General features: G+C 37.4%; 1 protein-coding gene and 2 long non-coding RNA genes across 6 annotated transcripts; 2 read left to right on the top strand and 1 right to left on the bottom strand.

Moving 5' to 3' along the window:
* Positions 1-20,811: 20,811 nt before the first annotated feature.
* Positions 20,812-23,964, top strand: LOC127970171 (uncharacterized). Of its 2 annotated transcripts, none has more exons than XR_008156543.1 (3): positions 20,812-20,893; positions 23,069-23,178; positions 23,830-23,964. It is a non-coding gene; the product is annotated as an uncharacterized LOC127970171 (long non-coding RNA). The 2 variants fall into 2 exon arrangements; XR_008156545.1 differs by lacking the exon at positions 23,830-23,964 and adding an exon at positions 23,254-23,328.
* Positions 23,965-26,488: 2,524 nt separating this feature from the next.
* On the top strand, positions 26,489-50,768 carry LOC127969261 (tripartite motif-containing protein 16-like). Its single transcript, XM_052571112.1, has 6 exons — positions 26,489-27,076; positions 29,757-29,843; positions 29,946-30,179; positions 49,728-49,878; positions 50,004-50,051; positions 50,138-50,768. Exons 1-6 carry the CDS (start codon positions 26,489-26,491, stop codon positions 50,665-50,667), a joined length of 1,638 nt encoding a protein of 545 aa, XP_052427072.1. The 3' UTR covers positions 50,668-50,768.
* Positions 50,769-57,982: 7,214 nt separating this feature from the next.
* Positions 57,983-66,569, bottom strand: LOC127969991 (uncharacterized). 3 transcript variants are annotated; one of them, XR_008156465.1, is made up of 7 exons: positions 66,438-66,568; positions 66,287-66,337; positions 65,949-66,033; positions 64,368-64,489; positions 62,803-63,003; positions 59,361-59,441; positions 57,983-58,113 (listed from the first exon to the last, which is right to left on the bottom strand). It is a non-coding gene; the product is annotated as an uncharacterized LOC127969991 (long non-coding RNA). The 3 variants fall into 3 exon arrangements; XR_008156464.1 differs by lacking the exon at positions 66,287-66,337 and having other exon boundaries at positions 66,438-66,569; XR_008156462.1 differs by lacking the exon at positions 66,287-66,337 and having other exon boundaries at positions 62,792-63,003; positions 66,438-66,569.
* Positions 66,570-72,089: the final 5,520 nt, after the last annotated feature.

Genomic DNA, 72,089 nt, shown 5'->3' on the forward strand with positions numbered 1-72,089 from the left:
ACATCATACAAGTGATTTATTTGAGCACTAGAAAAATACAATAAGAATAATTTGAGTAAGCAAAATAAAAAAAAATAAAAAAAATAAAAAAATATTTAACTTTGTATGCCAATTACAGAAAATCATGAGATTGCTAGAAATGCAGCATTTACAATGAATTATGATGCAAATAAGTTCTGATGTGCTAATGGCCACCTTTAACCTTTTGTCTTCATGCACTTCCTGACTAAAGGGAAAAGTCCCAAGATAAAGGTGCCTGCTAAACTTTGTTTCTATAATGTGAAGGTTTGGGTGATACTATCAGGCACCTCTGTAATTAAATGAAACTGTTATGCTGATAAGATCAAGGCTGGGAAAATGCCAGTGTCTGGCACTTTCCTGATTGCATTTGCATGCTTTGTTTAGGTTGTGTGCACCTCTGTATATCCCGCCCACTTGAAATGTATATAAACTACAATGTATTAATGACTAGTAAGACTTTTGATGAGTACAGCACCAAGCAGAGCATTCTCAATAAAGAATTCTGCTGAAGATTACCCAAGAGTCTCCTGGTCTTCTCTTCTGAGTTTCCAACAGTTTTAAAATGATGAGTCCAATCTAAACCTGCTAAGCAAGTTTAATGATATAAAATAATATTTTAGTTCAAAACTTTAAATTTCATTAAAAAAAAAAAAAAATAAAAAAAAAAAGTTTAATAGACCCTTAGTTGTAATGCTTTAAAATCTCATGCCATTTGTAATTTTACAGTATTTTCACTTCCAAAACACTAACCGTTAAAGTCACAATTCTAAAATGGTCAGATTTACTCAGGCCGATGGCATTTTTTAATGAAATTTTTTGTTTGTTAGTTTTTTTAGAATAATTATAGCCTACAGAAATAGGTGTAGCAAAAAAAATATTTGGATTGTCCCTTATTTTTTAAAGAATAAACATTTATTTTGTACAAGAATAAACATGATAACATATTATTAATTCATAGAAATAATTTAAGGAATTAAAAACTTGAATTTCAATACTATTAAACTGACTTTAAAATCTCAAGGAGTTTATAAGTTAAAAAGGTAATTATTATTTTCTTTTTTTAAATGAACAACTCCTGTATAAAATGGGGCAGCAACCTTTATATGAAACATTTTTAAATTGTCCACAGCTGAGCAACGCGAGAGGTGGATCTGGACCAGAGCACGCGAATGAATGTGCTGCACAAAGTCATTTTCAGATGCCATGAAAAAAATAAAAATAAAATGGATAGCCTAGATTAGGCCCAGACTATGTTCCTAAGTATATAATTATTATAATTTCTGTTAACCCACAGTAACATATTTTAATTTGCTGCATGTTTATCTATTTTTTTTTAAACACACTAAAAAATAAATTAAGTTTCTGAGAGGAAAAAAATATATAAGTCATGTATAAGTTGCATTTTATTACATTCAGAAATAATAAAGACTGGCCTAATAATGTTATAATGTACCAATAGGATATTTTTAGTTCCCTTCACTTTACAACAAATCCTTTAAATTTAACAAATTTATCAGAACAAAACAAGATTTAAAAATATATAATTCTAATGGATAAATATAATTCCAGTATATAATATTAAAGGCTTAGCTACATTAGGTAGACAGCCTAATTGGGCTTGTAATTCAGTTGCGTGTTAAAATCATTCGCGAAACTACCGCCAGGTGGCGCAAATGGACGGATTGTGAAATGAATGTAATTGTTAAATGAAATAAAAGATTACGATATAACATTGATACGTCTTTAACAAATATTCAAACATTTATAGTGAGTTAATTTTAAAACGTAAGATAGTCTTAGGCTACAGTCTACTCATCAAAAATTTAAAACAGTAAATAAATATATATATATATATATATATATATATATATATATATATATATATATATATATATATATATATATATATAGACGGATAAAAAGCTAAATGTTTTCTTTTCATTTTCACTTCGGTTCATTATTGGTTTAAAAAAAATCTTCAGGTTCCATATGCAGAGCGAAAATGGGAACGGTCCAGCATTTAGCAATAATTATTACTACTTATTATTAAAACTCTGTTTTTATTCTTGATTTTTTCAAATACTAAAACTTTGCATTTTTGAATTATGCCTTATGTGTGACCAAAAACTGAGTATTTTCTGTTTCTGCTCTTTGATCCGCTGGTGCCTCGTGCACATATTCACTGGAAACAGCAGTTGTTCACCAGACATTCAGCGTTAGCAGCGATCCACTTACTCCACATATTGTTAATTATGATTTTTTTTTCCATCGATACTGAAACATGCGTGAACGAAAAAGCCTATTTTACCTAATGAATAATACTTAAGCTTCAAATGGGCAACATCACGAATATTGAAACGGATTTCTCCCGAGTGAGAGAATGAGAAAGCCCAACCTTACCTTATGCTAAGCTTTAAATTATTATTATTATTTGATTTTTTATAGCTAAGCCTATATTATTATATATTGCAATTATGTTTATCCATTAGAATTCTATATTTTTAATTCTAGTTTTTTTCTGATATATTTGTTAAATTTAAAGGCTTTGTTATAAAGTGAAGGGAACTAATTATATCCTGTTTGTACATGATAACATTATTAGGCCAACCGTCATTATTTCTAAATGTAATAAAATGCAATTTATACATTAATTATATAAAAAATAAAAATAAATGCAGCAAACGAAAATAGGTGATTAATCAGTTAAAATTTGTTACTCTGGGTTAACAGTAATTATAAGTATTATATACTTCAGAGCAGAGCCTGCATTGGCCTAATTTAGGCTATTGTTTTGTTTTTTTTTTTTCATTGCATCTGAAAATGACTTCGTTCATCACATTCACTTCACGCGCTCTGGCGCAGATCCCCTTCTCGCGTTGCTAAGCTGTGGACGATTTAAAAATGTTTGATATAAATGTTGCTGTCCCATTTTATACAGGAGTTTTTCATGTAAAAAAATCTAATTATATTGTTAGTTCTAATTATATTATTAACACAAGTTCATTTAGGCTATTTAACATGCACTGTGACATTTTATCCTTTTTAATTTATAACGTCCTTGATATTTTAAAGTTAGTTTAATAGTATTTAAATTTAAGTTTAAAAATAGGTTTTAACTGCTTAATACCAACAACCACACTGCATGTAAATAAATAAAATGCATAACATTTCTGGTGTTTGGATTTGTACTTCAATATAATGAGCTCAAAGTTTAAGAATAGCCCTAGACTAGTTCTCTCTTTCTCTCTCTCTCTCTCTCTCTCTCTCTCTATGTAACAGCATTAGCTCAATAAAATACGTCTTCCTTCAGGTAGAATGAATGTTTTCCTGCTTGCTAAATGTTGGTCTCATGATCAATAAGTTGTATTCGCCTCAATCTGATTCAGTAAAGTCAAACCGCAGACAGTGAAGCCTCGGAGACCCGCGCGTTGTGAGGCGGGAACAGAGGACTCTTGGTCTTAAAGCCTTCCGCAAACACCCACGATCACAAATAACAATGATTTTCGTAAGATAATGATTCATTATTAATTGATGATTTGTTATTATCATTATGGTCTTGTGAAAATAATAATATGGGCTGCGAGAAAATTATGAAGTGTAGTGCAGGCATGTTTCAGCCCAGTAACACACCGTTCCTCAGAGCCAAAACACAGACCGAATTCTGTTCAGCTGGAGGGGGTTGGGTTTTGGATAGTTATTGATGGCTTGTGGGGGTCGAGATAAAGGTGTGAATTGCTCTTTCATATGGACAGTGTCTTATGAGGCTTTCACTTGCTGAACTGGTTTATATAGGACTGTTGTTTTGGTTATATTCACAGTGCTGACTCTCTCTGTCGAGAGAAATGCAACATTCACAGATTACATAATTCGTTTTAATAATTTTTGCACAAATACTTGAATATGAGTGTTGTGGTTTTCACGAGTACGGTTACCATGACTGCAAGAGTCGAGCGGGATCTAAAGAGTTTGTCTGTTTCTTTTACTGATTATTTTCGGGTTAAAGCATGATTTAAACAGATTCACACTCAATCGCTTTTGCAATAATGCGTTCAAACAAATGTAATCTTACAGTGCTACTACATTATCAGCATGCTATCTGATTTTGAATTCTTTTTTGAAAAATAACTGACAAAGATGTACTGTTATTTTCATCACAAACAAAATTTTCACAGCAGAAAGCAGCAATTAAAGATGTAATGCTTACAATTAGAGGTCTTCACGGGTCCAAAAATTCTTGCCCGGACCCGACAGAGACCCGTAATGTACTACACCGAACCGACCCGGACCCGTCTATTATTTCAAAAGCTGGACCCGAACCCGTGTAGATCCGAGAAATGCCTACCCGGACCCGACCCGGACCCGTATATTATTTGAAACCTGGACCCGAACCCGCCGGGAAGACACAGACCCGACTGGACCCGACGTTCACATATTCCACCTTAAATTGCTATTACAAGTCAATAAACCTGTTGCGAAGAATACAGCTTTTTGTCTTACCTAATTTAAAGAGCCGTAGTCTCTCTTCCTTGTACCCGACTGCCTGTGATGCTACAATCCTCCGACAAAAAGTTATTCATGTTATTCCTCTCGTTATTCCAAGTCCAAGCTGAATCCACTCATTATTTCAGCTTCAAAAGTCCACTTGATGTCACGGTGACGGATGACAAATGCTACTGTGCACATGTACATTCTGACTCGAGTTAATTCGCTTAATAACTTACACTGTTTGCCTTTTGAACTATAATAACGATCGCTCGTGCAATGCCATGGCCGCTGACATTATTTATTTACTATCATCTGATCTCTGTCTGTGCTCTCTGCTCTGCATCGAGTCTGAATCTGAACCACTAAAACTTTAAGATTAAATGGTTCATTTATAATATTATAAAAATGGGAGAAAATGTAAAACGCAGTTTGGCGGTCGAAGTGTCCCTCACTGCTTGCCATAGAAACATGACTGCACATGCGTGCTAGCTTTATCAACCTAAAATGCCTTAACGCAATTTGAGCGTAATAGAAAACATTCATGTGACAGTTCACCTCAGATTGTGTTGCAGATTTGAAATATATTAAACATGAGTGTGTCAAGTCTGCAAGCATTACCGTTTGTGCACTTGTATTAACTCTTGAGTCTGCGAGCGAGAGAGAGAGAGAGAGAGAGAGATCACTTTTTTTGGCTCACTCTTTTCTTTTCCTAATTTTACAAGTTGCAAGTTACAAAAAACACAAGCAGTCTTTGATCACGGCCGGATGTTCTCCGAGTCCGATGACTCCGATCGGCGATCGCACGGGTATTACACACAATGTTAAACAGACCCGGGACTCGAGGTAATAGATTCGGACCCGACCCGGACCCGGCTGATGATTTAAAATATAGACCCGAACCCGTACGGGTCCCGGGTCGGGTCCGGGGTCGACGGGTCTCGGGTGCACTGTGAAGACCTCTACCCTGCAGTGTACACTGTGATTGTTCAAACATTTACCAGAAACTGAAAGAACATTAACAATGGTCCACAGGATGTCTGCTTTTTCCTCCAAGATGTCGCTGAAGACCTCTTCATCAACCTCTGTTCCACTGTCGTCCAGCACATACATGTTTGTCTCAGGGGGTATGCTGAACTTCTCTTTAGCTTTGAATACAGAAAAAACATAAGTTGTTGTGTTAGGGTTAGAAAGTGGGAGAACAATAATGTTTTTAGCACTATTTTTATCTTAATGGGCAAAGCTACGGTGCTAAGAATAAAATTTCATATAAATGTACATCTAAACCAGTGGTTGCGTAAGACTTTCACATTGTCCTTTATTTTGATGGATATGGTCGTAAAAATTGCACCTTAATATATTACTCTATTTTAATTTTCATATTTTAATTATAAGACATTTAATAGCTTTCGTTTTAATTCACATTTTCATTTTTAATCATTCATGAACTTACAGGATATAGGAGCATATAGGCTAGATTGTGCATTTTTTTAATATATGAAGAGTCACTTTTCATAGTCAGCGTTTGTACAGATTTTGAAGAGTTTAATTTAAGCACTTTTCAAGCATTTTTAAGGTCCCTAAATCCATTTTTCAAGCAGCAACAAAATTAAAGAATATAAATTGTATAAACAGCACCCCTTTAGAAAACTACAAGCTAAAATATTAGAATCTTCAATATAAATACAACTTATATTAAATCACTCTTTGGATACTTTTTAAAAATGTGGTTATATTTTTGTATATTTGTTGTCAACTGTAAGTTAGGTTGAGTTTTTTGTAGATGGTTGGCATAATAATAATGATAATAATGAGTATATAATACATGAATATCTTCCTTAAATACCTTAAAATATTATTTTAATAAATAAACATTGTTTTAAAAATGATACGTGAAAAAGAGTGTTTAAGTGTTATTTAACTGAATCTAAACATATTCAGCCAACACTGATTTGTTTTATTTATTCTTGTCAGTGGCAGCTCTATTAGTCTGTATTTACACAGTAAGACATGATGCACAGATCTATATTGTCATATCAGATTTTTTTTGTCACGTCCGTTGCTATGGTTACTACTATCACGGAACGATTATTTACAGAACTCACTCTGGTAAAAGCGGTGGTCACTCCGAAAGTTTAGTCCTCTAAGCATCACGAAAAACTAAACTTTTGACTGGCTACAATGCATACAATGCTGCAGACGTTAAAATTTAAACTTTTGCTTTTGTAAATAGAAACCAGAGTGCTCAGACAAACGTGCACGACGGAAAGAACAACCCCCCCCCCCCCACATTACAATTATATATTGATTCGATATTAATTAATTTAATAATGTTTTTAAAGAATTCAGTCAAATTCATTTGTCTCCGATTACCTTTGGAATGGCTGGTGAAGGCTTATTCTCCCATAGCGCTCACATCAGTGTGTTTCTTACATAACAGGATGCCTTTCAGTCTGTTGATCGTCGACGCAATCAGTTTTTATTTATCTTCTAGCCAGTTATCGATAAAATTACAGCAAGCAAGCAACATTTCTTAATGCAGATGTTTGCGCGCCAGGTGAATACACGAGGCGCCAAATACATGGAATTACACGAGACGTGCTTCGTAACAGAGGTTGTCTCGCGACATTAAACAAAAAATAAAAAATAAAGATTGTCAGCCGTTTTTATTTATATTTTTAGTTAACGTTACATCTGATGTCCTGAAGAAATAAATTTAAATCAAGCATTTTCCAAACTTTCGAGACTTTGTAGGATTCGACCTTCAGATGTTTCCGTCACTGCTAAAAAAAAATCAGTCAATGACGGAAAATATTCGGTTAACACGACCTCTGATCTAAACTTCAATTATAAAAGAGAACGAAGAGAAGAATGCCATTAACATTAACTTACCCTCCCTGAGAAATGCTGGATATGATACTCCATTGAGTTTGATGTACTTCTTCTTTCCTTGGTACTGCACTTTGAAAAGCACTTTAGCTACCATTGGTATAGTAAGTTAGCTAGTTAAACTAAATTACAAAACATCACACCTCTTCTACTAATACATTAGCGTTTTTAGTGTTTTAGTTATGGGAATTAAGACAAGAAGACAAACAGGAATATTCGGGATGATTCACTTGGTGATTTCTTACCTATGGTCCCGCAGAATCAAAATGTCGACTACTTCAGATGTCAGTTGGAAACTGGTGTCCACGAGGCTGCATCATGATTCAACCAATGACAACACGTTGTCGATCTGATGACGTATCGAAACCTAAACTCATGTGCGGACGGGACAGCAACAGATTGACTCTCAAAGTGTTCATCATCCCACTATTTACACTACAACAGCTCCACATCAACACTGAACCAATACACTAACACTTGAGAGAGTTTCTGGTGAAACCTGACAAGTGTACTTTAAGCCCAGTTTACTCCAAAGTGTATAAATTATACTCTGGTCATCAAAACTCTGGGATTTTAACACTCTGACATTTGCTGTGTACATTTCAGCACTGTGGTGCATCTTAAATTTAAAATAAATAAAATGCAAAAGCAAAAAAAAAAAAAACATTTTCTTGTGTAACATTATTTGAAAAACATTTAGATAATTATATTACATTTTTAAAAAGGCTTAAATGTGATTGCATAATACATTTTCTTTTGTCAACAAAAGTTAACAGGCAATTGCCATTCAGAATGTTGGGACTACAATTACATAAAAACTTCATACTTATGCCATGTTTAAGCCATTAATAATCCAACAATAAAACCCTATACCAATAAATACAGATATACACTTATGAAAAATGATTTTATATTGAGTTAATAATTTGTATATTTTTAACATGCAAAATTGCTGCTGTGCAAACATATGGCAAAATATAATGATTATAATTTGATATATGCAAACTACAAATTCATAAATTTTAAATCCTATATGTATTTTGGTCATTAAATAATTAATTAATTATTCCAATTACTCTAAAAAATTCAAATATTTTTAATAAAATTACCACTTAAACATCACTGAAAGAAATTATACAAAATAAAAAAGATAAATGTTTGCAGAAACATCTTATTGTGAAACCCTTTAAATAAATTTAATATTGACCAAACATTCCCTTATATTATCCACTAATTCTTTCATGTTGCACAATTATTTAATATACAAATACTACCAAGCTTAACTTACACAAGGGTATTTGGAAAAAAACATGAAACATCAGAGAAAAGGTACAAACCTTTATTTTCAAAAACAACTATGATCAATTTTCGCAAGTTTAAAATAAATACAAAACAAACAAAAAAGTATACACATTTATATGTATATATTTAAATATCAAATCCAACTATTGACCATCCTTTATAAATGTACCAATCAAAAATAAACATCCATTTAAACATTAAAATGAAAAAATAACAAATACAACTTCACATTTAACTGCAATAAATTATAATCTACTACGATTAATTATTAAAACTTAAATTAAATTAACCTCACTTTATCATTTATATAAAACTTTCACAAATTCCTACATTTTAAACTTTTATACTAATTTTATCTCTAAACTACTATCTATCTTTTTTGTTATTGTGATTTTCACAATATTTCACTTCTTCTTCCACGTCTTCCCTGGATATTTCAAATGTCAGTCAAATTTGCCATGCTTTGGACATGCTGATACTTTCACCTCTTCTACGGTTCCTTCAACACACTCTTCTTTTCTCTTACAATCAGTTCCATCCACTTCAACCTTCTCAGTCTCCTTTTCAGTCACACTTTCCAACTCTTCACCAGTTTCACTCCTACAAAACTCCTCAGGCATGAGATCATCTGAATCTGTTGCCCGATCCATCTCGTTAGTAGACTGAGAACATGGAGGCAAAACTGGTGGTGCAGTAATGCGATTATCTCTGCCCGTTAACAGGATTCTGTCCTCCGCAAGCAGCTTGGATACCAGAAGATCCGTTTCAAAGAACCTTTCAGTGCCTAAATTTTGAAGTTGGCACAGCACGTAGTCATCAATGACAAATTCTGTCATTTTGTCAGTAAAATCTTCGATAGTCACTTTTGTACACTGCAACAACAGTAGCAGTTTTGCAGTATGCCCTACACTGTTGCCATCTTGTTATTACAGTATCAATACATCATAAGATCTTTTCTTCATCTTCTGATGGGATCTTGTGACACACACTTGGTCTTCAGTCAGTTGAAGAATCTTCACGAGACATTAACCTAAAAATCCAAAACAAACAACAAAGTACTTAATTCAATGTGACAACAACACACTTACACATCAATACAATTTTACTGCCAAGCAAAATACCATAACTTATTTTGTGACAAATGAGTTATTCATTTGTATAGGACATACATAACCTACTTATGATATATATTTATAATTATATTAACTTAATTACTGGCCGTTTGTAAACAATGTCGTTCTTTTTTTCGTTTTGTTTACATATCACAAATTATTAACGATCAGTAAGAGTAAGACACTATATATTTCTTAATACATAACAATTTTTTTTCTATAACAATTACCAGATTTAAACTACTACCTATTTTCATATTTTGGGGAAGAAAAATAGATGTATTATATTTTTTACTCAAAGTGTAACGACAGGTAAAAGAGGAGGAAGCAATTGCAGGCAATCAGATGATGTTTATTAGAAAGAGAGTCCAGAATGTTGGCAATGGCAAGGAAGGTCTACGGTGGCGTGAGAAGAGCTGGATGGTGAAGTCGATGGTGCAGGTGAAGGAGGTCAATGGGTGAAACCAGGAACAGACCGGAACACTGACACGAGGACGACAACACGAACCCAATCCAGCACACGAACACAGAAGACGGTAATCCAACTAGGACACGGAGACATGAGAGAGGATCTGACAACAGAGAGAGAGCGAGGTGAGTATAAGTAGCTGAGGTGTGATGAAGATCAGCTGGAGCGAGACAATCAACACCCAGGTGATGACAATCAACTAAACGAGCACATGGAGACAACGTAAGTACAAAAACAACCACAAAACATGACACGGAGGAAACACTGGATTTCCTACCGTGACAGTACCCTCTCCCCTAGGACGTCACCTGACGTTCCCAGCCTGCTTTACCTGTAGATTGTAATCATCTATAAGGTGGTGATCCAATATGTCCCGAGCAGGAACCCAGCTTCTCTCCTCCGGACCGTAACCCTCCCAATCCACCAAGTACTGAAAACCGCGTCCCCTCCGTCTAGAGTCCAGAATACGATTAACCGAATAGGTGGTTTCCCCATTAACGAGACGAGGCGGGGGGGGAACCGGGGCAGGCGGATTAAGACGGGAAGAAATCACCGATTTAATTTTGGACACATGGAACACGGGATGAATCCTCCTGTACGCCGGAGGAAGGCTAAGACGCACGGTTACCGGATTAATAATCTTGGTAATAGAAAACGGGCCAATAAATTTGGGAGCAAGTTTGTTAGAAACGGAACGCATAGGAATATTCTGGGTAGAAAGCCACACTCTTTGACCGACGACGTAACGGGGAGGCTTCGACCGGTGGCGATCGGCCTTAGCCTTGGTGCAGAACGTGCGGGGCTGCATGGCAAAGTGCAGAGAACAATGAGACAGGAATGATCGACAAAACTCTGGCTCACCCGCATATTTCTCAGGGATGAGTGGAAGACTGCCTTTAACACCCCTAGAGGCCATTTTGAGTACTGCGTGATGCCGTTCGGGCTAACCAACTCGCCGGCAGTCTTTCAAGCACTCGTTAATGACGTGTTGCGAGACATGGTCGATCTGTTCATATATGTTTACCTGGATGACATATTGATTTTTTCTTCGTCTCTCCAGGAACACGTGCAACACGTACGACGAGTGCTTCTGCGGTTGCTAGAGAATGGATTGTTTGTCAAGGCGGAGAAATGCGTTTTTCATGCACAGTCTGTTTCTTTTCTAGGACACATCATTTCGACTGAGGGTGTTCGCATGGATCCTGAAAAGGTTAAGGCTGTGGTAAATTGGCCATCCCCAGAGTCTCGCAAGGCCCTGCAGAGATTTCTGGGGTTCGCCAATTTTTACCGGCGTTTCATTCGCAATTTCAGCCAACTAGCCGCTCCTCTGACCGCCTTGACCTCCCCTAGTTTGACGTTCAGGTGGTCAAACGCAGCTGAGGCTGCGTTTGCCAAACTGAAAAGCTGCTTTGTTTCAGCTCCCATTCTCGTCACCCCTGATCGCTCACGTCAATTCATAGTGGAGGTCGACGCGTCAGAGGTGGGGGTAGGAGCAGTGTTATCCCAACGCGCATCCTCGGACGGAAAGGTGCATCCATGCGCGTATTATTCTCACCGTTTATCTCCTGCAGAAGTTAATTATGACATTGGCAATCGAGAGTTGTTGGCAGTCAAACTGGCACTGGAAGAATGGCGTCACTGGCTTGAAGGGTCGGGTGTACCTTTCATTGTATGGACGGACCATAAGAATCTCGAATACATTAGAACCGCCAAAAGACTTAACTCCAGGCAGGCTCGGTGGGCATTGTTTTTCGGTCGTTTCGATTTTACACTTTCTTACCGGCCGGGTTCCAAAAACATCAAACCCGATGCTTTATCCCGTCTTTTTGAGCGTTCCGATCGTACTGCTACTCCCGAGCCCATTTTACCGGGGACCATCATTATCTCCGCGCTCAGATGGGAGGTCGAATCGAAGGTGTTGACTGCCTTAGAAGGGGTAACGCCCCCGGCTCGTTGCCCACCGAACCGATTGTTTGTGCCGGAGGGGTTACGGTCAGATCCTACTGTAACGACAGGTAAAAGAGGAGGAAGCAATTGCAGGCAATCAGATGATGTTTATTAGAAAGAGAGTCCAGAATGTTGGCAATGGCAAGGAAGGTCTACGGTGGCGTGAGAAGAGCTGGATGGTGAAGTCGATGGTGCAGGTGAAGGAGGTCAATGGGTGAAACCAGGAACAGACCGGAACACTGACACGAGGACGACAACACGAACCCAATCCAGCACACGAACACAGAAGACGGTAATCCAACTAGGACACGGAGACATGAGAGAGGATCTGACAACAGAGAGAGAGCGAGGTGAGTATAAGTAGCTGAGGTGTGATGAAGATCAGCTGGAGCGAGACAATCAACACCCAGGTGATGACAATCAACTAAACGAGCACATGGAGACAACGTAAGTACAAAAACAACCACAAAACATGACACGGAGGAAACACTGGATTTCCTACCGTGACACAAAGTTTCAAACTGTTCCTACTTTAAATCTTTTGCTTCTATACAATAATATTTAAAAACCTTTACCAACTTGCAACCAATAAATTGTAATCTTTTATTTAGTTTTTCCACAAGAAAAACAAGAACAAAAAAAATACATTTACTATATGCATCTATTCAATATATACAGTCAACATTAAACAATTATTTTATTTTTTCAGGTTCCCTGAATAGGGAACGAGATGCTGCCATGATGTCACCATATGGGAACATCCCTCGGTGTGACGAATGTCTGAAGCCCTATACCATCCCGCCAATCCTATTGGCCAAAAAGCACTTGGCACCGCCCTACGCATACGTATGCATCGTATACCTGAGTGCCGTGCGCTATTTCGTTCAGATTTCATGAACTGAAGAAATGCTATCAAGGTACGGAACGGCCGGGACCGCAGCATCTCGTTCCCTATTCAGGGAACCGGGGTTACATACATAACCGAGATGTTCCCTTTCATAGGTCACTTCGATGCTGCGGTGACGTCACCATATGGGAACCCTATAACATCACGCCTGACGTACCTGATAGCTGGGATCCAAGGAAGCATTTGCTTAAGCGGAGAGAACCCGGGAGCCAGGAACCATTCTCACATCCAGACTGTAAAACTTGACAAAAGTGCTCGGTGAGGAACATCCTGCTGCAGCACAGACATCATATAGAAGAACCACTGAGAAAGCTTGTGATGAAGCCACTGCTTTTCTAACTCCTAAGGCATGGTTCACACCGGACGCCGAAGCGTCGCGGAACGGAAAATCACCCGTGGTCCGGCTTCTGCCTGTTCACACCAGACGCGTGTTCTTCGCGGTGGTCGACAAGCGCTTCTGCTCAGCTTCCATGTTTGTTTGTGTGTTTAGACACTCATCGCCCCCAAACCAATCCCACCCACCCTGTAGTCCGCCCACTCCCGTTGCTCTGTGTGTGCATGTGTGTTGTTTTTTTTTTCTTTCATTTTTCTAGTCTGTTTAGACACACTAATATGATCGCATTTGTCGCTCATGGTATTTTAATTTGAAAATTGTTTATATTTTGACAATTGACCGGACTGTCTCGTGTTTCTTGGTGTGACTTCCTTCCGGAATTGACGCGGATCGCTCGCGGTTCGCGCAAAAAATAGACCAGACGCCGAAACTGGCACTTCACGGCGCGGGCCGGTGTGAACGACACCATAGGTTAACATGGGCACCGAAAGGAAGGGGCCTCCGTTCCGCGCCGCTTCCGCGTCGCTTCGGCGTCTGGTGTGAACCAGGCCTAAGGGCGAAGCGAGTCTGTGCGCCTCATAGGCTAAAGATATAGTCTCCACCAGCCAATGGGACATGCGCTGCTTTGTGACAGCATGGCCTCTATTTTGTGTCCCAACAGACAAGCTGGACAGACACACGCCATGGAGCTGTTCGATCAACATAAGTCTTCAGCGCTCTAACAGGGCAAAATCTCAGATCTCCTGACCCCGCCTCTGCAGGGGGTAAAGCCTCAAAGATCACTTGTTGAAAGTGAAAAGGGTTCGAAGCGACCTAGGGACATAATTAGGCCTCGGTCGCAGCAATACTTTCACAGAGCCTGGTGCAAAATCCATGCACGAGGGCAAAGTGGAAAAAGCCTGTAAAGCCCCAACTCTCTTGAGGGAGTATAAAGCCACAAAAAGAACTGTCTTTAAGTCAGGATTTTATCCGGTATAGTTTCAAATGGCTCAAACGGATGCCCTGATAAACCTTGCAACAGAATGGATAAATCCCATGAAGGAACTAGCACAGGGCAGAAAGGCCTCAGCCGTCGCGCACCTTGAATAAAACGAGAGACCACTCTAAACTTTAGAGTGGCTGGCGTAACTCCATCAGAGAAACGGTCTTGAAGGAACTCCAGTACTCCAGTACTGAAGCCACTGGGCAGTAAACCGGATCCAAATTACGAATTCCACAGCAGGTCGTAAACAGTTTCCATTTGAAAGCATATAAGTGTCTCATAGAAGCTGCCCTAGAATTCATTATAGTCTCGGTGGCTTTAACAGAAAGACGGGGACATATTAACTCACTCCGTTAGAGGCCACGCCCACAGCTTCCATAGATCTGGCCTTGGTGCCAAATCATTCCCTGTGCTCGCGATAGTAAGTCCTGTCTGAGGGGAGTCTCCATGGAGAGCCCGCTAACAGACTGACCAGGCCCGCAAACCACGGCTGTGTGGGCCACCACGGAGCCACCAGCAGCAGCTGCTCCACTCTGTCCAGCCGTATCCTGGATAACACCGCCGGAATTAGACGAATCAGCCGATGGAGGGCATAGGGAGAACCACAGCGGGCAATGCGTAGTCATGCTCGACGCGAATAAGTCCATTCTTGCTTCTCCAAATATTTGCCATAAAAGGCTCACCATTTGGGGGTGCAACCTCCATTCCCCCTGCTCCAGAGTCTGTCTGGATAGCAAATCCACTCTGAAGTTCAAACGTCCGGGGACATGAACCGCTTGGATCGACAGAAATCTGTTCTGAGACCAAAGAAGAATATTTCTCACCAGCCTGCACAAGGGGCGAGAGCGTAATCCTCCCTGGTAATACAGATACGACACAACCGCTATGTTGTCTGACCTGAGTAGAACATGACGGCCCATCAGCAGATTCAAGAAATACTGGAGGGCTAGAAAAACCGCCAGTAATTCCAACCTGTTTATATGCCAACTGCGTTGTGTCGCCGTTCATACTCCATGAGCTGAGCGCCCTTGACAAACAGCTCCCCAACCGGTCAAAGACGCGTCCGTCGTGACAGTCTCTCGGGAAGAAACAAATCCCCAGCCGAACTCCAGCTAGAAGGAATTCGGTTGACATCCATTGTCTTATTGACATAACACACCTCTGTGTCACCGAAATCATCCGATGCGGAAGACAACGATGTGAAATGTTCTGGCTTGTTGTCCACAACTGAAAGGGGTGCATATGAAGTAAAGCCCAGACGGATTACAGGGGATGCCACTGCCATTAGACAGTCAATGTTAGAGCGTGGGGATTGAGGACGAGAGGCTTTCTCGTTAAGAACCTTAAAAAGTAAATTTGCCGAGATTAGACACAGCTCGACACACCTTCGACAAGACTTTAGGCGTTCAGAGTTTAGGAGTTCGGCGCGATCCGTTCGGCTAGAAAGTTAGTTCACCAGCGGCATTGCTGTATAATAGCAGTCCGCCATGTCAGCAATGGTGGCGAAACCCGCGCCGTTCATGATGTGCGCTGATTAAGGCTGCTTCCAGGACCTCAAAACCTCTTGGTGGAGGTCCGTGAAGAAGGGTAGCAGCTCAAGGGGGATAGTTTATCCACCATGCGGATAACCACATTCAATAGCTCACTGAGGAAGGGGATGCGCTTTCTCCTGTCCGCTCGGAGGGAGAGAACCGCATGTGCCGGCCAGAGCCTAATCTGAGTCCGAAGCCGTGGTGGACAAACATCGTTTGAAAAAGCAAATCTACTGATTAACACGCTCGAGTGGGGGAGAGCGAGCAAGTGGAAAAACTCCAGTGCATCACTGTATTCATAGTCAAAGCCGCACATATTGCCCCAAACCACCACCTCATGCGGGGCCTCAGCGACCGCGGAAGTGAAACGGTGAGGGTTAGACGCGAGGCGACCTATAGAAAATACACTCCAGAACGCGGATTATTTATTTATTTTTTATTGTCGCCGTAGGCTATCACGGAGAGAACATGTAGAGAGGCTGCTAACGAACCTCTCATGAGTGCCTCCTCATGATAAACCCATTATACGGCTCTTACCTTCGTTGACTCATCGCGTCCGCGAAGAGGAGTTGAACACTGCTCGAAGAAAAAAAATGCTGAGAACACGAGATGGTTTCCTAAGGGCACAGATGATTTGCTTTCCTGAAGGAATAAAATCTGAGTGAAATAGCGCACGGCACTAAAGTATACAATGCGTACGCATGCGTAGGGCGGTGCCAAGCGCTATTTAGCCAATAGGATTGGCGGGATGGTATAGGGCTTCAGACATTCGTCACACCGAGGAGTGTTCCCATACGGTGACGACACCGTAACATCGAAGTGACCTATGAAAGGGAACCTAGTTATTTTATTTTACAACGTTTTAAATAAGGACATTTTTAAAACTCATCACTTTCAATTTTTTATTAACACAGGGTTTCTGCAGGAATATTCAAATTACATTTAATGCCTTTTTAATGCAAATTTATTTTTCATGCCAAACATGACCCATGCCTAACCACAGATTTATATTTATATAATTTCACAGTTAATCTCTAAATAAAATGTAGACAGTATATTTCAAATACTTGTTTAATGGCATCTTTTTATGAATGAAGGTCAGTATCATTGATTCTGATAGCTATTGATGTCTCAATTTAAAAAAAAATAATAATTATAGCCATTCAACATTACAGCTTACGTAAAAGCTATATTTTTTTTAAACATTTATTAGGCATCCAAAAAATTGTACAACTTAAAATTTAAGTGAACTTCAAAAAATCATAACATAAACCCATAATAAATGTCATATTTACCTGTGCTCTTCCTGTCTAACATATACAGAACAATATAGAAAAATGTAATAAAGTTATCAAATATATATTATAAAATATATATAAACCAATCTTTATTAAAAGCTCCAAAAGTTTTTTAGTCAACAGCAACTAATGATTTTCTCTTTTCCCTTTGTTCTTTGATTAACATTAAAGGGTTAGTTCACCCAAAAATTAAAATTATGTCATTAATAACTCACCCTCATGTTGTTCCAAACCCGTAAGACCTCCGTTTATCTTTGGAACAAAGTTTAAGATATTTTAGATTTAGTCCAATAACTCTCAGTCCCTCCATTGAAACTGTGTGTACGATATATATAGTGTTCCTGTAGCTCAAGTTGTTGAGCATTGCCTTAGCAAGCGCAAGGTTGGGTGTTCGAATCCCAGGGAAAACATGTTAGGAAAAAATGTTAGCCTGAATGCAATGTAAGTCGCTTTGCATAAACATAAAATTCATAAATATAACTGAAGAAGAACGCCGAGCCAGAAAACGAACAACAGATTGACTCTTTCATGAGTAAACCGAAGGCTTGAATCAAGGGCAATCATCACCAATGACGCCATTACGTCGAGCGCAAAAGAACCGTTTTCTTCAACCGGTTTATTGAATCGAACTGTCAGAAAGAACTACTGGTGATCCGAAAACCGATGCAACCGGTTCATGACTCGTGAACGAGTCAATCTTTTGTTCGTTATCTGGCTCGGCTCTGTGTTCATCTTCAGTTCTCTCTTCACAGCAGTTCAGTCAATGTACTGTTTGAGTGCATGAATTATTTCCCGGGACATGGGTTTGTTGAACTTAGAGGGAGTGTCAGCCACATTAAAAAAGTTAACAGCTTAAGTCATTTGTGGATTAATGCGTATTGGATATGCGAACCGTTTAAAACGATTCAGTTCAATTTGGTGAACTGGTTCAAAAAGATCTGGTTACATCGAATGATTCATTCGCGAACCGGATATCACAAACTGCTTTGTTTTGAACTCTCTCACAACAGACACGGAAGAGAAGACAATGCTGAATAAAGTCGTAGTTTTTGGTCCAAAAATAGCAAAAACTACTACTTTATTCAGCATTGTCTTCTCTTCCGGGTCTGGACATGGACAGTGTACCATACACACAGTTTCAATGGAGGGACTGAGAGCTCTCAGACTAAATCTAAAATATCTTAAACTGTGTTCAGAAGATAAACGGAGGTCTCACGGATTTGGAACGACATGAGGGTAAGTTATTAATGACATAATTTTGATTATTGGGTGAACTAACCCTTTAAGAGGCTCGCTCCGGAATCAGCAAACTGTACAAACTGTAGACGGCAAAGTAAAGAAAAACAGAAGGTACAAGTGGCCCATTTATAACAGAGAAACTGAGGGAATACTTAGCTTAACTTCCCGCTGACCAGTCCATGCACTGTACAATGTCAAACCTACGCGTCAAGATATTAATAAATGTGTATATTGATAAGATATATATATATATATATATATATATATATATATATATATATATATATATATATATTATTGAATCAATTCAAAATATACTACTACACTTCTTTAATAAATCTGATTTCCAGAAAAAGTAGCTGGTAAAAAAAAATATATATATATATATATATATATATATATATATATTTATTAGGACTGAAAATATCTAACTGCAGCTATCTGCTGTTTACAATGATAACTTTTTATTAAATGTCTTATGTTTCCATTCATTTGAAACTTTTAGGATTAAAAAAGTAATATTCTCATGTGAAAATGTTTTGGTTATCACATTAAAATAACAAATATGATATAATTTTGAACTGTTAGAAAAAGTTGTGTGGTTACAATTAGTGTTACTGCATTAAATCCATTATCAATATTAGAGAAGTCTAGACTAAAATCTTTCTATAACTTGTTCATTCACAGCACCATGTTTCCACACAGTTCACTCTGATATCTATGGTTTATAACACAGCTCTGGGTCAAATATTTTTTAGGGGAAGTCGTGGCCTTATGGTTAGAGGATTGGACTCCCAATCAAATCGAAGGGTTGTGGGTTCTAGTCTCGGGCCGGACGGAATTGTGGGGGGGGCGAGTGCATGAACAGCTCTCTCTCCACCTTCAATACCACGACTTAGGTGCCCTTGAGCAAGGCATCGAACCCCCAACTGCTCCCTGGGCGCCACAGCATAAATGGCTGCCCACTGCTCCGGGTGTGTGTGTGTGTGTGTGTGTGTGTGTGTGTGTGTGTGTGTGTGTGTGTGTGTGCGTGCGTGCATGTGACATCACACAGCTTAACTGGAGTTCTGAAGAAAAACTGAGTTTACAAAACAATATTTTTACACTAAAAATGTAAACCTAACAAATGGTTCACCTACAAAATATTAACAAATTCCTACATTTCTACAACACATCTATACATTTGCTTGTATAAAATATTGTTTACACCAATAAAAATAGACATACAGTACTCAAATACAGGTCTATCACAAAAATGACTGTACATAAAAATAGACAAAATATAGAAAATACAAAATCACTTTTAGCATTGCTATAAAACAAACTTCACATGAAGACCTATGTGGTATATAGATTATACATGATTTGGAAAAAGTATTTTTTTAGTAAACTGTAAACTTATGTCCCAGTGCCCTTAAAGCTATTCCCCCATCCACATATTATGTAAGAGGCGAGGGAGGACTCAGCTCACACGACCAAGGTAGGTAATTGCAAAACTCTTTTGTACTCTTGTCTAATAAATCTAGTAGGCTAATTTTGTGTTTATCTTTCCTTTGCTAGCTTGTATCTTGCCAATGGTGACAGTGACTCAAAAAGTCCCTGTGAAGTCCCCAGCATTACAATCACCTGGAAAAGCATTCATTTTCATTTCCATCAATGATAATATTTCTAAACTCTGATCTTTTTTCAATATTCAGCTTTTAACCACCTTTTTTTTTTGGCTTTGCAATGAAAATAACGGAATTCAGAAATAACAGAATATATATTGTCATTATGATAAACCAACAAAAATATACTTATTTGAACTATGCTGGTGTGATTCTACTCAAGACGTAGCGCTAGTGTCTTAAAGTGTGCCAGCTGATTGTTTCTAAAAGCTCAGGTATCCATGGGTTTGTTTTCTTATAACCCAAGGGCGTTATGACATGCACCAGCCATTGGTTGCATGCTAAACATGCCAGCAGCTGTGAACTCCAGAGGTCATGAACCTCGTAAACTGTGGATACTGGCCAACTTCCACCTGCTCTTCTACCTTGTATTCCCTCAATCTTTTCAGCAGTATAAAAGAACTGAAAATAATCACACCTGCACTGTCCAGACAAGCCTTTGCAAAGCTTCTGGAGCTACTGGAGTACTGGTGGGCAGGTAAGTGTTCACCATATTATAGAATGGTTTACCATATGTAGACATCTCCAAAGTAACATTTAATATAATGCATCTTTCATAGTGTGGGGACACACTGCAGCGCAGCTTCCTGGAGTTTTTCTATTGTGCTTTTGAGGAAGGTAACTTGATAACCTTCCTGATCTCCAGGGGCTAACATCAATCAGGCCTTTCCTAAGTGTCATGCACGCTAAAGCACATTCCACTAAGTGTGAGGTATGTTCAGTGTTTACTATGTTTAACTGTATCATCGGAAAATAAGTCCCTGTGCTGCCCGTTAAGCCGCCTTTCCACTGTCTCCGACGAACGACAAGCGACAGACCGGAAGTCATTCATTTCCAATGGAAAGTAATGCGGGAGCTGCGTGGAGTTCCGATCACATGCGTATTCGGAAATTTCGGATCCGATTTGAGCCTCGGATACTTTCAAATATTTGAACTTCTGTGACTAGACCGTATGCGAACGCCCAACCGGATGTGATCTATTCTAATCAAAACTCAAAACCAAAATCAGAATTACCAATATTTTGTTAACATTAACATTATCCTTTAAACACTATTTCTGTAAAATGGTGATTTATAATACTTACGGCAGAAATTATTATTTAATAATTATTAAACCATTATTTACGTTGATTAGCCCCATAAAACCTACTGTTTTTATTTTGGGGGTCACCTGATTTGTGACAATGCATTCATACATTAACTATGTTCATTAAAATTATTAATTTTACCATGGTGAATATGCTAAGATAACCGTTACTGCACGACCAGTTTGAAAGTTCTGCGCGACTGCCGCTAGAGGGAGAAATGCGACAATCGTGTCCGAATGTCGTGTGCAGTGGAAAGGGGGCTTCAGGGTCCTGTTCACCTTGTCGTTACTAGGGATGGCATGGTTGGCTGAAAAAAAAAAAAAAACGTTCAGTTCACCACACATGGTTTGGCATGCGCTGGGACCGTGGTTCAATTTAAATCTGACAAAGCATCTGTTATATGATTTGCTATAACTAACACGTAAAACAAACAGGGTTCAGCAAATATATGTTTCTGTTGATGCATGTGCATTCTGGATTCCCAGACATAAAGAAACGTGGACAAACCATTCACTTTTGATCAATGTGAATTACTGCTGGAATATGAGCTGTCATTTATTAATTCCATCATCACCCGGGTGCTGATAGCGCGCGCACAGATGAGACCTGAACAGCACACGCTGATATCTGTTTAAACGAAACTCATTTAAGCTTTGTCAGTTTAAACATTAAGAGCCAGAGGACGCGAGCACTGAGAAGATTTGTGCTTACGCTCATCCGAAGCGAGTAAACGCGCGCCTCGTAAACGCGCGCAAATATAAGATCTCTCTTAAGTATTGTGTTTAACCCTTGTGGATTGTTCAAATTCACTACCCTTTCGAGTTGTTCGGGATGAAAACATCCACTCAATTAAACTGCTGTAAAAATGTATCAGATAATTTTTTTTTTCAATTTTTTTTGCATAAATTTATTAATCAACCTCAGTCCTGATCAAAACTACCAAATGTTTTTTAAAAAAATCCAGGATTTTTTTGTTTAATTGCCAAGTTTATAAATGATGTCACTGATTTAGGGAAAAAAACACACAAAATCACATATTTTCAAAAAAAAAAAAGGGATTGTGGACTGAATTTTTTTTTACCTTTTATCACAGTCTTGGGCATGTCAAAGATTAGTAACAACATTGGATTTAATGCATTGTTAGTTTTTGTGCAGCATTAGATTTTAATTTTTTCTCCCTCATTTGTTGTTAGTGGCTGTTTTTGCCCCATTGACTTCCATTATAACGACATTTTTTGATTGCAAAGCCATGACACCATATAATCATGCATTCTTGTTTGTTGGTGGTGTTACCTGTTGGGAAGAGGTAAAAGTTTTAATTTTTACTGTTGATCATAAGGTGGCACCATTAACCCTTTAGATAGGCCTGTGCAAAAAAAGCTTTGTTTCCGGCTTTTATATGGAGTTAAATGCAGTATAACAGTATATTATAGTTTTTGTTTGTGTGTGTGTGTGCATGTTTGTGAGAGAGAGACCTTTGTGCACTTACTTTGATATGTCTGAGAAAATCAAAATATGCACCTAAAAAAGAAAATAAAAATATCTGTTTATTTTATTTGTATCTTTACTCTATTGTATTTATTTTTGCTCTTGCTCGTAGTTAGATAGATTTTTTTAAAGTATAGTTTCTCCATAAACATAGCACATATCCAACCATACCGAAAACCGTAACTCTAAAACGGTGAAACAAACCGAACCATGAAAAAGTTGAACCTTGTCGTTACCCTCTAGTCGTTACCCATAATCCGATAATGACCGGCAGACATTACATTATCCCTTACATGTCTTTTTACTTCTAGATAACATGGAGTGACAAAAACCAAGAAGGAGCAGGGTCAACTGCAGGGGAGGAAGTTGAACAGGTGAACAGCTTCCTCTCCCACTGTGCCTTAACGACTGTCGAAAGGAGGTGATTGTAGTATTTCTCTTCTGATGTAATTTATTTATTATTGCATGACATTCACTCAACATTTACTCTCAACAGCACGTGTGGAAATGCTTACAATCCATGTTATGGCCTGAAACTACAAAAAAATCACAACATTACATTGTGCATTGTCTGCAAGATATGTGAAGGTGTGTTCTCTGTAAATGGTTTCAATTTGTGGTGATTTGTTTAACTGTCACATTAGACTTGCCAGAGGCTTCAGGAGGACACTGCAAGTCTAGCGGAGCTTAAAGAAAGCTTGACTTGCACCGATGAAGCATTGTGGGTGTCTGATGAGAGGGAATGAGTTTGAACCAATAACATGTTTCACTTTGTGCTTCCTCATTGGGGGCGATCATTTAGATCATGATATTTAAGCTGCCTACTGCTTACAATACTGCATGCCACTATCTCTGTAAGCCTTTTTGGCACCTACCCCCTCCCAACCCGTCCTTCTTTACAATACTGTGTTTTTGTGCTGTGTTTCCAGACACAACAGGTACTTCCCTAGAGCAGTCCATTTGAGGGATGTTACCTTAATGTGAGGCAGTGGAAGCAGGCTCTATACAGCCAAAATGGTATAATTACATTGTCTATAGATAATTGCTTACTGTATTTTTGGTGTCTTTACAGATTGTTTTTAAAGATTGTGGCAAGTTCCGTCCCCACCTGCAGAGGAAAACTGCTGAGAGCAAGAGACTGCTATTGAAAGACATAGAGACCTATAACAGTCATGAGCCTGTTATGCCAATAGATGTTAATGAAGTGGAGCAGTCGCTATCAGGAGACAAACCGTCCCCAACATGGCCGTGGGAGGTACATGGCAACGGTAAGCGGAGTTTCCCGAGGCCTCTGATTCATTCTGTAAAGAATCAAGACAAAATTGTTATTTATACATTTTCTTTGCCGATGTTGGAGCACAAATCAAAGACAAGTTAAATTTTTTTAACAAAGCCATGCTGTAAATGAGACTGGAGGAGGAAAGGATGATACTTGTTCGGGAGATGGCCCAGCAATGCTTATGGTTGAAGGAAGTTGTAGGCAACTCTTAAAAGAAAAACTTCAGAGGAAGGCAAGTTTCATCTTTGTAACCATACCAATCAAACAAGGAAGTGATGGTGATAATGATACCATACTTTAACTTTACCTAACAAGAGACATATCTTACTAGAAAGCAGTTGAAAAACATTACACTGACCATCTAATTTTGGTGAGATATAACAAATATTACAAAGCAATGGCTATGTCATGGTAATTTGGATTTGTTTTTCACTTTTCACTTACAGACAAGTGAAACAAGGGCCTTTCCTGTCTCTGTCTGAAGTTTTGGATACATTGAAAGAGGTGCTCCTTCAATACAAGGCTGTTTTAGACCCTCAGGGTTCTGCTGTAGAACTGGAAGATACACAGGAGAATGAAAGTGATTTCAGCAGTTCAGACACCAGCGAAAATGAAGAGGTAATGAATATGTGAAAAGTGTCTTTTTTTTTAAATCGAAACACATCACATAACTGCTCATTTACCGTGCAAACCAGAGCGCAAGCCCAACCTGAGCTCGCGTAAGATGATATAAATTAAGCCCGAACCCGACCGAGCCCGTCGGGTCCCATCGGGTCCTCTCTGGTTCTGGCACAGATCTTCAGCTCTACTCCGCTGTGGGCGAGATGCAGTAGTAGGGGTCGTTGATGATGTAGGACTCCGGAGCAGACCGAGATCCCGCAGATGTTCCGCGTGCGCTGAGTTTAACTCTAAAAATGTGGTTTTGCTGACATCCAGAACAACCTCACGACTATTTGCAAGCTTAAAGACAGGTAGACGCGATGACAACATACAAAAACACTGCGACTCACAATACAAAAAAACACGAAAACACCGTTCTGACTGGACAGAGAAAAGCCGCTGCGTGTGGATGCGCTACCTTCCTGTTAGGAGAATCAGCAATGCAGTACGAGTAAAGTAACGAAAGGGAACCACAATGTTTCATTGATCAGTGATGTTTCTCTTGCACCTGAAATCCAAGATATCTCGTCAAAATTGCCCTAGTATGAGTTTTTATATTTATAACATGATATTTAGTAATATTTTCAGCGCAGCTGCCAACAGTTAAATTTAAGCCCCAGGTAAAGAGTAATGCACATCTCTAAGCAACACACTGAATAATACTGAAAGAATCCAGGTATTTGAACAAATCGGTTGAATAATTCAATGGTCCATTCTTGCTCATTTATGAACAAATCAACTATTTTGAATGAATCAGTTCAATGAAAGCTTCTGAGATAAAGGAGTGATTTGTCACCACTTACTGGTGTCATAGAGTAGATCTATCATTTCATTTCATATTGATATATTCAATTTTTTTTCATATTTTAAATTCCAACATAAACAGAAAACAAAAACAAAACAAAAAACTTAGGCAGACTTTAAATGCACAGCTTCCAATTTAGTTCTTATAAAGATAAAATCAAAGAAATAAATGTTACAGTAGAAGATACATAAACATTAACAGCAATAGTTTTCAAGAACAAGGTAGGCAAAGTGAAAGAAACAGTCCAAATTGGGTGCCCATATTTTTATATATTTTATATCAATTGTTTTCTGATATATAAGGGGTGATTTTAGTGAATCACACAGAATCTCTTTAGCATGCTCCCAGACTGAATCCCAGTCTTTGCTGGAGATACTTAGTGCAAAATCATTTTCAAACAGCTGTTAAATATTATCTCCTAGGATGATCAAACTCAATATAACATAAATACGAGATACATATTTTTAACTTGTATTTTTAGCAATATTTTTTACTTGCAGACTTATTGGTATACAAAGTAGTAATTTGCCTATATTCATATAAATATAATTTAAAATGTGTAAGAAAGTTTTTTTTAGTTTTTCATTAATAAGGTTGGGTGGCAAAAATATGTTATTTAATGTCTGATACTGTGACTTGACTTGATCCTGAGCAGGACTCAACATGAATTCCTTGAGTTGAGCAGCTGACTTGACTTGACTTGACTTGCTTAATTTGTTGGTACTGTGACTTGAGACTTGCTCGACACTTGAACATGTGTGTCTCTGTTAATAACAGCCAAATGTGTTGAAACTAAACTCAAAAGGAATCTGGCTCTACAGGAGCAGGAAAGTTGAACCTGCTATACAGACTTCGAGACAAACCTGTTTTGCACACGTCACACGAACACAAATCCAAGAAACTATTTCAACTCATCAGTTCACAGAAAGAGAAACTGAATTGTATTTGAGCTGTTGTGTGTCTGATTCTCTGTATTCATGCAGTAAAATGGCAGAAGCTAGAATTTCAGTGGATCAGAATGAGTCTAGATGTCCATTGTGTATGAAGGATCTTGAACTAATCCTGAATGATCCAGTGGCTCTTCCCTGTGGACACCATTTCTGTAAGAGCTGTATTACAGGCCACTGGGATCAAGAGGATCAGAAGAAAGCCTACAGCTGCCCTCAGTGTACAAAGACCTTCAGTCCAGGACCTGTTTTAGGTAAATACACCATTTTGGCTGAAGTGGTGGAAAAACTGAAGGAGACTAAACTTCCTGCTGACTGTGATGCTGGAGCTGGAGATGTGCAGTGTGACGCCTGCACTGGAAGAAAATACAAAGCTGTCAAGTCCTGTCTGGTGTGTCGGATCTCTTACTGTCAGAATCACCTTGAACCACATGAAAATTTGTTTAAAGGAAAGGGACACAGAGTGACTGATGCCACTGGACGACTGCAAGAGATGATCTGTCTGAAACATGAGAAGCTCCTTGAGCTTTTCTGTCGTACTGACCAGAAATGCATATGTGTGCTGTGTGTGGATGAACATAAAAACCACGACACAGTATCAGCTGCGGAACAGAGGATAGAGAAACAGGTATTTAAACTAGGCACTGATTAAATATTGCTGATACTTGGATCCATTTAATATCTATTTATATTTGCACCCATATTAACAGGTTACAGTATTCACACTGCACGTCAGTAGAAACGTAGAGTAGCTGCAAGTCAACTTTTGGTCAAAATGCACAATAAACATTTATTAACACATCACATTCTTTTGTGAAACAGGCAATTGATTAAGCATCATAAGATAATGTAATGAACTATTCACTCATTGTTTGACACAATATATACTTCCATCAAACAGACAATTACTGTCAATTAGAGCTTCACTTCGGCTTCTGTTCTGTTTAGATTAATGATCATTTAGAGGTATGTAAATCAGAATTTATGACATAATAAAAAAACTTGACTGTTCACAGACAGTAGTTTTATCCCAGCTGGCATTTCAACTTTGATTCAACGTTGAAACAATGTCAGGGAGCAAGGTTGAATTTACCTTTCGATTTTTGCAAATTGGATCAACGCAGATATTGTGACGTTGTTTCACCGACTTACCTTTATCATGGGTGAATTATGGTCATTCTGTAGATGTTGGATTAACATTGAATTAGGTGTTGATTTTGCAAAGTGAATCAACATTATTAACGCAATGTTGTTTTACCGTCGTATCTTTCACCATGGGTAAATACATAACTGTACGTTCAATTAGAGCCTGCAATTAGAGTTGGTATACTATACAATTTATGTTGAATTAAAAGAAAGGTATTAAAATGGAGTATAACACAAACTATTTTAACAACATTGTAGAACAAGGATTTTTTGTCAAAGAATAACCAATCAAAATTAAGGTTTACCAAATCTTCCATGTTCAATGACCTCCTTATGTTGCGCTCTATTGATATAAGTGCCAGTCCTCTCAGTCTTTCTTGGCTCATGGATGATCTGATGTAAGACTTTATCAGTTTCAAAGCTTTATACATGGCAAAAAATCTCATGCGATCGTAATCTGGGCTCATGCATCAAGAGGATCTAGCTCAAAGGACGTTTTCAAATGCTGTAGCTACAACAGTGAAGAGTCGAGAAGTTGTCTAATGTGTGAGCTTAAATTCTGCAAACAGCACAAAGTTGTGTATGACTATTAGTTGAACTTTTTCACAGAGATATTCGCAGAGATGTGAAAACATGTCAGACAGTTGTATTTGGAGATAATAATGGTTTACTTACCACTTTGTCTTTGGTGTTTTTTCCTATTCTTCTTTCTTTCTCTGTCTTTTGGAAAATCCTGAAGGGTATGAACGCTTCATTGTGACATTTTTAAATTTAAATGCTTGCGTAAAGCTGGGTGTGGGAACAATAGTTTCTCTTCCCCTGACAGCTAGTGGGGGACCTGATGGGGGGTGCACGATGGTGGATGTCACTTCAGCATTACAGTGATTAGGGCACTCATAGTGTTTGTCGTTGCATAGGGGGAATCCCTCTAGTTTGGGGGGCCCCTCTCACAGACGAGTACTGGTGAGTGATAGTGCTGTCTCACTGTGGTCGTTTGTTTACGGTGGTTGATAATGTTTGACGAGGGCAGATACACAACCTAAACGACTGTGTGGCCATAGGGGGCCCCCTTCAGCTGGGGGCCCTAGCCAGCTGCCTACCTTGCCTACCCCATTGCAACGGCTCTGAACTTACCAGCAACCCAACAACATCAGATGAGCATCTAACCCGAGCATATGTGATAAAGCAATACAAAAATACACACACAGGTCTGCATCTTCTGCAGGTTACATGTCCTTTACCCATTTGTAAACCCTGGTGACGTTATACTTTACTATTTTGGAAAGATAATGAAGATAGCAATTTTCCTAACTCGTTTTACCAGGACCTTGCAGAACACATCTGACCCTTCTTGTGATCACATTACAGTTTTTGTTCTCCATTGACATGTCACGACTCAAATTCACTCAAAATAAAACTAAAAATCAACATGGAAATATTAAATAATTCGGGACTGACTGAGCAGTTACAATGAGCAGCTGCTCACAATCAGCTGCCTCACTCACAGAAAGACGATTATAACTGTCATTTTCAAATTTAGAAATGTCGAACCGATTCATTGTCCAGTTTCCTGGATGACAGCCAGATTAACAAATCATAATAAAAGCCATAAAGTAAAACAACCAATAGAAATTGTTTCAGCGTGATAACCCAGCGAAGTGTATTTAGTTTTATTGTTGTTAATGATGATCATATTCAACATATAACTTTAGATTTGAGAATAGGTATCATTATTAAAATATTGTAAAATGCTATTAAATAATAATAATAATGATCTTAAACAATTTCATATAAATAATTTAAAAAGCAGATTTATTTTGTATGCTGTTGAAGACATTAAGTTGTTTCAACATACAGATCTTATTTTTTTTTAAAAATGTTGATTTACAAGTGTTTTTGTAAACCTTTTCAACCATTTAGCACTAAACATTTTTCAAAGTTGTTTCAATGTTGAAACAACAACAGTCATTATTTCAACCATATTTCAACATTGAAGGTTGGTCATGTGCCTGCTGTTTTTCAACCGTTTAGCTTTAAACGTTGTATCCATGTAATTTCAATGTTAAAACATCAACTGACCTTATTTCAACCAAATTTCCATGTTGAAGCCTTGCATGTGCCTGCTGAGATGTGACATGTAGTATCATTCATTTGTCCTCCAGCACCAGTTGCAGAGGGAGTTCCAACAGAGAATCCAGCAGAGAGAGAAAGATCTTCAGCAGCTGAGAAAAGCTGTGGAGTCTCAAAAGGTGAGCTTGGAGAATAAGAGACGTTTTTCTCAGTCTAAGTTAGGACTCTTCTCTTTCAGTCCCAATGAAGCTCAATGGGTGATTATCTGGTGTGTCTAACAGTGCTCTGCACAGACAGCAGTGGAGGACAGTGAGAGGATCTTTACTGAGCTCATTCGCTCCATTGAGAGAAGATGCTCTGAGGTGACACAGTGGATCAGAGATCAGGAAAAGACTGCAGTGAGCCAAGCTGAAGGACAACTAGAGCGACTGGAGCAGGAGATCAATGATCTTAGGAGGAGAGGCGCTGAGCTGGAACAGCTTTCACAAACACAGGATCACATCCAGTTCCTGCAGGTAACAAAGATCTCTTTCTTCTAGAATAGTGTTTCTCTAGGGGGCGTTAGCCACAAGATTTTTGAAAGGGGGGCATTTGCGAGTTTACACCAAAGATCCAGCCAAGACGAGAATAATCTTGTAATTACTTGCAAAATAATATTGTCTGCAAAGTTATAAATCTGCCTGTTTACAATGACACTAGACATGTATCTTTTCCTCTGCTCCGACTCAAAAATGTTTTCCAGTTATAGGCCAGCACTGATTAGAATCCATTGGTGGATCTAAACTCTAAATAATCTTATGCAGTGAAGGAATGAAAAGTCGACCAATACAGTTTGGTTCCAACGCGCAATAAACAGCATTAAAAAAAAAGAATAATAATTTTAGCCGAAATCAGTATTGTTTCTGGTCAGTATTGAAAAGTCAATTTTATGTGTGATGTTCGCAGTTATTAGGTCATATTTTCTCCCTTTTTTTCCAAAATGCGACAAGCGCCAGTCTGCCCAGAGCCATAGAAAGAGAGAGTTGCGTCAACCAAAGTCCCAAATGCTGTATCCTCACGTGATTCATGTAGACCTCAAATAGTTCCAGGAAGTTCATAGCAGGCAATTGAAATACATTGAGTTAGAGAGACAAAACTGTAATTTTTGGTATTTAGTAGACAATAAAATACTTACATAATTTATAAAATAATGTATACATGTATACATATGTAGTTGTATCAGTGTTGTTTTTAAATCCAACACAAGGTAAATCCACACTTGGGAGGAAAGGAATACACATACACAACTAGTAGACCTAACAAACATAGAATGGGGCTTAAATGCACCAGATAACAAGGGAATTGTGAGGAACACAGGTGAACAGAATGACTAATTAGACAGGGGAGAAACTGGGTCATGGAGCACATGGGGAGGGAAAACAAACCAAAAGACAGTCCAGGGGTGTGACAATAACTAAAAGTGTCAGAAATTGATCAGATTACTACAAGCTAGACAGGAGTGAATTAAAGAAAATGAAAGTGAATGTTCTTTTTATTAAATTAGGATGCAGTCAAAATGTTGACAAAAGATATGAGTTTTTCTCATCACTTGAAATAGTCAGAGATTCAGCATTACGGTTGGGAAGATCATTTCACCAGTCAAGAACGATGAGCAAAAATGTTCTGGAAAGTGATTTTGTGCCTCTCTGTGATGGAACCACGAGGCCTTGCTCATTTACAGATCTCAGGTTTCTGGAAGGGATGTAGATTCATAAGAGTCAGTGGAAGTAGAAGGCTGTGGCTGTTATATAAGCAAATATTATTGACTTGATGCAAGCTGCAACCGGTATCCAGTGCAGGGAGATCAAGAGAGGTGTGACTTGAAAATCAGATGTGCTGCTGCATTCTGAATAATTTGAAGTCAGAAGAGCATTGCAGTTACATCCCAACCTGACCAACATGTTAGATTACCAACATGGCAGCAGCAAAAACATCAGGTGCAAAGGGCTGTGACTTGTTACAGCAAACAAACATTAAATACGGGACAATTTGGGCATCTGCAGGTCTGAAATTTGTCAAGATTGCTGTGATATGGATATTTTATTGGCTCCAACTATGTCTCGTGGCTATCCACCACAGCCATTTTATATGGACAACAAACAAACAAAAGACTAGTCCAAGATCCTTAATATCTTCATGCACATCAACGCATACTTTACCAAAGTCTGGATTATCTCTTACTATCTCGGTTGTTTTTTTTCTGTGTGCTTATTCAGGGTTTCTGCAGGGTTTAATCAGTCAATTTTAAGACTTTTTAAGGCCTTTTTATGACTATTAGGATTTGAATTTATGAGCTACACGAATTACGATAAATAACTTCAGTCATCAAAATTCCTTTCAAAAGTATTTTTTTATTATTGTTGGTGTTTGGTCACAGTATTCAACACCCACAGTCAGAGCCGTAGCTGGGGTCAGCGGGGCCCCGGTGAAGGTTGTACCAGTGGGCCCTGTTTGAAATTGTTTAAATTGTATGTTCTGTCATTTTTATTTATCTTTGCTATTTACACAATGTTTAAGTTTTTTTCAAGTTTGTAGGTGTCGAGGTACAGAAACCGAATAATTAAATGTAAAATAGCACTGGATAGTCTTCAATGTAAAAATTTAATATACAATCAAACCAAAATTTATTCAGACACCTTGAACATTTCTCACATTATTACAGTTTATTTGCTATTGCTTCTAAAATGGTTATAAAATATGACAAGAATTTAGAGTTAAACTCTGTCAGAACAAATTAATCTCGATAATGTCATAACTTTGATATATTGTACGTAATGGATTACAATCAACCAAAACTACAGACAACTGTTATTATGACAATATTTACACAACTATCAATACTTTGTTGACCAATTACCAACCAATGCTTCATTTTGTTCAGACTGTGGTGTGAAAAGGTTGCATTAGCAATTCAGAAAAAAAAACAGATAAGCAATGCATGGTTCTTTATAAGGTGCTGAATAATTTTTGGTCCATATTTAATAGATAGATAGATAAAACATTTATATCTATATATTTCACTAGTAGTTCACTGTATGAAGAATCTTTGGATATAATATGTCACAGTTTGCTTATACTCACTTACATAAATGTGTCCTGTACCTACTAGTAAAATATGTATATAAAAAATTATATCTGGAGTCTTTATAATTTTTGGTTTGACTGTGCATAAATTATTGTTAAAACTACAAAGTAATGCAGTCAAGAGCAGTGAGTGATTTTCTTTCATTTTCTTGGATTAACATTACAGCAGTTAGTAGCTAAATTAGGCGCGGTCACTTAATAACTGACAAATAACTGAAAAAAAAAAAAGTTTTTTCGAGCATACTTTCCAAGGCGGGTATCTTCACATATTTTGTATGTATTTGTCGGCACAAGAGCAAAAGGAAGCAAATTCGGTATACAAGCGTTTTGAGACGCCTTTCTCTACGTGAGCCCTGGACACCTGAACACCGTGGTACTGAATTGGGCTCTTATTTGTTGATTCATGTGCAGGAGGGACTGTCCGTGATACGCGGCTCTCTCTCCGCACCGAACACAGCGCTCGAGTAACCAGCTACTCAGTTCAGCTTTTTTCCGCGTCTTGTGTCTGGATGCTTGATACCGATTGTTAGCGACAGGTTTGAGCTCAGAACCACCCAGATTCCTCATACAGAACTACAACAGGCGAAACAAATGAATGCCATTGCCGCTGCGAGCGCATTTTGATGGAAGAACAAATGAATAGACTAGCATATCAATTTAAGATGTGGCTAAATGTTTTTTATGACCTTGTATGGAAAATCCGGACGTTTTTATGACTTAAATTCTTATTGTTAAATTTATTACTATTTATGGCCCGCGGAAACCCTGTTATTGCTTTTATGGTTGGCCTGCATGCTGTCAGAATCCCTGCCCCTGCTTCCGATCAGGTTGCACTGCATGAGTGCATTCGGCTTCCTCCTACCCAGCCGTCGGCAGAGTTTTCCACAGTTTGGGGGTTTGTACTCAAACATTCCGGCCGACCAAATTTTCATCAGAAGTTTTTTTTTTTCACTCAAAGTATTATTTTGCACCGGATGGGTAACTGATGTTAAATCAAAAGACTCTGATGAAAATAAGTCTAAAGGTGTTTTAAAAACATCAATACTCTTAATTATTATCCTCATATTTATTGGAAATGTTGAGCTTAATCCTGGACCTGATTCAGATATTTTCTTGATAAGTTTAGGTATATTGCATTTATGGGGACTTTATGCACATGCAAACTGCATCAAACTTTATATTGGTGTATTGCAACATCCGTGTATGTTCTTACCTATAACTCAAAATTATTTACCCTATTATTTCAGAATTCCAGCTCCGACTCCTGTTCCGCATTTTTTCCAACTCTGTTTTGATTATCGGAGAAGCAAAAGACGTTTCAAAAGGCAATTAAAGCACAAAATATTTTAATCCAAGAAAAAGTGTGGAAGATTTTTATTGGTCAATATGTAAACTAATCAGGCATAATCAATGTGAATCTAGCTTTATGTATCAAGTTATTCTACTGTTATAATCATGCATTTGACTGTATGTAGAGGCCTGCGTGAGAATGGAATGTGCAGAGAGTGCAGGGGTATAGTATATGGTGCAGCTGCACACTCTATTTGGACATATGACAAAATATATGATCAGAACTTCTTGGTGCAGACATGACCAAAATACAGCATATAGTAAAGTTGGATGTCCTGTTTTCACATAAGACAAAATATATGATTAGGCCTCCTCGTTTCACTTAAAATAAATTGTACATCCTAAAAGCAAGCTGGAGACACAGCCATGTATTGAACATGGGCACGCCTTCAGAAGCAATGTATAAAATAGAGAACCGACACAGACTCGTCAGACTGTTCTGCAGAGCTTTCTCGGTTTTATTTTCTCTTGAAAATAAAATCTTTCTTATGGAAACAAAATCCTGAGATAGTGTGATTCCTCAGATCCATGGAAGACGAAAATACACTACAAAAGCCCAATTAACCTAAATCAACTTGATAGCACCAGAGGCTTTAAAATCTGTCACGTAAATATATAAGCCTTGTACCTAAAATAGACTAATTTAAAATCATGCTTGCGCAATCGAAGGCACATGTGATGGCAATCTCAGAATCATGGTTAACTCCTAGTATTCCTGATTCTTTTCCTATCCATAGAAAACTATAAATTGTTTCGTAAAGACTGTACTGTTAAGACTGACGGCGGAGAAAGTCTTTCTTATGTTGATTCTATTATCGTTGCAAATCAAGACCATTACAGACTACAAGCCCCCACCACGGACCTGTGACAATGAGCTAAACACCTTCATGGCTCCTCCCGGCGACCAGGTGATGACGCTGGCCTCAGACAGTGTGAGGAGATCCTTCAGCAGGATCAATCCTGACAACATCCCTGGGCGTGTACTGAAAGACTGTGCAGCAGAACTCACTGATGTCTTCACAGACATTTTTAACATCTCACTGAGTCAGACTGTTGTTCCCACATGTTTCAAAACTACCACTATCAACCCTGTCCCGAAGAAGCCATCTCCATCCTGCTTCAATGACTGCCGTCCTGTTGCACTTACCCCCATCCTCATGGAGTGCTTTGAATGGCTAGTCATGCACCACATCAAGTCTGCCCTCCCCCCCTCCTTTGGACCCCTTTTAGTTTGCATATAGGTCCAACCGGTCGACCGATGATGCCATCTCCACTGTTGTCCACTCAGCACTCACCCATCTGGACAAAAAGTACTCATATGTCAGAATGTTGTTCATAGACTTCAGTTCAGCATTCAACACAATCATCCCTCAACAGCTCATCTACAAGCTGAGTCAGCTGGGGCTCAACACTTCGCTGTGCAACTGGCTGTTGGACTTTCTGACTGGAAGACCTCAGGCAGTACGGGTCGGCAGCAACACATCCAGCACCATCACACTGAACACTGGAGCCCCCCAAGGATGTGTGCTGAGCCCCCTCCTCTTCCCTCTGCTGACCCATGACTGCACACCATCACACAGCTCCAACCTCTTCATTAAGTTTGCAGATGACACGACTGTGGTGGGTCTCATTAGCAACAAAGATGAGACAAACTACAGGAGTGAGGTGAGCCGCCTTTTTAGTCCAACCAAGCAATAACATTGTAAAATTGATGATAATTCCTTTGTTTATGTCTTATTTCTTCGGGGACAGTATTGTTTGCATCCATTATGGAATAACCTAAGCTCAAAAATTACTGCGTCTTGATAGTAAAAAAACAGCATGGTTTTGTAGCATACAGTGTCACAAGCAGAATTAGTCCATGCACTAAAAAAAGTCGAAGATACGCGGAATATTGTATATTTGAATTCTGGCACTCTCTCATGATGGCTCGTGATGCACGTCATCTTATGGAGGTGTAACTTAGCAATTGGCATTTTGCACAAATAATTCTTTCTTTTTTTCTTCTTTAACATTTTTCATATGTGTGTGTGTGTTTTTTATTGGAAATGTGGCTGTATCTGCATGATTACCATCTCTATGGCTGATAATCACCATGTGATAGACAGCTATCAGTGTGAATGTGGTCTATATGAATAGAGTGTGATTATTAAATATATGGTGCATCTGTATGATTACAATCTGATTTAAGGCCATCAATATGTGATTACCAACTGTTTGAGTTTCTATGAGTGTGCTGTATTTCTAGCAATCTCAGAATGTACTGTAATTGCCATACATAGTTCATTCTTATTGTATTAGTTCTTTTTTTATTGTTTTATTTTCCTTTATAATGCATGACTTACATAAATATATATATATTATATATATATATATATATATATATATATATACACACACACACACACACACACACATAATATTACAAACTTCCTTTTTACTTATACAAAACAGAAAACAAAGCACCCCCCAAAAAAAATACAAAAAGGCAATTTGCAGTAAGAGAAGGTTAATGCTCAAAAAAGGAGCCCCAGAAAAGGAGCCCTCAAAAGTCCTCTTAGATTTCCTAATATTGAAAATGATTTTCTCAGGGGTGCAGTATGAAAGGAGTTCATTGATCCATTGTTGTCTGGATGGGGGGTGAATCGACTTCCAGTTAACTAATATACATTTTTTTCCGGCAGTTCCTGCTAATAGTGAAAAATTATTTTTATGGTGAGAGGAGTCTAATAAATCAATATTCCCTAATATCCAAATTCTAGGATTTTTACTAATAGGGGTGCCTATAATCTTTGAAGTGTTATCAATTTTATATTCCCAAAAGTCATTCAATACAGGACAATTCCAAAAAGTGTGAAGTAAATTGCCTTCAGATGTTTTACACCTTTCCATAACATATTACCATTCATCCAGGTCATATTTACAGTTAAGATCTATTTCCCATCTCTGCTTCAAGTTTACATTGTCAAATGGCTTAAAATGATTTGTTATTGTGCTGTACCCTACAGAAAAATGCCTCTTGTATTTGAGACAGGCGTCTATAAGAGACAGGCCTTTAATTTAGTGTTGAGATGTTCAAGCATGACAGTAGGAGGTTACCACATTATATTACGTTTTATTTATAATTAATTTGAATGTGTTTAACAAATCATTTAATGTAAGAAATGTCTTTGGCTATTGGCAGCTTACAAAAAAATAATAATCATAAAAAACGAAACTATGTGACCGCGATGGGAGGAACAATACAAGTTAACTTACCCCTAAATGAATGTGTCTAACAAATAATTTATTGTAAGAAATGTCTTATATTATTGGCAGCATAATGTGACAGCACGATGTGACAGCAAGGGTCAGAACAATATTACCGCTAAAATCCATCGAGCATATGAACTTGTTGCCCAAAACATATCAACAAGAAAGAATGAAAGCTACCCTGTAAAACAACTGCAATCATGTGATAGAAAATTACTCTATTCATCACTATCATCATCCCTGCGATCCTCAATTACAAGTTCATTGGCGAATTCCTCCTCCACGTCGCTCTCCTCCACTTCTCCCTCTCCAGCCTCTGCTAACTCTGCCTGCCTTGCTTGCACTAAACACAGCTCTCGCCCAGATACGCACGGCTCTCCCTCTTTGAAACAATGGATAAGGTGATCCTCACTTCCATCAGAAGCTACTGTCAGGCCACATACCTAAGGTTAACACCCCGAAGTTAATGAAATATATTACCTCCTCTTTCTCCCTCGAACACACACGCGCGTGCGCAAGCATACCTTAAGGAGTTTTTCAGCCGCTCCGTATCCAGCTCTCTTTGTATCAAATGAGAAATGTCGCTGCTTCTCCTGAATTTTGTTCAGCAAATTTGAAAACTGTCAGCTTAAAATGTCAAATTCCCTCCATATAGGTATTGAGAGAATTAAGAAAAACTGAAGACTAAAAGAAAGTTCGTTAACCTCTTTATTATGTTGCCATAGTGAGTTGTTCATGAACTGTTGTTGTGTCTGTCACGTGAAATCTAATCAAAACATAGAACCGACGATCTGACGGGTTTGAGAAGATCAAATACAACCCACTACTAAAAAAACAGACCAGGCCTCTATTTGAGACCGGCCTTTATTTACCCAAACCTGTCGTCACACCAGCCGTTTAAAAGAGACAGGCATCTATTTGGGACTTTTTTGAAGTTTTACGGTATTTAAAGAAGCTGTGTTTTGGAATTTTGTATGTCTTGGATAGTAATTCAAAGCTCATTAAAGAATCATTGTCATACAAGTCCTTCAATGTCTTTATACCATTATTCACCAATGCTTTTAAAGAATTATCAACCATGCCTTGAGGTATAATGGGTTTTACCAAATTGGTAAATATCTAAGATAATCAATGCTAGAACAGCATAACTTATGCGATTCTAACCATGCAGAAAATGTATGCCGTATTAATGGATTTTTAGTAAAAGTAGATAAACCACTTTTTGACCCCAGAAAAGGAATAACTTTTAGGGGAATAGAGCTCATCTACCACTGTTCTATTCCTGTCCAGCTACTATCAACTTTGTCAGGATGTAACCAGATCCATATAGGCTGAAACTGTGAAGTTAAATAATAATGTCTGAAATTGGGAAGATTCAGACCACCTTTCTTATATGGTGCCTGGAGTTTTTTTTACTCTAGGGATTTTGCCTTTCCACAGAAATCCAGAAATCACTCTATTTAGTTCCTTAAAGTTAGATTTGGGAATGTTCAAGGGGAGACATTGAAATTTATATAGAAATTTAGGTAGAATGTTCATTTTTATAACATCAAACTCATTGAAATCTTTCAATTTTTGCATGTAATTTTTCACTCTCTCCATAAGTGTGGACATTTTTTTTTTTAAATATGTCATCATGGGTTAGATCAATATGAATACCTTAATATTTAAACCCATTAGCACACAGTGTCAATGGTTTTACTATATATTTTAACTAATCTCTTATATTAATAGGGAAAGCTTCACTCTTGTTCTAATTTAATTTATAAACAGATATGTCACTGTATTCCTTAAATACATGTAGTAAAGGGGGAATAGAGAATTGTGGATTGGTCAGGTATATTAACAAATCATCAGCATATAGGGATAATTTGTGTTCATTGGTTCCAATTTTAATACCCTTTATTACACTATTGGATCTTATCGCAATAGCTATGGAATTACATTTGCTTCAATAAAAATGAAGGAAACTTTATTAAAACTGAATGCAACTTTTTCAGAAACTATCAAAAATATGCCATTACAAAAGAAAAAAAACAATGAAAATGAAAAAAATTAACACAGTTGCACAAATGTAACAGGCTCTTCAAATATGCTTCATTTTTGTAAATGTTTTTCAAAGATTTATTTTCGCTGATCATGGATTCTGAATTCATTGCCACAGATTACGCTTTTGCTTCGCAGTTTTTCGTTTGGAGTTTTGACACAAACTTCTCGTGGGGGCGGGGTTAATAGTGATATACTCTGATTGGATAGTGAGCTTTTGATGGACAGGTGCTCTCTGACCGGCAAGTACAGACGTCACTCAGTCAGTGGCGCCAGAGAGTGGCGTGCATATTGGAAAGCTCTCGCGGTGATTTGTATTACTAAATATGTAAATAATATTTGACCTTCGATCGTCTCAGTCTGTAAAGATGAGCTCTTGTCCTTCAAGGCAGCTTGAAGTAAGCTTGTGTTACTGAATGACAATAATTACCCGCTACAACTGTTGCACACTAACATGAAAAACTTGTATCGATGTTATTGGTTACTTCAGTAACACAAGCTTACTTCAAGCTGCCTTGAAGAACAAGAGGAGGAGGGGGATGATGCCGCTCCGTGTCTCTACTGAGAGCTCATCTTTACAGACTGAGACGATCGAGGGTCAAATATTATTTACATGTTTAGTAATACAGGGCATGACAGTTGCATACAAATCACCGCAAGAGCTTTTTTTTTCTTTTTCTTTTTTTAATAATACAGAGAACAAAAACATACGAAACAAAAGTATAAACATACATCACATAATATCAACCATAAAAAATAAAATAAAATAGAACTAAAATGACAAAATCTAAACAAAATCACACATGATCAAGGTCCTTTCTTATTAGATACTGAGATTACATTCAAATAGTTTTCCATTTATTTTAGAAAAACAGAGAAGACAGGTTTACAGTTGGAGAAACTGCATTTGTGAATGTGAAATTTGTTTAGGAAAATTTTTAAATTAATAGCAAAACTGATATTTTCGTTTGTGGGGTCATAATACCCAAATATAATGTTTTTCATATGTACTGAGAAGTCTGGCAAAATCGTATGGCATATGTTTGATAGTTTCTGAAAAAGTTACTTTCAGATTTATAAAGTTATGTTCATTATTATTTAACTAAATGTAATTCCATAAATAGCGAGAGGTTCAACAGCCAGCGCAAATAATAATGGCGATATAGGGCATCCTTGTCTACAGCCTCTAGGTAGTGTAAAGATGTCTGATATAATGCCATTGGTACATATCTGTGCTTTAGGTGAATTAAAGATAGTTTTTAAATGATCAATAAATTTAGACCCGAAGCTCATGGCTTCTAGCGTAGCAAAAAGAAAAGTGGGCTCGATTCTGTCAAAAGCCTTTTCAGCGTAGATAGACAGAATAAACATTGATAATTTCTGCTTTTGTGCAATATTGATAATATGTAATAGTCTTCTGATATTATCAGAGCCTTGTCTATTCTTAACAAATTCAGTCTGATCTGGATGTATTAATTTGGGTATAACAGTTTCTAGTCTTAGGGGAAGCAATTTAGTTAGCACTTTATAGTCAACATTGAGTAGACTTAGCAGTCTATAGACCCAAATTTTTGCCTGTCTTTCACTTGCTTAGGGAGTAAAGTTATTGTGGCAAATTCAAGGGAGTGTGGAAGTGAGCCTCTCTCAAGTGATTCTTTAATCATGTTTGTTAAGGGAGTTAATAATATATTTGAGAACGACTTAAAATATTTGATTGGGAAACCATCTGGTCCAGGAGCCTTGTTATTTCCTAAAGCATTAATAGCTTTTAGTACTTCATTCTCAGTTATATCAGAGTTCAATAGGTTGTTATCTTCATCATAAATTTTTGGTAGTTGTATTTTCTTTATAAATTTCTTAGCATCAGCATTTCCTTGACTATGGTCAGTTTTATATAAAGTTTCATAATAATCCTTGAATAAAATATAAATTTCTCTAGGATCTTTTATGTATCTACCATTATCTAATAATACTGAGTGAATATATCGCTCTGATTCTTCTTTTTTAATTTGCCAAGCTAGTAATCTGCTAGTCTTATTTCCAAATTCGTAATAATGATATTTTGTTCTTGCATAATAGATTCTGCCTTCTGAGTGCACAAATTATTATATAAGACCCGTTTCTTATTAAGTTGTGATAAAGATTTATCATTATTGGTCACAGAATGTTTTAATTCCAATCATCTTATTTCTTTTTCTAAATCATTTAAAGCATCACTCTTTTATTTTTGTTTATAAGCCCCATATGAGAGAATATGTCCTCACATGAAAGCTTTAAGTGCCTCCCATATAGTTGAATGTAAGGCTGAATTAGTATTTACTTCAAGAAATATCTGAATATGAGTAGTCATGAATTTGATAAAATCTGGGTCTTTCAGCGTATACATTTTAAATCTAAATTTTTGGAGTAAGGTAATGCCATTGTTGGTTCCCATGTAAGCTTGACGGGGTTGTGATCAGAGATGGATGCCGGCTAATGACTGAGAAGCTAAGAAGAAATCTATTCTTGAGTAGACATTATATACATTTTAATAAAATGAGTAGTCAACTTGGTCTGGATAGAGATTGCACCATACATCATACAACCCCAAATCATTCATCCCTTGAATCAGAATGGTTGCTGCTTTTGATTTAACAGGGTTTTTTGATGATCTATCCATGGAAAGGTCTAAAACTAGATTAAAATCATCACCAAAAATGCCCCTCAATAGTAGCTAACTGTAATAGTAATTTGCTAAAAAAGACGGGATCATCATGGTTTGGACCATAGACATTTACCAAGGTTAAATGTTCCCAATTCAACTCACATTCAACAGTTACATATCTACCAGCAGTATCAGAGTACAGTAGGTAAACGGGACGAAGGCTGACGACGAGGGGTCCGGGCAGGTCTGGGTGGTGTAGAGTGGGAAGTGATCCTGGGAGAAACAGTGCAGGGTTGGACCGTGACGGGGTGCAGCAGGCAACTGTGAAGTGGGAAATGGTCCGGGGCTCGCATCAACAGACCCGGAATCAGAGCCTCCATCCGAATCCACACTCATCTCTGCACCGGCATGGACAGAAACTGGCTCTGGAAAGGAGCTCACTGCTGCTGGCTCGGGGACAGCGCTCACTGCTGCTGGCTCGGGGACAGCGCTCACTGCTGCTGGCTCGGGGACAGTGCTCACTGCTGCGGCGGGTTGGAGGGGCATTGCGGACTCAGGGGGAGACAGGGACGGAGGACCGAAAGAACCCCTCTTCCTCCTCCTTCTCCTTGGTCGTGGTGCAGAGACAATAGCCGGGTCTGTGACTGGTTGGGGAAGTTCAGTCTCAAGCAGGATTGACTCTGATGCAGAGGACTCCGAGGCAGATTCCCACGAGAGCCGTCTCCCTCGCTTCTTGCGAAGACTGATTGGTGTGGGAGGTACCTCAGGATTCGGGGAGGGATGAGCCTGATCCCCCAGTGTTGCAACGGCCAGGAGACGACCCTCAGAGATCACTGGCAGCTTGGCAGAAGGTGGGGGTCTCGAGGGGGAAACCTGCGGCTCCTCCTGGGAGAAACTCTCCCATAGCCGGGCATAGTTCTGCAGGATCCACTCACCCTGGGACGAGACTGGGAGGGTGACACTCCTCTTGTCAGTGGGGGATGACAACCAGCATTGCCTACGGAACTCCAATTGTCGCTGATGTTCGGAGGGCATCCTGTCTGCTGAGTTCCTTGTTGGGCGGTTCATTCTGTCACCTGGAGGGTGCGAGGATGAACTCAGGCGCAGACAGAATGCACTACACAGGGTTTATTTGTGACAAAAAGGGAAAACAAAACCCACGAGGGGGAAAACAACGACTGGGGGAAAAGGCAAATAACTTAACAAAACTATGACTGGGAACAAACAATAAAACAAGAGATTCTTCGATCTGGTATTCACACAACAGGAAAAACAATCAACAGGTCTCACATCATTAAGTCAAGATGTAACAATGTACCGCACTAGACAGTGAACACAAGGGGATAGAAATAGGGAGACTAATGAAGACATAACAGGTGACAGGTAAAGCAATAATGACTAAACTAGGATAACAAGGGGGCGGGGCAAGGAAACGAGACAACACAAGCACATGGCCCAAAGACAAGGCCATGTGCTTGCACACAAAACACGGGCCTGTCATGATCCTGCCTCAAGACTAGAGGAAAATCAAGGACACGAGGGCAGAATCATGACAGAGTGAGAGAATGAGAAAGCCCAACCTTACCTTATGGTTAGCTTTAAATTATTATTATTATTTTGTTTGTTTATATCTAAGCCTATATTATTATATACTGCAATTATATTTATCCATTAGAATTCTATATTTGTAATTCTTGTTTTGTTCTGATATATTTGTTAAATTTAAAGGATTTGTTGTAAAGTGAAGGGAACTAAATATATCCTGTTTGTACATGATAACATTATTAGGCCAGCCGTTATTATTTCTAAATGTAATAAAATGCAATTTATACATTAATTATATATAAAAAAAAATGCAGCAAACGAAAATAGGTGATTAATCCGTTAAAATGAAACCTATACACGACTCATATTTTTTTTTTCTCTCACAAACGTAATTAATTTTTTAGCATGTTTCAAAATAAATAAAGAAATAAAGAAAACATGCAGCAAATGAAAAAAGGCGATTAATCCGTTAAAATTTGTTACTCTGGGTTAACAGTAATTATAAGTATTCTATACTTCAGAGCAGAACCTGCATGGGCCTAATCTAGGCTATTTTTTTTTGTTTGTTTGTTTTCATTGTATCTGAAAGTGACTTCATTCATCGCATTCACTTCACGCGCTCTGGAGCAGATCCGCCTCCCGAAATGCTCAGCTGTGGACGATTTAAAAATGTTTGATATAAAAGTTGCTGTCCCATTTCATACAGGAGTTTTTCATGTAAAAAAAATCAAATTATATTGTTAGTTCTAATTATATTATTAACACAAGTTCATTTAGGCTATTTACCATGCACTGTGAAATTTTATCCTTTTTCATTTATAAACTCCTTGAGATTTTAAAGTTAGTTGAATAGTATTTGAATTCAAGTTTGAAAATAGGTTTAAACTGCTAAATACCAACAGCCATACTGCATGTGAATAAATAAAATGCATACTTTTCATATCATTTCATTATTCATAAAATGCACTTCTGGTGTTTGGATTTGTACTTTTAACATAATGAGCTCCAAGTTTAAGAATAGCCCTAGACTGGTTCTCTCTCTCTCTCTCTATTTAACAGCATTAGCTCAATGTTGGGCTCATGATCAATAAGTTGTATTCGCCTCAATCTGATCAAGTCAAACTGCAGACAGTGAAGCTGCATCACTGAGTGCGAGTCCCACGCGCTGTGAGGCGGGAACAGAGGATTCCGCTTGGTCTTAAAGCCTTCCGCAAACATCCACGATCACAAATAACGATTTTCGTAAAATAATGATTAATTATTAATTGATGATTTGTTATTATCATTATGGTCTTGTGAAAATAATAATATGGGCTGCGAGAAAAGAGTAATACTGCTGAGTGCAGGCATGTTTCAGCCGAGTAACACGCCATTACTCGGAGCCAAAACACAGACCGAATTCTGTTCAGCTGGAGGGGGTTGGGTTTTGGATAGTTATTCATGGCTTGTGGGGTCGAGATAAAGGTGTGAATTGCTCTTTCATATGGACAGTGTCTTATGAGGCTTTCACTTGCTGGACCGGTTTATATAGGACTGTTGTTTTGGTTATAGACTAAAAAATGGTCTGTCCCCACGTAAGATTTTTCTAGTTCTAGTCGTTCGTTTGTTATATTCAACTAATCAGAGGTTTATATTAAATTTACATAATCAAATCTTAATATATTCCACGCTCAAGCACATGCATTAAGTTCGCCACAAAGTACATGCAGAAGTAGCCTAATAATTGTGAAAAATTTGACAATTCATTATTTATTAATAAACAAATGTTTTCTTGTCGGCTGCAAGATGAAATTCACAGTGCTGGCTCTCTCTGACAGAGAAATGCAACATTCACAAATTGTTGAATGTTGAATATTAATGCGCCCTGTCATTAATGTGAATTAATAATTTTTGCACAAATACTTGCATATGAATATTAATTCACATTTTGCATTAGAACGTAAATTATTTTTACATGCAATTATCCAAAATGAAACCAAAAAAGATTTGTAATGAAGATAAAATAATAATAAAAGCTGCACATCTACCATCACACGTGCAGTGCAAATCTTGCACATATTTTACACACCTGCATTTAAATACAGCTGCATTTTTTTTAAAGAACATGAAAGCAAGTAGGGCTGGGTGATAAATCAATTTTATGAATTAACTTTGGTTAATTTACATCGGTTTGTTTGAATGAAAATCGGTTTTCTTTTTAGCATCCACAGACGCACCACTCAGTTCTCCCGTAGTTCTCCCGGAGTGGCTCAACCCTCCCCTGCGAGTCTGACAGAGAGACGCTGCCGAGCAAAGGATGAGCGGAGCAGTGTGATTCTGACTGGAGCCTCCATCACGAGTACAATTCATGCCAACAGCCCGTAATATAACTGCATATTCAGCAAGAATTCATGTTAAACATATTACCTATGGCTTGATCAGGTTATAATGACTGCAATAGTCGAGCGGGATGTTAAAGGCTATGTGAGTTTGTCTGTTTCTTTTACTGATTATTTTCGGGGTTAAAGCATGATTTAAACAGAAAAAAGCACATTCACACGCAATCGCTTTAGCAATAATGCATTCAAACAAATGTGATCTTACAGTGCTACTACATTATCAGTAGGCTATTTGATTATGAAATCTTGAAGAAATTAATAGATCTGTTTAGATAAAATAACTGACAAAAATGTACTCTTATTTTCCTCACAAACAAAATTTGCACAGCTGATGAGCTAGTATTCACAAAAAATAAATAATAATAAAAAGTAATATATAATAAAAAATAATAATAAAATAAAAAAAAGTTCTTTCCAGCATTAAGGTAATAACATTACAGTTTTTTTATCATCTTGAGTAACCTTACCTACTGTTATCATCTTGTCTCAGTTATAAGTTTATAACTATATTAAAACTTTTTTTTTTTTTTTTTGAAAAATTTCTTTGTCATCTGAATATTGATTTTAAAATCGATTTAAATCATAAATCTGATTTTCTTTTTAGGCCATATGCTATCGCCCAGCACTAAAAGCAAGTAAAGAAGGCTCCCTTTAAAATCACTTATGTTGTCATTTAATGAAGCTCTTTTTTACATTGTGTGCAATTTGTTGATTATAATGAGAGAACTTGAGTTTAATAGTGAGGATGGTTTATTAATCCGTCCATTCTTTAGAGTTTCAAAGATTTAGCTAAATCATGAAGGTTTAATTTATTCGTTTCTTGTTTTAGGCTAATTAGGCATAATTAATGTGAACTAAATTATACAGCGCTTCACGTTTAAACATGTAACAATTTCTTAATCAGTTTACAGACAAATGTCTTTTTCCCAAGAAATTATCTGTCCAAATAAAGGACAGGTAATGAATAACAAAAATGCATGTTGTTCTATTAAAGGAATTTTAAAATATAAATTAAAATATAGTCATAATGTATGAAAATATTGACATTGCATATTAATCCATGTAGCCTACCCCCCTAAAATAGGATACCACTTTTAATGCTCAGATGCAAAGTAAACCACGATTTCTTTTGAATAATATAACACATAATTCATATAATATAAATATTACTGCACACCTTTTAAATGTGTCAAATCTAAAATATGGTTTAATACCATGTAGCTTAGAGAAAATATAAGCACAGGCTCAGGCACAGGCTTGACATTTATCCTGCTTGAATTCGTTCTAAGAAATCCACATAACTTCATAAGTACCAAACTTTCATCTGTGAATATTGCATATTAAATATATTAAATATTTTAATTATAGTGCTTTTCTTGCATTTTCCTTGACTGAAGCCGTCAAATGTAACACATCAGCGAGGCGAAACTGACGTCTATTTGCGAAAAACGTGCTGTGATGCGTTTGTTTGATAACTTGTGGTTAAAGCACCACTCAGCGGTCAAAAGCTGCAAATGAACTTTACAGACGCGGCGGTACCCGCGGCGGTAAAAAGGGCCTTTAGGCTGTCTACTTACTGTATGAACTGATTGTTAAATTGTATTTTTTTGTGGATTAATATTGCTACCCTTCGACCACTGGAAGAAAATGAGTAATAGACCTGACCAACCCATTCTCTCTTGAGTTTTCTATGTTCCTGATCTGTAAGATGGGTCTCCTGAATAAAAGCTATATCCGTGTTAACCCTTTTCAAATATGAGAGTATTTTCTTTCTTTTTACCGGATTATTTATACCCCTGACATTCCATGATACACAAGTTATCTTAGCCAGTTATCATGATCTTAAAAATAACTGAAAAATCTCCACTACAGAAATAATAATAGCCATAGCCTTATACAAATAGCTAGTATCCTACATGGCAAGATAAAACTCCCTATTTTAGAACTAAATAAAGAAAAACAAAATGAAATTATATTGGTCAGATAGTCATATGTTCTATTAACATTGTAATTAGGTGCGGACATTGAACAAATGGTGAAGCTAATAAATCAAGTATTAGACTATATTGCGAACTAGCGGAACAATTCAAATAGTATTACTAGTATAATGTACATTAGAGGAACTTTCATCAGTGGCTAAATTGTAATCTGGCAACAATAGAAAATATTTATTGTTATAACCTTTGGTCACGTATATTAAAAAAATAAGTTTACAGTCTTTCATGAAAACATTATAGTCTTAACTCACAGGATATCCTTTGTGTGAAAGCCTTGGAGTTGACTCTCTTATCAGTTCTCAATCCGTAATAGAGGCCTCAATAGAATCAATAAAGTTCTTAACCTCAAGTGAAGTGGAGAAAAACTTTGTTTTACCCATGTACATAATCAGAAGCTTGGAAGGATATACAAAGGAGTATTCAATTTCCCGATCTATCAACATCCGTGTAAGCTTTGCCAGCATTCTGGAGCTCCACGCTGAAATCAGGAAAAAAGTGGATGCGCCGGTTGTCGAAGAAAACCACCTTTCTCTCGCACACGTGTTGAAGGATTTTCTGCTGATCTCTGAAGTTCAGGAGTTTTGCCACAATTATCCTTGGGGTCGCCCTATACGACAAAGTATTTCCCGTTCTGTGGGCCCTCTCAATTGTTGGAGGAAAGTTCTCGACGCCAAGGATCTCTGGGATGATGCGTTACAGAAACGAAACCATATCGCTTCCCTCTGATTTTTCAGGCAAGTTTACAATCCGAATATTCAATCTCCTACTTCTGTTATCCAGGTTTTGCCCTTGATCTTTAAGGTAGATGACGTCCTTCTCCAAGCGAGTAACTGTCGAACGAGTATCTCTGAGGTCATCTTCTGTGGCGCTTACTCTAGTTTCAACCTCGACCATTTGTTAAAGTTGAAGTTGACATAGAGGTTTCGATGCGGGTCAATTTAGCCTGAATATCATTGGTCATCCTGTCCATTTGTTTGCTAATTTCCTCTTTACTGGTTTTGATCTCCTTCCACAGAGTCTGTAAAGATATTTCGCCTTCCACCTCTTCGGCCATATTGGATAACGTGTCAGGATCATTAGCTTCGGGAGTGTTGTTAATTGGTCATGTTTTACGTCCTTTTCGGCGCAAATTGTGTTCTGCCATAAACAATATTTCCTGTCCAATTCCTTAATGGGCTCGAAAATCCACCAACTAGGGAGATTAATATAGGATTCTTGATTAATAATATAGCTAGTCAGAGGAGTGCTTAAATCACTTATACGATGTCTAAGATTCTGTCTATTGTTTTATAATTTACAAACTATGCAGTGGTATGCAATTTTTATTATTAGGAGTGTCCGCTAACATCCATGCACCCAAGTGTGTACAACAGTGCAGCCATGAGGTGAAAAAATCCACTAGCACCTATCCACAAATCAACTGAAAGCTGTGCAGACACAACAGTGCACTGAACATGAAAACAGAAGTATACCTGTGCCTTTAAATGGACATTTATATTCTTATTAAATCTTATATCATCCAAACTATTTTACATATAATGTAAGTGTAAAATACTAGAATTATTGGTCTAATATGATATGAAAATAATTTAGCTGCTGCTGTGAAACTGCTTGATAGAGGTGTATCACTAAAGATTATTCAGAGTCAAACAAATCTGACAGTAGTGAAGGTCATTGGCTGAACTGCGTATGTGATTAGCTTTTGTTTGTTTACTGTCGATTTTCCAGTCTCCCTCAGAACTTCCTGAATCCACAGACATGAAAGACAACCCCTTCATTTCTCTCTTCTCTTTCGATGTCCTGCGAGAAATTGTCCATCAGCTGCTAGACAAACTGAAGGATTTCTGCAAAGAGGACATCATAAGGATCTCAGACAGAGGTAAAGAACCAGAGATTCATATGCTCTTAGAAATGAATCCACCATCATTTAATATCATGGTAGAACATCATATTATAAATGTCTTCGGAATGAATGCAGGATCATTTGTCTGTTGATTTCCACAGTCACATTTACCAATATTGTTCCCAAGACCAGGAATGACTTCCTACAGTGTAAGTCACAAAAAAACAAGCCCCACCCCATAAAAAGATCAGACATACTCATAAATCCTGATTCTTATGTGTTTCCCCCCCATTAGATTCCCATCAGTTCACTCTGGATCCAAACATAGTTAATAAAAACCTCTCTCTGTCTGAGAGCAACAGAGTGGTTACTTACACTGAGGAAGAACAGCCGTATCCTGATCATCCAGACAGATTTGATGATGTGTGTCAGGTGTTGTGTAGAGAGAGTGTGTGTGGACGCTGTTACTGGGAGACTGAGTGGAGTGGAGATAATGGTGTGTTAATATCAGTGTCATATAAGAGCATCAGCAGGAAGGGACGGAGTAAAGAGTGTGTGTTTGGATTAAATGATCAGTCTTGGAGTTTGATCTTCTCTTCCTTCACATGTTCATTTCTACACAATAATATAGGGACTAATGTCCCTATAGAGCCCATCAGCAGGAGAATAGGAGTGTTTGTAGATCCCAGAGCAGGAACTCTGTCCTTCTACAGCGTCTCTGAAAACACTATGAGCCTCATCCACACAGTCCAGACCACATTCACTCAGCCGCTCTATCCTGGGTTTAGAGTTTATCCTGGATCATCAGTGAAACTGTGTGGATGAATCAGAGACTGACGAGAGATTCTACCCATAATGCTTTGAGCTGCATGATAAATCAGTGACAGTAAGATGTTATAGATTCTCTTCATGACATTAATACTGTAGCTGAATAAGGTCACGGAAATAACATGTCAGAATAAATTTGTAATAAATCCTCATATAGACATTAAGATCAGTGTGTGTGAGTGTGTGTGAGTGACGATGTGTATCTGTGATTTTATCAACATCTGTTGCACTTACAACCTCGATTGTAGAAACAATTGTACATTATACACAATAGTTTGTTGCATAATCTGATTTCCTCTGCTTGTATTGTGCTTGCATTTTGTTTAATTTATGTTTGTTTCCCTTAACATGTAAAATTCTTCTTATACCACGTAACATAATCATAGTTTTATATGCAAGGCTGAACTACCTCCATGTTTCTGTTAAGAACTGATAAACAAGTACATGGTGCAATCGGGAACTGGGATATGTGCCAATGCTTGAGCAGGGAGAGACGAAGATTTATGTAGATGTGATTTCTGTGTTCTGGGCCAATTTGCCACTTCTCTGACGCTTGGCTAGTAAACAACATTAATAAAAGACTCTTCATCTCCACCTCGGACTCCCTGTCTCTTCATTCCTCATACCTGTTTCAGTAGATAATGTTTGTGTAATAAGGTTTTTATAGAACATTTATTGAACATTGACTCCTATATCTAAAATTTTATATGCCAAAGATACAGCAAAAGTTTTTTTCCTTCATATTTAAATTGTCATTTAGCAGACGCTCTTATCCAAAGTGACTTACAAATTTCGACAATAAAAGCAGTCAAAACTTACATAAGAGCAACAATATAAAAGTGAAAATGACAAGTCTTGGTTAGCTTAACGCTGTACATGTAGTAGGGTGTGTGCAACACTTTTGTTTTTGCCCCCATTTTTCATGAACTGAACTCAAAGATCTAAGACTTTTTCTATGTACACAAAAGGCCTATTTCTCTCAAATATTGTTCACAAATCTGTGTTAGTGAGCACTTCTCCTTTGCCCAAAACAATCCATCCACCTCAGAGGTGTGGCATATCAAGATGCTGATTAGACAGCATGATTATTGCACAGGTGTGCCTTAGGCTGGACACAGTAAAAGGCTGCTCTAAAATGTGCAGTTTTACTGTGTTGGGGGTCCAGTGTGTATCTGGTGTGAGCACCATTTGCTTCACGCAGTGCAACACATCTCCTTTGCATGGAGTTGATCAGGTTGTTGATTGTTGCCTGTGGGATGTTGGTCCACTCCTCTTCAATGTCTGTGTGAAGTTGCTGGATACTGGAACTGGAACACACTGTCATATACTCCGATCCAGAGCATCCCAAACATGCTCAATGGGTGACATGTCCGGTGAGTATGCTGGCCATCCAAGAACTAGGATGTTTTCAGCTTCCAGGAATTGTGTACAAATAATTACAACATCCACCTCATATTATGTGCACAGAATCATGCTTTAGTTCAGTTCATTTTATTTGTAAAGCACAATAAAACAACAATGCTTGACTATTGTGCTGAACAATATTGCTTAAAAGAAATTAAAGTACATAATATATGACAAGACAAAGCAAATCTTAAATAAGCCCCAGCATTTTAAATAAACCTGCTTATGAAGAATCAACGAATCAACACTTTAGCTGATTCTTTAGTCTCTCTCTCTCTTTCTCACTCACTCACACACACACACACATCTCATAGACGTAATGGTTTTCATACTGTACAAATTGTATTTTGAGTCACCATACACCAACCTTACTCATAAACCTACCTCTTACAGAAAACTTTGTTCATTTTAAGATTTTGGACACTACTGTGGAAGATTTTTATTAGTAAGATTTTAATCAATCAAGCATAATCAATGTGAATCTAGCCATTCTTGTTGCTAGTTGTTTTTCCATTATAATCCTATAGGTAATGGAGAGAAAGGAAGATGTTTACGTGCTGGAATGTTCAGAACTGATGAGAAACATATGGCCAGAAAGGGCCTTTCGTTATACAAAAACAAGTAGGGGCCTCTCCTCCCTAGGGAGGGATCAAAATTGCAAGCATAAGGAAAAGTTTGACTATTTGGAAACGCCCCATATAGTGTATATAAGGAGAAACCAAATTGCATTTCGGGAGATCTCCTTGCAACGAGCTCTCGGCTTTGTTTTGCTTAAAATAAAGTCTTTTCTTCTGAGAGAAAAATCCCTGACTGAGTTCGATTATTTGGAGAACCGGCAAAATACACCACAGATTTGGCACCTCAGATGGGACTGGAAAGGAGCAGAGTGGACGACTGCTTTTGAGCTGACTGATGAGCAACACACACACACAGTGGTGGCCACCATAGAATAAGGTAAGCATTTTTGCTTATATAATTAGTGTGTGTTGTTGACTGGTCAGCTCTGAGTGGTAAGGACACTTAAAATCTGCTCTTCCAAATTTAGAAAAATAATATGATATCTAAATTGAAAAAGGGGTTTTACTCCAGAAGAAATAACTGCATGCACATATTTGGGTTATTAATAGGAAGGCCTTGGAAGGCAACCTCGATTTAAGACAAATATGGTGTAGGCAGAAAGACATGGCATGCTGTGGGTCTGTGTTTATTGGATAGCTGGGCCTAGGTAGGACAGTGATAAACGGATAAGCAGATTAAGGAATCGCGAGGAAAAGTCCCACGGATACCGCTTTGAGAATGTATAAGTGAAATTTTCGAAGGTCAGAATAGGTGGGCCCTTAAGGAGCTCTAGGTAGAGCTGTGTTTTGTTGTGTGGATGTATCTGTGTCCGGACGAATGAATGTGTGAACTAATAAATTCTGTGTTGGGTGGGTAAAAGTTGCGCACCATTCTTGGACCGTCACTTCAGGGTGGCTGGGTGGAGTTGGACGCAACTAGTATACACTTGAGAGGGATGAATGTATTATGAGCCTTGATAATAAAAGGGCAATTAATGTGTGATTATCCCTTAAATAAAGGGAAAAAGTATGCAAGAATAAGCACTCTGGCTCAATAAAGAGTGCAGAAAGTGTGAATGAGGTTAGGAAAATAGCATCAATAAAGTTTGATTGCATTTAGGATGTCTGGGGCAAAGGGCAGAAAATTTTATGAGCCCAGTGCAGTGGGAGTGAGAGCAAGCAAATAGAGTTAATAAAATAGACAGTCAAAGAATAATAAATAAAAAAGTGTAAACGCATGAGACAAAATAAAAAACAAAATTCAAAAAGGTATGACACATAGTGAAGAATAAAAAGTAGGGTGAAATGGGTAAAAATAGTTAAATTTGTATCTTGTTCCTAGTTGCCAGTACAAGGAGAGTTCCCAATACTCAAGGGAACAGTGGAGGTAACCGGAGAACTAGAGTTAGAAGGGCAGAGGAAAAGAAGCCAGCTGTGAAAACACCAGATTATTTTGTTTTTATTAAGGGACCACTGAAAGAAGAGGTTGAAAAGTGAAAATTAGAAAAAGAGCTGACTGCTCAGAAACAATTTGGTCAGAAGTTACATAGGTACATTAGATTAATGCAGTCTCTGAGTGTTCAAATTTCAGATGACTTCTGGAACAGTGCCTTGACAAAGGAAAGCAATGAAATGGAGTCTGTCGAGGAATGGCAAAGCAGCAAACACAGCTGCAGAGAGAAGAAGAGGGAGGGGCTGACGGATGTTCCCCTCCCCTCCTGAAAGAGGAGAACACACTTCAGCAAGGAGAAGACTGAATCAAAGCAGGAAAAGGTGAATCTTTCACTTGAGACTTTTCCTGAGGGTGAAAAGAACATTATGAAATGCAAAACTCTGGCAGAAAGCAACCAGAAGCCAGACTGAGAAGAAGCAGAGAAACAACGGAGACCGTACGCCACAACATCAGGTCTCTGAGTGCCATCACATACTGACGACCCAGTAAAACAGCCCAGGCCGATGATCTAACCAGAAGGACTTCAATCCCTTAAGTGCACAGGTGCTGCATATTCAATGAACACTATAGAGACTGCTTCAAATGTTAATTATTTTATTTAATTATCTTATTTACTATGTTTTAATCTTGATTATTCACTGGTCTCACAGCACTTCCTTAAATTCTGTGTTTTAACTAACTCTCTCAATCTGCTTTTCAATAGGTTCCAGTCCAGCCTCATGTCTTAAAGAAAAAATAATAACTTTGATAGACAGAAGTGAGTACTTTACTCACCAATCAGATAAACATGGAGCTGGATTTGGCATAGTAAGACTGTTTCATTAACCAACTAGAGGAAAAGCACAACTGAATACTTGACAACAATGCTGAGCTCTTTGGGAAAAGAGAATAAATAAATAAATGAAAAAGGGTATCTTGACGAACAATAGGAAAAATATATAGGGTTGAAAAAATAGAAATGTTGGTCACTCCATTTTGTTTAAAGGTAATTTTCTAAGGTGAAACTGAATAAAATAATATTGAATAAAAAAATTATTCCAAAGATCCAAAATCATGTAAATCACATATACTGTCATCACTGGGGATAACAAGATGGAAATGTTGATGGTCATGGATCCTAGATTATGCAGAGATCTCCAATCCTCTTCTCAGAGTTGCTCATGAGCAATAACAAAAAAGTATTTGACTAAACTTTAAATCAGACAAACACATGACATTTGAGAAATGATAATTGGCTCTCTCAAATGCCCAATAAAGACAGCACTGGATTTGTGAAAACTCAAAAAGGGGCCAAGACAGCCCTCAACCCACATTACATTTCCACAGGTCACACCAAGAAGGACGACTGGCAAGAGGAACAAATTAGCATGCTTGATAACACTAACAAAAATTCTTAAGTTTTCCATTTACAGATGACAGCAGTTCCAGTAAGACCAAGGAATGCTTCGCCCCATCAAAGAGAACCAGTGAGGGTGCAGAAATGATCTCAAGGAAGAGCCTTCAGCAAAACGGTTACAGAGTGACACCTGAGTTCACATCTCTAACCTTAAAATACTCCAACCAGCTTCAACAACTCCACACAGCATGAAGTGAGGGATGAAGGGCGTGCTAGTAAAGACCCACCCTTGCCAACGAGGGAAAGACCATTGCAACGACTCGCAAAGAGTCTCCCTGGTGAAGATGGAATGAGAGAGTGATGGGACTGCTACTGAGAGCAAAATACTGGGGTGCAGATATGAGCCAACAAATAGAAAAGAAAAGGTGGAAAGAGAATGTTAAGTAATGGTACATGAAGAATTTGAAGGTTATGAGAAGAGAAATATGGATGTAGGAAGATTTGAAGGGAGAATAGAGCAATTGGATGCAACAAATAGAATGAAAGGAGCAAAATAGAAAAGCTCAAGATTTGTGAATTGAAGAAGGAAAAGTATGTGTTATGTTTGGGGAAAATGCTGTATTTATAGAAGGGAGCATTTAATGAAGAACTGATCAAATTGAAAAGGCTAAGAATGGAAGATAAAGAAAATGTTGGAAAAGATAATAAAATGTAAGACTGGTTTGATTTACAGTTAGGAGCATGGGGAGCATAGTTTATAACTAAATAGGGAAGGTTTTTAGGAATGGCATTAATGACAGGATATTTACTATTTTACTGTATACTTCCTATATTGAGGTCACGAGTCAAAGCCACAGTTAAGCAAATTAAATTCAAAGATATCAAAATAATGGGAAATTGATACATAAGGTATCTAAGCTGAAGATCAACTCTTCTAATCTTGTGATATTCAATGTGTGATGTGATGTATGTATTTGTATGTGTATGTATTTTTATGCCTTTTATACAAAACTGTGATAACCAGGCAAATGCTGAACCAATTGCACATTCATGCTTTTAACAATGTTTACTATTAAAGAGGGGTTAGGGAGACTGGATCTTTTACTCGCTCCTTGTCAAATTAGGAGAGAGATGTTTGGTCCAGTAATCCCTCAGAGTGGAATTTCACAATCTAGTCACTGGTGATAATACAATGTGACTTATTTAGTCACTAGGTAGTGTAACTAATATGACTGGATTGTGGAGTAGCACTCTGGATAAGAATGATCAAATGTGAGACTTATTAAGTCTCAAAGGGGAGAATATGTGTAAGATTTTTATTAGCAAGATTTTAATCAATCAAGAATAATCAATGTGAATCAAGCCATTTTTGTTGCTAGTTGTTTTTCCATTATAATCCTATAGGTAATGGAGAGAAAGGAAGATGTTTACGTGCTGGAATGTTCAGAACTGAGGAGAAACATATGGCCAGGAAGGGCCTGTGTTTAGAGTAAATCAGAGTAAATCAAGCAAGGGGGCCTCTCCTCCCTAGGGAGGGATCAAAATTGCAAGCATAAGGAAAAGTTTGACTATTTGGAAACGCCCCATATACCGCCGCTGGTTTATAATAAAACAATACACACCACTCTCAAGAACAGATGCAACTTTATTAATATTTTTATTTATTTCATATTATATGTACAAATACATTAACATTTACCAGATGCTTTGATCAAAAGTGGATAATTCGGGATTATTTGTAGTTTTTTTGAAAATTAACCATGATTTTACTACAGCTTTTGCAGTAAACCCATAGTAAAAACAAAAATAACCATTACTACAGTACTTGCATGATTAAATGTTGTATGAGTATAGCACCTTTTTTCACAATACTTATTTCAAAGTATGTTTACAGAAATGCATGTTTCAAGGTTACAGTTTAAAAAGTCAGAGATGACTGAGACTCACTGGGAAGACCATCTTCTAGTTCATAATAAAAAGTCATGTGTTCAGTGCTGTCAGCAGCGCAGGCTAACTTTATGCCAAGAACTTTTTTAAAAGAGTTACATAAACACAAAATAAAACCAGGCAAACAATAATTAAGCAATTAAAATGTTTAAATTGCATGATAAAAATTCAAAAATATTTCTGATAAAATCTTACTAAACAAGTCTCTAGTTTTGTATGCAGTTAACATTAACATGATCTTTGAACATTTTTAAAGGGTAAGTAAAAAAAAATTCAATCCATTTTGTATTGTTATATTGTTGGTAACATTTGTAAAAGAACAATGTTTATTTTATCTCCAAGATACCGTTTATTTGCTGCAAAACTGATGCAAAACAGCATGTTTTCATTTAGATACTGCATTGTGTCATTTCGTCAAAACTCGTGATTTCATTTTGCATCATCCTGCAGAGTGATGCTTACAAATAAAAGGGGACATGTAGGTCCACATAACTCAGAGAGAGTAAATATTGTTCATTTACAGATATAATAGACGTTACAATAAAGCAGGTTGAAAATCATCAAATTTACCCTTATAAGCAAAATAAGGATAATATTTGTTTTGTGTTTCCAATGTTTTGTGTGTTTATGCACAGTTGTCGCTGTCTGTAGTCTTTGTGAGCGTTGGTGTCATCTGAAGTCTTCACAAGTGAGTCTGGATTCAGTCTGGAGCTGCTGTAATCTCTAGAAACCTTGCGATGGCCATCCTGAGATAGAAACAGGAAATAAAAAGAAAAGAAAGTTTAGCATAGCTGCTGCTGTTCATATTATTTGAGACAAAATATTATTTATTTAATCACATATAACTGGAGTGCATTATTAGATGTGTTGTGTGAATACTAAACTATGTATTTTAATCTAATTTAAATTTAAAAAAAGTGTGTCCGAGCCCCAAATATTATTTGGAAGGCTATTTCAAAGTAAAATACCAATAGGTTTTACTTCCTTTAGTGGACTTTGATAAATTCTTGGTATTAGAATTAAGTGACCTCACTACAGGCCATGCACCATAGATGCTGCTGCCTCAATTTGAGCTTATTTTGCTCTATATATCTGATTTAATCACACGTAGGTTTAATAAACGCACATCCACTTCCAATTCACCAATCAATAAACAAAAATCAACACACTGCCACTAAAATCAGTTTATTGATGAAGTGTTTCATGTGATCCCTGTAAATGTAATATTTGTGGAACAGGCATCTCTTTAGAATGGAATACACATTTCAGTAGGTGGAACATTATATTTGTAATTTATACTACCGTTAAAAGTTTGGGGTCAGTACGATTTTCTTTTTACGTCTTTGAGAAAAGTCTCTTCTGCTCAACAAGGCTGCCTTTATTTGATCAAAAGCAAGTAAAAAAAACTGTAATATTGTGAAATATTACAATTTAACACAACAGTTTTCTACGTGAATATATTGTGAAATGTAATTTATTTCAGTGATCTAAGCTAATTTTTAGTACTCCAGTCTTCAGTGTCACATGATCCTTCAGAAATCATTCTGATTTGCTGCTCAATAAACATTTTCAATTATTATCACTGTCTTATCAATTATCAAAAGTTAAAACAGACATTTCTGTTTCAAACACTGTACTGTTTTAAAACTTTATTCATCAAAGAATCCTGAAAAAGTGAAGGAACACAGCGGTTTTCAACACTGATAATAGTGAGAAATGTTTCTTCAGAAGCAAATCAGAATATAAGAATGATTTCTGAAGATCATGTGACACTGAAGACTGAAGTAATGATGCTGAAAATACAGCTGTGATCACAGGAATAAATTACTTCTCTAAATATATTCAAATAGAAAACTATTATTTTAAATTGTAGTGAATTGTATTCATTTCATAAATTAAAATGTGGTTGCCATAAAATACTTTCAAAAACATAAAAAAAACCATACCTTCCCAAACTTATGAAACAGTTGTGTATGTTCAAGATTGTACTTACTGGTCCTGCAGTTTATAGCATCTTGGAGATGTTGTCTGACAGCAGCGGTGGGCCGTCAGGGTGAGCAGGGCTCTGCTGGCCCTATAAAAAACAAAATTGTGTGAAAAATGCTTTTACAGACTATTTAGTTATCATTTACATTTGTGTAATGTTCACAAATTGTTTGTGATTAGTTTAGTTGAGGTTGACCTGGAATATCCTACATTAAAAAAGTCTATGGCCAGCACTACAGATTGTGCTACCCTTTTGATGAAAGAAGTCACATCTGATTTGTTACGAGCATTAGTGACAGAATCATCAGCCAATACAATGACATTCAATGACAGCACACCCTCTGGGTCTAGAGACGTGCCCAGTGCTACCCTAGCGTTAGACTGCCCTTTTAGTCAGGGATTTTCAAAGTACGAAAGTGAAATTCAATGAAAGGAAAATACAGCCTACAGATCTGGTTGCCAATCTACTAAAATGCTTTTTTAAGGTGCTCTTTTGCAGAAAAAAAGAGAACTGAGAAATGAGGACCTACAACTGAGAAAGACCTACACCTAAACTGAAGGCCAGCAACATTTTTATGCACCATTTCAAAGATTGCAACTACGAGTGCTATGAGTGGCTAACAGTTAACACCAAGCACAAGTTATTTTGTTGGCCGTGATTACTTTTTAATCTGAGTCAAGGGACATGAAATGAGTTCTTTATTATTTGATGAGTATTCAGTCCCTCCAGAAAAACGCGGATTTTTTTTGTGATTGTTGCGGGCAAAAATCCTTAATTATGCGGCAGGTTTTCTTAAAAAATGCGATGGAATATGCGGGATATTTTTGCAATCTTATGCGGTGAAATTGCGGGAACTTGCAAAAACTGCGGTTTGATGAAAAAGAGAAAAAAAGGTGACCCCCCCCCCAACACCCTGTTCTCACTAGGCTACTACCTTACTGTAATGAGTCATTTCTTATGACTTCCTATGATAAGCAAGCATACTAAATCACAGAATATTTAAGTTCTCATTCTGTTTTATTTCAGACCTTAATTAACACATGGCTCAAACTTACAAAACAAGTTCTCTAGCTTAACAAAAGGAATATTCAACTACTTCTGTAAAAATTAATACAAATAAAATATACACACAAATATACAAATGCTGTTTTACTGGAATTGCAAAGTGCAATCTCTTATTGCAACATAAATTATTTTACATACTACTAATATACTTACAACTGTAAGGTTTTGGTACTATTCTGTAACAAAAAAAGTACAATCTTACAACTGTAGAGGTGCATCAACTTCTGAATGAAACTACAACAGTCCACTCTCTCAAAATAATTTGCCCCTACTGTCATGTAACACACCGTGTAACTGCTTCGCGCTCTTTTGCGCTTATTTTTGTTGGCAGATGAGAATGATTTGCGTCCTTCACTCTGGTTTCACCGCGGGGTTCACAGATGATGTTCACGTCACGCAATTACGTCACTTCATAAGGTTCCCATTGGGAAATAATGGCGATTTACTTGTGTGAAGTAAACGCAACATTTTTCAACTTTCTGCTAAGATATATGTGACTTTTTTTTCAACGAAAATTATTATGATTATGAAATCATGCGACCTCCGCATATTTTGCTTCCTGAAATCGGGATTTTATGCGGCGAAAGTGCGGCCTATTTGAAAAAATGCGACCTCCGTATAAATATGCGGCCTCCGCATAAATATGCCCTTGGCTGATTATGCATTAAATCACGCGATCGCATAATCGCGTTTTTCTGGAGGGACTGAGTATTTTATCATGCACATTGTTATAATAGAGGTCAACCGATTCATTGGTTTTGCTGGTTAATCGGCACCGATAGTTGATTTGTAGAACTATCGTTTATCGACAAAATCCATGGAGATATTTTTCCGTGTTGCGTTTGTTTTGCCATGTGAGACTGTGTGCTGCACAGAGTGGGAAACTTCAAACGTGAATTTAAATGCAGACGTTCACATAGTTTTCTATTAAATAACATTAATCTCAAATCATTGTAAATTTACATAATGACTTCAACCAAGGCTATAAATTATGTATTGTGCATTTTACAGCAAAACGTTGGTCTTTCTGTGGCTCTAATACATCTGTGTGCTTCATATAGAAAGCTGTAATACAGATTGCGCGTTTTCTTTCCGTTTGCTTGTTCTTTTTTTTTAACACTCAACTTTAAACACGTATGCCACATAGTTCATTCCTGAAGCAAACTTATGTCCGTTTGGTGATTAAATAAACAGTTTTAGACCGCTGCTTGAATTGAATGTGACGCATCCGGTGTGTGTGATAACTGTGACTTCTGCACATGATTAGATAATCATGCACTGTTCTAAAATAGCAGCAAATAAAATGTGATGCGTTTGGTGTGTAGGGTTGGGTATCGTTTGAAATTTATCGATTCCAATTCCGATTCTGCTTATCGATTCCTAGTTTCGATTCCAATAAGATAAAAAATCCAATATAAAAAATTAAGTCAAACATTTAGATGTCAAACATGTTTCTGTCTTTTTACAAAGCATTCTGTTGCAGCTGAATAACATGAGCAAAAATCCGCAGCTTACAAAACACTGCAAGAGGAATTTTGCCTGTGCTTAAAAAAAAAAATACCATAGTAAAAACAATTAATTAATAAAAATATTAAAGTGTTAAAGACAAGTAACCAGTCAGTAGTAAGATATGAACAAACAAATCAATTAGCAATATTATAAATCCAACTAAACAAAATTTCAGGTACAGAAACTGTAATTAAAAGTTTAAAAACACTGCATAGTTTTCCTTTTATAAATAAAATAAAGATTAATCAATTAAAGTTATTAAATATATTCAGTCGAGATCAGTGAATGATTTTCTTTTGTTTCTTCTGTTCTTTGATTAACATTAATGACAGACAGCGTGTTTATTAGGCTGTTGTCTCTTTAAACAAAAATACTGTACGTGGGTGTTTTCTTTCTCATCTGTTTACATTCATGTAAGACAAAAATGTTTGTGTTTATGATGATACACTGATGTATTTTTCTGTATATTGGTCGACAAATATGAAAGAAGTCAGTTTCGGCTCGGAACAACCTTTTCTACAGTTGAAATACATGGAATGGTTCGAAAACGGACACAAACCCGGGAACCCACAGCGTGACCGCAGACCGCTGCTCTTGTTCACTATCCATTTCGTTCAGTATTCATTTTAAAAACTATTGGTTTATAAATCGGTATCGGCCAGTGTGGTCCAAACTAGCTATCAGTATTGGAAAAATCCACTATCGGTCGATCTCTAGTTGATAATACTGTGGTGCTGTGTGGATGTCCAGAAAAAAAAAAAAAAAAAACACAAGACCAAATCAATACCGGTGGCTCCTGGTGATACATTGAGGTCTAATGAAGTGAAATGATCGATATGTAGGAGAAAATGAACACTACTTACAACAGTATTACCTTTAATCCATAGCCTGGGCAACCAGCTGTCAGCACGTTCACAACTGTCTATAGAAACTGTCTATAGAACGTGACTTCTCTGTCGCATGACAACAGATGCACGGGCGAGATACTGGAGCTGATGACGCTGTTTGCCAGCGCAGCATCGTGATGTCTATCAGCCATTGGCGATGGATGATGGCATCGTCAATCAGGCCAACCCTAACCAGGATGACATAATTAAACAATTGTACACAACTGTTGTACACAGTTTTTATATTTTATTAGCTAAACAAATGCACAGCTTCCACCAAGAAAAAAATAGTTAAAGCAAGAGTACAGCACCAACTGCTGTTACCTGGATGAGCCTGTGTTATTACATTTTACAGGTTACTTCGGAATGTCACAACTGACCAATCAGAATCAAGTACCCACAGAGCTATGTAGTAAAAGTAATTAGCTAATGGTAAACTAATCATTTACAAAACATGACTATGTGTTCATAGATGATTAATAAGTGATGTTAATATTTTTATCTATGTTCTGTAGATTAAGTTATAAATAACTTACAAAGCTTTCTGCACCCACAATCTAAAGTGTAAACTACTCAACAGTTGTAAATGTAAACTTTCCGGTTACAGGTTGGTTGATTTTGTGTGTGTGTGTATGTATGTATGTATATATATATGTGTGTGTCTGTGTGTGTGTGTCTATACACACACACACACACACACACACACACACACACACATATATATATATATATATATATATGCACACACAACTGGAAACATTTACAACTGATGAGTAGTTTACACTTTAGATTGGGGGGTGCAGAAAGCTTTGTAAATGATTTATAATGTTTATTGAGATAATAGTACAATGTTGACATTTCAATGATTTATAAGTGATTCATAATATATTAACTAGTAACTATTAACAATTAAGGGTCTGTTTGATTTTTTTTCCATGTTATTTTTTAAAAGATTGCTTATGAAAGATGTTTAAATCATAGCATATTACTTAATCATTAGAGAATGTATATTCATGTCACTTGTAAATTTATAACTTAATCTACAGAACATAGATAAAAATATTAACATCATTTATTTATATGAACGCATAGTCATGTTTTGTAAATAATTAGTTAATCATAATCTAATTACTTGTAAATTACTTTTAAAATTAATTTACAAAAAGTACACAAATTATAAGTATATCACTTATTAAGCCTTATGAATGTTTTTTAAATGATTAGTTCATCATTAACTACTCACTTAAAAGTGACTTACAACTGAACTTTATTATACATTGTTAAAAAAAAGTCACCCACACCTTGGAAGACCTGAGGGAAAGTAAATTAACAGCAAATTTTCATTTTGGGGTGAACTATCCCTTTAACCCACACTAATCTAGCCTACTGCTGAAGTTGTTGATCAGCCATCATTGTTGTTGAGAGACTGTGTGGGGCATAATAAGTGCATTACACATATGGGTGTGTTAGCTGTAACAGAGATGTGTAAGATGTGTACAGGTATCTTACAGTTGTTTACTGAAGGCCCTGACTGAAACCCCACGGTACTCACTGTCTGACAGCAGGTTCACTCAGACTCTGCTCATCATCACTGAAGAATCCAGGAACAAAACAAGCTGACACAGAGACAACAATATTTACTCTGCAGTTCCAGGTTCATTAGAAGGAAACAAGCTAGAGTAGAGGTGAAATGGAGATAAAAGACAGAATAATGTATAACAATTATAAAAACATATGTAATATACTAGGGGTGGGCGATATCTCAATATTTAAAATATATCGAGATATTTTTTAAACACGATATGGATTTTGACATATCGTATATATCGATATATTGTTTATATTCTGATTCCGCCACTTTGCTTCTTTGCTCGCTCGCTCGCCCCCGCCTCCTTGCTTTTGTCCCCTCTCACCTCGCGTGTATAGAACTAGTCTAAAAAACAAAGTCTAAAAACAAAAGGACAACTGGCTCCATTATATGGAGATACTTCGGTTTTAAGGCGTAGGACGAACAGAAGGCAGATGTCTAACGTAGGGCCCAATGATTTCCGCGATGCAGAAAACGCGGACGGAATCCAGTCATAAAAACGGTATTTACAGTTTAACGCGGAATGTCACGGAATTGGTTAAATTTTGAATGAATTATCAAAAGTAGGTCATGCACTTAAATCAAATCGCGATATAGACTAATATCTGCAAATATTAACCCGGAAAAGTCTATTTAAATATGAATCCTGCATGTTCTGCGTGTCTGTGTTAACGAATGGCGCAGAAGCGCGTCTTCATTCATTAAACACACGGAAGAACACATGAGGAACACATGAGGAACATCTCCAGAACTGCACTGAGAGTCACTTCATGAGCATCTGACCATTTGATTTGAGTAAAACTAGCTCATATCACATCATAGACTGTAGTATCACATACACAGAACTGTAAAGGTAAACCCGTCAAAATAAAAGTATTTGGCAGAAATATTTTACTATTGTTCAGCAGAATGTACATAGCCCACTACTACTATTATTAAAATGAAATGAACATATATTTTTAAGGAATAATCACACAACATTTCTTCCATGTTTTATTTTTAATAGTAAATCCCCTTTGTTTACCAAAAAATAAAGTTTGCTTAATTTTAAATAATTAAAAGATAAATTAAATGTTTTATGCCTTCATTTGACAACCAGAAAAATGTAAATACACAGAACAGGGAAAAAATTTCACATAAGGCTATTTTAAGATTTTTAAAAACTAATTAAGTTGTTTTTATGCATTTAAATAATTACACATGCTAAAACACAGAATTAGGTAACAATAAAGCATATGGTGAAGAAAAAAATAAAACGTTTCATAGGGCCCTAAACATGTAATATTTGGCATATTTGTTTTTGCAGTAGTTTTAGGGGGGTTATTTTTCCTTTAAAGATATCGAGATATATTTTTTGCTCCATATCGCCCAGCCCTACAATATACATATTCTACTACTAATAATATAATCTTAAAATAACACAATCTATATTTTTAGTTTTAAGTTGAGTGCGACTTACATTATGATGTCAGGGACTTCTTAAAATTGGTGAAAAATATTCGGAAAAAGGCATATTAATGTATTTCATGAGCTTCTTCAAGTCACCTGTATTTCTAAGTCAGTATCTCCCTTCAGAAATGTTGAAATCTTGGAGCTTCACTTCTGTTCTGTAGAGTTTCTTTCTGTCCTCCTGAAATCACAGAACAATTTGTATTAATATCTGTTTATCTTGAAATATCAAAACTCATGTGAACTTGATTTCAGCCGATTACACTCTCACTGTAAGTGACGTCATCGATTCAGTAAATCAGCCTTTTCCAATAACATACTGACAAATCACCAGCAAAACATTCACAGAGCCATCAAAATATCCCATACAGACACGAAGATTTGATTAAAAGCCCAGAGTTTCATCAACAAGACCTCAATCAGAGTTAGCCTACCTGAAAACTGCTAAAATGCTAACGGACTTTTCCGAAGACACTAAACCGTTTCTATAAAATAAATTTAATTGAAACATGTCAATAACAAACAAGAAACGTGTCAGGAACATTTGTATGTAATATCTGTGTGATTCTTGCGACTAAAACTTACCTAAAACAGTGTAAACTGCAGCAAGAGACGGAGATTACTGCTTGCCAGTAACGGTTTTTGTGTTGACGCCCCGTTTCCATGGCAACTCTGCTCGCCGCTCGCGCAGGACTCAACGCACACACAGCATTTAAACAAACAAACATCTAGAGTTAAAGCATTACATTTATAATGTACAGTTTCATTCAATATTTAATTTAAAAATCATTTTGTAGTTCAGAAGCAACAGCAACAATAGCTCACCATATTCGTAACATTATTTGAAAATGAGTCTCTTCAGCTGCCCATAGACTGTATAAAAAACACCGTGTGCCTTACTAGTACCTTTTCAGTGTCACAAAATTAACAAAGTAGTATTTTGAGCTGAAGTGAAATCGTAACGTTACCTGAGAGCTACAGATGTCGCTGGGATGAGCCTCTTCTCTCTCTCTCGGTGGTTAAAAGAGATGAATAACTGGGCACGCGCACACAGATAAGCACGGCATCGGCCCGCGGTCGTGAACCAACTCAGGGCCGACGATTGATGAGCTGGAGAACAGAGCACTGACCAAATTATAGCGGCCTCCACCAGGCCGATGTTTTATAGATGTTTTAGGTATAGAGGACGACGTTTCGATATTGGGCCGACGTCGGCCAGACGTACATGTGCTGTCTGGGTTAGATTTTGGGCGTCTGGTCACTTATATATTATATCAGAATATAATATGTAACTGTATGCCTATTATGAATATTAAAATACGCTGAACCATGTGTCCTGTATCATAGCTGCACGAATGACCTTTGCAGCAAAAAAAAAAAAAAAAACCCGCGTCAAATTCAGTTGGGTATTCAGTGAGATATGATTTGATTTAATGCGCTGACAGCTGCACCTGGCAAACACGTTACACTGAGTGGAGCTGGCGACCGGTCCAAGATTTCGGCTCGTTCGTGCCAATAGGCAGAAGCGTTCGATGGGGCGTCTATCTATATATATGTCTATGGTCCACACAGCCATGTTTAGTTGTTGTTATTTTCGGTTTACCCTCACAGCCTCGTTTTCGATTAAAAATGGCGGCGGGCTGAATAAGGCGTATATGGAATTGTGAATGATAGAAAGGATTGTTGATATCTACGTCAGTGCAGAGGCTGTAAGAGACATGGAACATAAGAAAGAGACAGAAGACTTCAACACAGAAGAACCCCAAACACCTCGACACACAGAAGACTTCAACACAGAAGAACCCCAAACACCTCGACACACAGAAGACTTCAACACAGAAGAACCCCAAACACCTCGACACACAGAAGACTTCAACACAGAAGAACCCCAAACACCTCGACACACAGAAGACTTCAACACAGAAGAACCCCAAACACCTCGACACACAGAAGACTTCAACACAGAAGAACCCCGAACACCTCGACACACAGAAGACTTCAACACAGAAGAACCCCGAACACCTCGACACACAGAAGACTTCAACACAGAAGAACCCCGAACACCTCGACACACAGAAGACTTCAACACAGAAGAACCCCGAACACCTCGACACACAGAAGACTTCAACACAGAAGAACCCCGAACACCTCGACACACAGAAGACTTCAACACAGAAGAACCCCGAACACCTCGACACACAGAAGACTTCAACACAGAAGAACCCCGAACACCTCGACACACAGAAGACTTCAACACAGAAGAACCCCGAACACCTCGACACACAGAAGACTTCAACACAGAAGAACCCCGAACACCTCGACACACAGAAGACTTCAACACAGAAGAACCCCGAACACCTCGACACACAGAAGACTTCAACACAGAAGAACCCCAAACACCTCGACACACAGAAGACTTCAACACAGAAGAACCCCAAACACCTCGACACACAGAAGACTTCAACACAGAAGAACCCCAAACACCTCGACACACAGAAGACTTCAACACAGAAGAACCCCGAACACCTCGACACACAGAAGACTTCAACACAGAAGAACCCCGAACACCTCGACACACAGAAGACTTCAACACAGAAGAACCCCGAACACCTCGACACACAGAAGACTTCAACACAGAAGAACCCCGAACACCTCGACACACAGAAGACTTCAACACAGAAGAACCCCAAACACCTCGACACACAGAAGACTTCAACACAGAAGAACCCCGAACACCTCGACACACAGAAGACTTCAACACAGAAGAACCCCGAACACCTCGACACACAGAAGACTTCAACACAGAAGAACCCCAAACACCTCGACACACAGAAGACTTCAACACAGAAGAACCCCGAACACCTCGACACACAGGTAACTGAGATTAAAGGACATTTTCTGATTATTCACTCTCTTCCAGGTCCTCCAGTATGATCTGACATGCTCCATTTGTTGATGGTGGTTAATGCTTTATTTTTTTCCTGAATGTGACTGATCGTTTTGCTAGAGAAGACAATTATTTGTCAACCATGTGGATTAATTTAAAGCTTCCTAAATATGGATTTTTGACCTTTAGAAAAGGTTTATTTTGAGACCTGTTCACGTTTTCCTCCAAAACCAAATATATATCATCGGCTGAAAAAAGTCAAATACATTGAAACTGGGATGAGTAAATAATCAGGAAACCATTTTTGAGTGAACTGTTCCTCTGCATTTACTCACAAAACACAAGAACAAAAACCACACTAATAAACGTCTGACAAGCATTAAAGTTAATCTACAGTTCACATGTTTCAGAAGATGTGAGTCGTATGATAAGAGGAAGTGAAGAGACTAACATCATATCTATCCTCCTCAGGAAGTGATGGTGTGACGATCTCCAGAGAAGCTGGTGTGTGTTTGGGGCTGATGTGTGTTGTTCTGACGACTGCAGTCATAGTGTTGTGTGTCAGCTTCACCAACCTCACTAAAGAGAGAGACCAGTTAAAATCAGAAATAAATGATCTTCAGAAGTGTTTGCCAGGTAAGTTTCTTCAGTCTAACTGCTGACTTGATCTAAAGCAGACTCAGATTTTAAAGTGGACTGTCCTGGCTCTGTTGTGTAGTTAATGCTTGTAATTGACCTTTCTTTAGCTTTTTATGTTTATAATAATTAATGATAGAGATGTCAGCGGAGTATAAATTATTATTTAAGACATCTTAAATTGGCTTTATAAGTCAGTATTCATTTAATTGAACATAAGCATTGTTTCTTTACAGTTTTTCTTGATTGCCAACACAATTCATGAAACAAAATTCACCATTTTCTCACAACTATAAACACAATCTCAAAACTACACACCAACTTGAACAAACTTCCAGGTTAAAATCAGATATTTAAGTCAAAAACATTCTTAGCTGTTCATGTTTATAAGGTTAATGATAATTAAGGGATGCTTCAGTGTCTAGAGAGCACTAATGAGATCAGTTTAAAACACTGTTACAGAAACCTCCCTTTGAGAAACAGGTTTCCTTCTGAAAGTCATTGTCTGTTACAGTTTACAACATAAACAGAGTGAACAGATACAGTGAAATTAAGAGATAAACTGTAAAGAGCTCTTGCAGTAGATTAAAAGCACTCACAACTATAATAAAATATACACTACTAGTACAAGTAATATAAATAACCTTTTTAATTTGGTTTAGATTCAAATTTAGTTCAAGCCCTAGTAATAAATAAAATAAAAAATAAATATTAAAAGTATATTTATTTCATATTAAGAATAGTTCAAATCTATTGACATATGGATATATCACTCTAGGCTTACTGAAATAATTATATTTTAACTTTATTTGTAGTGCTGCTTGTGCACAGTGCACATCTCTCAATATTAATCCTAAAGTGTGTTTAAATGTCACTGTTGATGAGGATTGTATGATCTCTGAATAATATTTAATGTTTTTAAATGCAAGATATTTCAAGTGTACCTGAAGTATAATTGCTATAGTCCCACTTTAACACAATCAAATAAACTTCAGTGTATCTTATGTTCCACTTCAACACTAGTTCTGCACAATTCAAATGAATTAAGTACAGAGTTAGTTGTTCCAGTTTGGCTGACTTTAAGTTTAGCAGTTTAATATACCACAAGTACAATTGCAGTGTATTTTTATTAAGTACATACATATGTAAATGTTTGTAGTATAGTTATCATGAAATAAATGTATTTCAAATGCATTTTAGTGTATTTATATTTCACTAGGGATGTCTTATCTGTGTTTATAGATGGATGGAAGTGTCATCAATCCAGTCTTTACTACTTTTCTTATGAGATGAAGAACTGGGATGAGAGCAGAAGATACTGTAGAGAGAGAGAAGCAGATCTGATCATCATCAACAACAGACAGGAACATGTGAGTGTGTGTGTGTGTGTGTGTGTGTGTGAGAGAGAGAGGGAGAGTGTGTGTGTGTGTGTGAGAGAGAGAGAGAGAGAGAGGGAGAGTGTGTGTGTGTGTGTGAGAGAGAGAGAGAGAGAGAGAGAGAGTCTGTGTGTGTGTGTGTGTGTGTGTGATCGTGGTGTTTAGTTTTTAAATTAAAGAGAATGTGCTGAAATCAGTCTTTGCTCGTGTTATAAATCATGTTATTGTTTCTCTTCTCAGGATTTTGTGAAGAATAATTGTGGTTCTGATCATTTCTGGATTGGTTTGACTGATGTTGAAGTGGAGGGCAGATGGAAATGGGTTGATGGCAGCACACTGACCTATAGGTGAGAAATCACTGAACTGAACTGATTATTATCTAATAAATGATTGTCTCAGTCAGTATCATATCACACAGAAAGCAGCTCTGATCTAACTCTGATCTGTTGATGCAGGTTCTGGGCGTCTGGAGAACCAAACAATCAGGGAAATGAAGACTGTGCTGTTACTGATTCATCAGAATGGTCTGATACTAAATGTGATAATCGGGCTAAATGGATCTGTGAGAAGTAGTATGCTTAAATAGTACATATTATAATACAAATGTACATATATGCATTATAAACAAATAAATATGACAGTAATTTTACCTGTTTATTTATTTTTTTGAATGGCACATTAATTAGGTTATTCTGTAAAAACAAATAAAAAATAAATATAAAAAAAAACATTGTAATATAAACATTTTCATATCTAACTTTTTAAAATCATTTTGTTTAGAATTTTTAGATATGAACTAAAATCTGAATGTGAAAAACAACAGTGATGTTTCTACAGACTGAAATACACTAATATAATTGTGTATTGTATGGTGTATTACTCAGTGCATCAGTAAAGTTTGATTTGAAATGTGACTCTTGCAGCTTTTTTGTAATTACAGTATGACAATAAACATGATTTACTTGTTTTCAAAACTGGTTTATTTCCTGAACCACGTGAAGATGAATATAAATGGAAAGTTGCATAAACAGCTTCTAATGTTTGACTGAGAATATGAACAATAGTCTGACTGTAGAAATAAGGATATGATCTAACAAGTATTCTTCTTTATAAACACTTTCTAGCATCAGTATGATCGGTACATCAACAAATATAAGAAGAGTCATTCGTTATCACTATATGAAACTATTACATGTTATTCATTTAAAATATTTTTATGACTGTTTGTTTTATGCTAGTGACACAACAAGCCCAGATTTTACCCCAAAATGACTGACAGTTCCTTTAAAGTCCAGCCTCATTAAAGTGAATGAATAATGGACTGAAGGAAGAGCATCA

The sequence above is a fragment of the Carassius gibelio genome, chromosome A4 (assembly GCF_023724105.1).
Source record: "Carassius gibelio isolate Cgi1373 ecotype wild population from Czech Republic chromosome A4, carGib1.2-hapl.c, whole genome shotgun sequence".
Taxonomy (NCBI): domain Eukaryota; kingdom Metazoa; phylum Chordata; class Actinopteri; order Cypriniformes; family Cyprinidae; genus Carassius; species Carassius gibelio.

Excerpts from the sequence above, each read along its gene's own strand:
- LOC127969261 (XM_052571112.1), top strand. The coding sequence starts at position 26,489 with ATGGCAGAAGCTAGAATTTCAGTGGATCAGAATGAGTCTAGATGTCCA. Across the intron at positions 30,180-49,727 it reads ATCACATCCAGTTCCTGCAG|TCTCCCTCAGAACTTCCTGA; the intron begins GTAACAAAGATC and ends TCGATTTTCCAG. Across the intron at positions 49,879-50,003 it reads CATAAGGATCTCAGACAGAG|TCACATTTACCAATATTGTT; the intron begins GTAAAGAACCAG and ends TGATTTCCACAG.